Source organism: Mercenaria mercenaria, chromosome 18, assembly GCF_021730395.1.
Source record: "Mercenaria mercenaria strain notata chromosome 18, MADL_Memer_1, whole genome shotgun sequence".
NCBI classification, from domain to species: Eukaryota; Metazoa; Mollusca; class Bivalvia; order Venerida; family Veneridae; genus Mercenaria; species Mercenaria mercenaria.
In genome coordinates, this window is record NC_069378.1 from 8960933 (window position 1) to 9021880 (window position 60948).

At 33.7% G+C, this 60948-nt stretch overlaps 2 protein-coding genes across 3 annotated transcripts; one reads left to right on the plus strand and one right to left on the minus strand.

Annotated features, from left to right (window-relative positions):
- Positions 1-6688: 6688 nt before the first annotated feature.
- Positions 6689-11552, plus strand: LOC123538603 (uncharacterized). The gene is made up of 5 exons (XM_045322821.2): positions 6689-6927; positions 8577-9036; positions 9818-9915; positions 10227-10316; positions 10643-11552. Exons 2-5 carry the CDS (start codon positions 8873-8875, stop codon positions 10684-10686), a joined length of 396 nt encoding a protein of 131 aa, XP_045178756.2. The 5' UTR covers positions 6689-6927; positions 8577-8872; the 3' UTR covers positions 10687-11552.
- Positions 11553-20802: 9250 nt separating this feature from the next.
- Positions 20803-37796, minus strand: LOC123538714 (uncharacterized). Of its 2 annotated transcripts, none has more exons than XR_006683806.2 (4): positions 37202-37796; positions 24886-25006; positions 23830-23922; positions 20803-23280 (listed from the first exon to the last, which is right to left on the minus strand). XR_006683806.2 is itself a non-coding variant. In XM_045323010.2 (4 exons), exons 1-4 carry the CDS (start codon positions 37354-37356, stop codon positions 23228-23230), a joined length of 399 nt encoding a protein of 132 aa, XP_045178945.2. In that variant the 5' UTR covers positions 37357-37787; the 3' UTR covers positions 20803-23227. The 2 variants fall into 2 exon arrangements, 1 of the variants encoding a protein (XP_045178945.2); XM_045323010.2 differs by having other exon boundaries at positions 24909-25006; positions 37202-37787.
- Between the last annotated feature and the right edge of the window lie 23152 nt (positions 37797-60948).

Genomic DNA, 60948 nt, shown 5'->3' on the forward strand with positions numbered 1-60948 from the left:
AATTTCTGCAGAACCTTGCTTTAAGGAATTCTGAACACAATTCTGAAGCCAATGCCGTGAGAAAATTCTTATTTATTTTCAAGATTATATCGAGTGATGTTGTACAAATTAATATTTTCAAGAGTATATTGCTTATAAGGGTGAAGAGGTGTAACGCTTGTGTTCAACACAAGTACAAGTCGTTTAATTTGTTTGTTTTGGATTTAACGCCGTTTTTCAACAATATTTCAGTTATGTAACGTAACAAGTGTTCCTGGATTCTGTACCAGTATAAACCTCTCCTCCGCAAGTAACTGCCAACTTCTCCACATGAATCAGCGGTGGAGGACGAATGATTTGAGAGACAATGTTTAATATCAAATCGTCACGGAGAACATACGCCTCGCCCAGGGCTCGAACCCGCGGCCCTGCGATCCGTAGATCTGCGATCTTCCTATTGAGCTAAGCGGGCGGGCCAAGTCGTTTAATATATTTAATGTTTTAATAGTTAGTCGCATACTAATTACTGGACGCATAATTATAATTTTGATACCTCTAGACTAGCGTATCCGCATGCTAAAATTAGTGAGTGCATATTGAAGAAAATGGTATCGAATTAAGTGTTTGTTTTTATACTGGATCACATCTGTAAACTCTTAACAGACCATTAAACATTATAAGTCTTTAATAATAAAAGAGAAACTTGTTTAATTACCATTTATTTTAGCTGCTGTGGTGTACCAACAACATTTAATAACAAACTGTTAATTATTATTATATCATTTTATGCATCAGAAATTGGGTAACCAAAACATAACACTTCTAATAAAGAATTCTTTTAGCACCGCATAGAAAACAAGAGTCATGATAGAACAATGATAATGTCTTATTAAACTGAGTAAATTTTAAGTGTCAAAATATTAATTTTTTGAAAATTATTTTGATTGAGTTGATTCACTCTACAACATTAGACAATGAAAAGTATATAACCCAATTGAATTTCACTGAACAAATTTTCTAACACAATACCTGATATTTAGATTATGTAAGTATACATTTAAGGTTCCAGTTTATAAAATGCGTATGGCGTAACTTTCTAAATTGTCCGTATTATCATACATGTACGCTTTCCTTTTTTTCACAGACTCGACCACATTTTAAAATATCACAAAACAAAAACGTGTTTCATTTTCAAAATAGCAAATATTGTTATTACAGGATATATTGGCTCTGTGCATGATCCAAATTTGCAAAATCATGTGCAAATAGCAGTTTACGATAACGTTGCAAGTTATTTTGGAAATGATATCTCATGCATAAAAACTCACGATACAGAAATAAAAACATACGAGGGGTGTTCAATAAATAACTGGAAAAGCGCTCTCATTTCTTCATGTATCATGAAAAATTAATGAAATTGTCATTTCTTGTAGTTACTTAGTTGATATTTCTAAATCAAAGTTTTGTTGGACACATAATAAGTAAATGCTAGTTTCCATGACAACGTCATGTGACGTCATCCGGTCCAATTTTGGGCAAATATTAACGGGAAATGTGAGCGTTACGCCAATGTAAATTTTTAATATGACATCATGATTGGTCAGGATATTGGTTTTGTTATTGATTGAAATTCAGTGTGTTGAACGGAGACATTGGATAACATTATGTGTCTTGAATAAAAAATAAAGGGAAAAGACAAATGCTGCATAAAGTGTAAGGGATAATGCTCTGAAGAAAACAACATTTTATCAGTGGTGCGTGAGGTTTAAAAGTGTTGAGGATAATATTGTTGATGACCTGCGGTTCAGACGTCAGAAGACAATAACGTTAACGTTCGTTCAAGTTTTTGAAAATTGAACAGTTCTTTTGATATGCATTAAACCAACAGGAATACCATATGAACAGTATTCATTTGTTTGTAGGAATGTACAGAAAATGCATTTAATGGGGAATACACTAAACTACGTGTAAGCAGGAGTTGTACTGATTAATTGTGTTTTACATGACAGCGTCGTCATATTGACGTTGGACCGCTTTAGAGGTAGTGACGTGTATGTGCTAAAATCTGTAATATGAATATTTGCATTAAATATGTTCTTATCCATCATATTTTTAAACTTTAGCAAAAAAAAAAAAAAAAAAAAGGACCCGAAATAAAGATACAAGAGAACTTTTCCGAGTATTTTATCATCCCCCGTATAATTAAAAACTGAATTTGTTTTCAATTTTTTCATGCCTTTATTGCCTGCACCAAGATTTAGAAAATAATTTTATTTCGGAATGTTTATACAGGGCTATAAAATGGTCTAATCTTAGAAAATGATCGGCCACACAAATACTCTCTTTTCAGAAAAATGTTTTGCCATTTTACAGTTTTTACTGCATGTTCTATAATAACCTTGACTTCTGTTTGTTTTGACAATCACTTTGATAATGCAAGTTTTTGTACTCAGTAGAAATAACCCAGAGCGCAATCCTAGTAACTTTATGATATTTAGTCGCATTTCAACAAAGATTGTTGTTGTACAATTGTTTATAAATTCTTATCAATGACAACGGCCGTGGAATGTATGGACGTGTAAACTCGAGTAGCATGATCATGTTCATAAAATCAAATGTCTTGTTACAAATGAACGCGAAATAATAACGCAGGGAAATCTTGACAAAAACACAATTATATATTAGATGCAATAATAATTTCTGTTTGATTTTCAAACAAATTTCAGTGAAAATTCAGTATCAACAACCACCTTTTTATGTAAAGTATATTTTCTTTAGTAACAAGAACAAAATATTTACATACAATCTTGTGAAAGTTTAAGAATTGGTGAGATATATTAAAATAATAAGAATTTTATCATTATATGTTTCTGTTTGGTTGAAAGTTTAATATGTGATTAATATCATACTGTTCATAACATTTTGGAATCCTATAAATTTTTATAGTGGAATGCTGCCCTATATTGTGGCGAAGACACAGTACAATTCAATGGCATTGTTATTTATATTTCTGACTTCTTAGCTGAAATCTTTACATAAACAGAAGTAATTCATAAGACAATCAGTATGAATAAAATATTGAATGAAAAACGACTCATTATAAATATATTTGAGCCGTGCCATGAGAAAACCAACATAGTGGCTTTGCGACCAGCATGGATTCAGACCAGCCTGCGCATCCGCGCAGTCTGGTCAGGATCCGTGCTGTTCGCTAACAAGTTTCTCTAATTGCAGTAGGCTTTGAAAGCGAACAGCATGGATCCTGACCAGACTGCGCGGATGCGCAGGCTGGTCTGGATCCATGCTGGTCGCAAAGCCACTATATTGATTTTCTCATGGCACGGCACATTTAATGTTTATCTTTATATTCTAAAGAGGTTAAACTGTGTGAAATAATTTTAAGTATCATTAAAATTTTGTGAACGGTGTTTGTAAGGTTTTAATTACTTTTTAAGTCCAAATATACCAATATAAAACACGTTACGTACATTTGTCATACTTTTACATTCTAAGAAAAGTACTGCAAATCAGTTAACTCTGTTCATGTAGTTGTAGAAACCGTACAGCTCTCAACGAGAGCTATATAAACAATAATGTTTCTTTGGTCCTTTTGACACTTGTTTTCCCGCAATGGAATTTGGCACTTCCAGTTCATATATATGTGTATATATATATATGTATTCTTCTTGTAGTTGGCATCAAACAGGATTTAACTGCGGAACAGGTGATACTTAAAGATTTCCTACAAATATTCTAGACCAGTTTCATTCAGAAAAAGGCAGGGCAAAGGAAGTGCAATGTAACATTTAGCATAATATTCAGTAACATGTAACACCCTGTTGCTAATGCTGTTACCATATAAATGTCTTATTGTCATTGTTGACTGAAAATATTTACCCAATAGTAATTTTATAGGATATGATCGTTATAGTATGAAATTTATTTTCAATATTTTATAACACATGAAAAGCGTCTTTATCATTTTGTTGCAAGAATGTATTCATGCTGAAAATGTATGCAAAACATTAAGATAATGTGATATCATTACAAGATAAAAGCTGGAGAAATCTGTTCCTACTACAACTAGCACATGCTTCACACTTTATATTTGAATATGCACATTAAGAAAAATGCCCTGATCCACGGAACTATTAAAAGTATTTCAATATTGTCATAAAAGTTATAAATGTAGAAGAAAAATGTCAATGGGATGTTATTATTCTGCTACAAAAGTAAATGTCGAGCCGCCGTTATGAGCCATGAGTGCAGCCATGCTTCTAAATATTTTGAATATGTTTTTATAAGATGGTTTATGTACTACATATCTTATGTTTGAACGTCTTAATACTTAATGGTCACATATCAACAAAAGACAGACAAAAATGATGCGTCTTTTAACCTTATTCAGAAACGAACTTTAAATCGAATGTGCTATTATTTTGCGTGGTTGTGTTCTATATTCCCAAAGGATCCTCTCCTACCATGACAGCCCGGTCTTTAAGGGCGGTGTGGCAGCTGTAAAAAGTCTCCTCGTCTCTTTGTTCCTGGACTAAGTGTTGTTATATATTCTGGTCCTTTGCGATCATTTGGTTTTACTGTAATAGAGTTCCGTTTAAGCCGCTGCTAGGTGGCATGGGAAGTATTGCATATTCTTTACCTCTCATGAACAGACTCACCCAAATCGAGTCTGCTATCATTTTGCTTGATTGCTTCCGTAGGACTTTTTCGCAGATTTTTTCATATCACTATATATTGAATATTAAAGTCTTTAAACGTTTTTCATTGGAAGGAACTGATAACCTATGTATGAAAAAGCAGGCTCCAAATGTGAAGTTTGAAATGGATAGACGAGTAGTTAAATATTTGTCATTTATTCCCTCTAAACATTTTCTTTCATGATGTAATAGTGTTTGTCACATTTGATATCGTAATGTATATACACATTTATAAGAATGTATTTGCACCTTTTGTGTATCGGTTTGATGAGACTCCTGTGGAAATAAGATATACTTCTCCCATAATGCAAAGTATCCTTTTAATCTAAATCCTAGTATGATTTTCTCTGTTAAACACTCTTACGCTAGAATGACGTCATGTTAACGTGCAGTGACGTCAATGTTTTTGTTGCGACGAAGAAAGATCGCTACTGTATTTTATCTACTGTTTTAGATCAAGGGCATATAAGAATCGAAATCATTTAGAGCAAAGCCGTGTTTTAACACTATTTATACACTTGGGCGGTAATACGTCGTACAAATAATTTCACTCGGGCTTCGCCCTCGTGAAATTATTGAGCCCAACGTATAACCACCCATCGTGCATAAATAGTGTTAAAGCACCCTTTTGCTATAAATTATTTCTTAGATCGTGCACGTTAATTTGAAATGTATAAACAAAATACTTAAAGCTGCACTTTTTTTTGCACAAGATAATTAAACATACTGAGAACATGGTAGCCGAGAAGCTGAAACAAGCAAGAACATAATTAATAACTGTCAGATAATTTAAATAAAATGGCAATTCCTTATGTAATCACTAGGATACGACGAGTGTTACGAAACCCACGTCAAAAGTTGATTGTAAATACAGCTCTCTGTAAAAGATCTATCAGATCTGTCAGGTTGAAGGTGATGAAAGATTGGCACAGTTCAAGTTTAAAGAGTTATTGCATATCCTGGAATAAATGTGTTACTGACTGGTGCTTGAAAGAAGAAAACAGGGCAGTTGTAGGATGCACGGTTTTATTTAAAAGTATGATTTATTCAAGGAAACTTCAAATTGATTAAAAATATATATTGTTGAGATATTCTAGTATTCTGAACACAATGCTTCGTCGTTATGAAGTAATTCAAATAATTCAGAGAAGATACAGAAACACGGAGATGGGTGACATTAACACTATATATCTATCATTGTTGCCATGCTTCATATTTATTTATTTTACACTTATCTCTATGATATTCTTTAATCAAATATTCAGTCCGGTGGTGGATACAATTTATCAAGCTTTATTTCCATAACCTTACAATTCATTTACCACTTCAAAGCTTCTTATCTCTCTCTAGAAAATTGATAAGAAATATGAGAATGCTGCGGTCGTCCAGTTATTACTGGCAGTACCTACATTGGTCCAGACAAGTATCCATCTGATGAATGAAATCACATGAACGAATACAAATTCGCCTTTGCCAGACATTTATGTATGTTTTCTTTTTTTTTTGCAAGAAATAATACTCATATTGTAAACATTGTGTCTTACATCAAATTTATAGAGATGCATTTTACAAAAGAAATATTTACGATGTCAATTAACTGGGTTTAAAAGTAGGTTCAATTTATCTGAGCGTGCTAGTGTTCTTTCCTTATTTGACATTCTTCCTTAGAATCCTTTAGCTGTGAGAGACAAGTCGACTTAGGTCATGTAGTCATTAACAGTTCTCCATTTCGATTCAGCATCGCTGTTTAACATTATAACAGTAAGGTTCTATAAACTCTAACTTGAAGAAAAGCATTTGTATACTTTCACGTAAAATAAGTTACATGGCCAATTATCTACATGATCTTAGTTTCGAATTATGGGGTCTGCAATCTACATGGTGAAGTCTTGTGAAGTCGTAGCACGGCTATGTGAGAGGAAGGAAGGAAGCTTTGCAATTTCCTAAGACAGAACCAGTCAGAATTGAATTATTCATTATTGTGTGGTTTATTTCACGCTATTGGTCACACCATAAATTGAATACCTGTATTCGTCATCAAGATAACAGGCATTCACTGCAGCTACTGTGTTAAACACATTATATATATATTTCTGTGGAGCGTTTGATCAGTCGCAAGTTTTGGCACTGCGTAGAACAAGCTGATTTTATCTTAACTAAGCTTGCATGAATTCATAAGTTTAACTGGAAACTAATTAAATCAGATGAAAAGTTGCTTTCAGCTTTGAAAGAGGTAGGTAGTAAAATTATATTTTACAGTAAACGTCGTTAATAATATTTATTACTTATTCAAACTGCACAGTGTATGTATTATTGTATTCTATTAAAGCGACTGGTTAATATATTGTAAGCGATTTCTTTCTCTCAACAATCCATCAAATGTGTATACTGTAAAAGTAATCAGTGGTACAAACGTCTTTGTATATGATTTTGCAAGTTATACTAATAAATAACTGAAAATATTGTTCAGAAGAGAGTAAAGCGTTGCAACGAATTTTAAATAATGGAGAAAATCAACATTTATTTTGTCAATTTTATCAATATCTCACACAATCGTTTTCATTCATTTTATCATTTTTTAGTGCAGTATATACATTTTATGCCAAATGTGGTGGAAAAGAAAATGTTTAAAAATTTCACCTTAAACTTGATCCAATCATTGATTGATTAAGTAATTATTAATTTTATCATTTGGCTTTCATTGTTATCATTATCATCATCATTATTATTACTACTATTGTTTTATCTTTATTACTTTTATGGTGACCAATATAACAATATTTAATAAAGGACTGTCATAATCTGTTATCACTATAATAAAAATATATTTCTTAATTAAATAAATATCTATTCTTGACATGAGAAATGTTAACCTGCACATATATTAATTCCATGACGTTTTTACTTTTACCCTTAGACTACTTCAGTAATATTTGGATTAATTTCAATATTATCTAAATGAAAAATAACAGGACAACTAAAAATTTCTAATGTTTGAAAATAAATGTCGTGAATGTCTATTTCATTTTTCTGTCATACAAAAATATATTACTTAGTAAAACGAATAACAATTCAGTCTTCAATAATGCATAGTAGATTTATGTGATATCCCTCGTAAAGATGAATATTGCATGATGACGCAATTTGTATGAAATGTGCAGAGACAGCATTAAAATTGAAGCTTTTGTCTCTACGTATACAACCAACCATTCAATATCAATTTGATATACAACATTTATCAGGCCTGACAAATACATTTTGTTTATATTCAATTTCCTGAAAACTTTTTGATAATGGTTGTGAAATGCTAGCCTGGTCAGCGCAATATGTATAACACAATACCATGTATTCGAGCAGATTCTGATAATTGACTAACCCTTAGTCAAGTGATTCTGCCTTTGCGACAAATGCAGACCAAGATCAGCCTACACATCCGTGCAGTCTGATCATGGTCTGCACTGTTCGACATTCAGTCAGTATTTTTTTAACAGTTAATGGTACAATCTAAATTGAAAGCTGGACAAGTTCATTATAGAAATTTAGCAGGTTAAGGGCTAAAGACAATAAGTCTAAGTTTATTTGACATCTATCTCTGATGCTTGAGTGGAATTTGGGGAGAATATACCTGAGGTGAATGTGAAAGAAATGTAAGTGTTTCTTTATTTATATGTGCATTCACCCCTTGAGGTAAATATACTAGTTCCAGGTCTATGAATACTAGTCGGGTTAGATCTGTGTCGTACATAACTGAAACATTTTCACATATGAAAACCACAACAACAAAAATTTGGGTGAGAAACTAATCAATCCTATAACAATTGACAAATAATGTTAAACATGCATAACAGATTGTAATAGCATTATTAATTTTTTCTCTTACAGATATTTGTGTAACACTTCACACAGCAGCTGTATGGAATTGCTCTCCCGAGATTCTTACATACCGATGTACTGATTGTATATAAATATTTATTTTATAACGTTTAACCCTCGGAGCAAAATCGGAGAAACTGCAAGAGACATTCACCAGACAGACAAAATACCTTTGATTGATGAGGCTTGTTCATTGACTAGAACTTCAAAGACGTGGATACTTTCAACAAAAGTTTTTTTTACTGTTTAGTAGGGTAAAAGGAGGAATCAGTGTCATAACTTAGTAATAAAACAACGGCGATAATATGGCTTTCTTTAATTTCTTCATTTTATTAGTGGTCATTATTCTTGAGATAGGCCTTCTAAGTGTAAAAGGATTTGTACTGCTGGAGAGGAATACATTTATTAAGAATAGAAATTCGGACTTGTCGCCCGAGGCACACATTCCAGACCACGTCGTACCCCTGACGTAAGTTTCATTAATTTTAAAATTTGAAACATATTTATATTAACTACTAACTCTCATTCTTTGCATTATTATCTTCAAGGCCAATGATGGGGTATTTCATGCGTTGATGTTTCTCCTGATGTAAAGCAATCTTCTTGAATACGCTGCTATCAAGGGATATCATTCTCTTGATAAAATTACAAAATATTTGAATCTCTTCCTGTCGACAAACTCATATCACAATCAACGTTGTACATATTCTGCCAATCAGAAGAAATGATAATGATGTTGTTGATGACACTAGTGATTACAACGAATTGCCACAAGAATACTGATTTAAAATGTACTATACTAATCTTTCACTATCATATTTTTTATATAAATCTAGAAAATCTTGAACATGGCTATACATGTATAATATATAACAATCAGCGTATGTAGGACTGCAGCAAATCATTTAATAAATATTTTAATAAAAGTAAATTACAGTTCATATATATTCACCCTGTGCTTATTTATACATTTATTAGTGTGCAGTTTTTCCAACCTCGAAATTTTTTCTGTTAATATACACAAATATGTTTTACATGTTTATAGATACCGTGTACTGTTTTTGCTCATCTTTTCAAACAATGAAATTTGAGTAAAGTATATCTATACTGTAAACATATTGTGAAAGCAGCTGTGCTTAAATTTAGATAGATTCGGTATATTAATATGGTTTTCATCTAATTTTAATTATGAAAACATATACACGATCAATTGCGTATATTGTAACAATATATATAAATCTACACTTCAGAACTATCCGACATTACGCAAGGCATGGTTTATGTGGAACTTTCGAGGGAAAGCGGCGTTTTTACAATGCTATGAAAACGAAGTTTTGTGGTATAAGCTGTAAGTATACAAACATTAAATTTACTTCCGTTGATTTCGTAGATAATTTCCATTTGTGCATTTTGACAGTGTAATGATTACAGAGCAAACGTAGGCACTACAACCTGTTAAAAACACGGTTATTAATTCGTAAACCAATGTAATTTACAGTTAAAATTCGCTCTCCAAAACTTCCATTTAACTTCGCTGTATGTCATCGATTCAAGAAAACAGTTAATTCGTTCTAGATACACACTGAGGGTGAACTGAAATAACAGATATATCTTCCTACTTCAATATACAGTAAATATTTATCTTTTCTTATTTTTCAGTGTCAATGATTCAGGATGTTGTAATAGATCTTTGCAGGCATAAAAAACACATGCTTGACAAATGGGTCAAAGAATTATTTGATACGGACAGTAAGCGTTTTAATCATATTTTATTCAGTATTGTAAATATGAAAACATAAAACTTAAAAAATCGCAGCAAACTTAAACTTATTTATTTTTTTTTAACCAGAAATATTAGTTTATCATATTTGACGTAAACTATATTTGACGTAAACTATATTTGACGTAAACTACAAAAATGTAGTTATCTCAAAGTTTAAGCAAATCCGAGTGCCATTGTAGTGGTTATATCCTAATTTTGTTCTACGTGCAACAAAAACACGTGATATACAGATTCAAATAATCTATTATAACCTTATGTGTGTGGTTAAGTAACTGATTGATTTTCATTTCAGGAGATGGTTATATATCTCATTTCGAGAAACGCCATTACACTTGAGTGATTTCAATATTCCGAAAAATAACTATCACTTGTGAAAAACCACAAAGAACACTTGGTTAACCAATCGGCAACAAGTTGTCTGAAGCAGTGTACTTATGCGATATATGCATTCCTTCTTTAAAGCGTATGTTTTACATATACTTAAAAGACCATAGGAATTCTGTAAATGTAACTTATGTATAAATTAATGTCAATGATACTTAGCTGACCAATCATCCATACAGACTTATATCGAAATTGTGCTTTGTAAAATGTCAGTGCTTGAGACATACATTCCTATAAATTGTATATATTGTTTTGTTATGTTAAGTGAACTTGTCGATGTTTGAATATATTTTGCTATATTTTTTGTACTGTTGTCTGATAGAGACAAGAAAGAAGGTATATTAACTTTTTTAAAACTTTAACCCTTACCCTGCTAAATTTCTATAATGAACCCGTCTATCTTTTAATTTGGACAGTACCATTAACTGTTGAAAAGGATGCTTACCAAAAAGATACTGACTGAATGGCAAACAGTGCAGACCATGATCAGACATGCATGCATGCATGGATATGCAGGCGGATCTTGGTCAAAGGCAGAATCACTTGCCGCCAGCAGGCTAAGGGTTAATTACACTTTCTTGATACTTGTTATACATGTTATTTGTGGCACACATTGTAGCTGTGTCGTATTTTATATATACACCAAAACTGCTTTCGTTTAATTTACTTTATTTGTTATTTATTATTGTAAATATTTTACAACCATATACCTCAAGAACAATCAGTATTAATATGTTTTTCGTTGTAAAGTGCTTAACTTTTTAAAGCTTGCCGTCCAATTTTGTATTCTTTTTGAATTTGGAATAATAAAATGTCAACAACGTACGATGGATTTTCTGTTTTGTTTTGATGACAAATGAGATGCTTCTAACCAAGTACAGTTGAGGAAGTGAAGGATATAAACATTAATTGAGCCGTGTCATGTGAAAACCAACATAGTGGGTTTGCGACCAGCATGGATCAAGACCAGGCTGCGCATCCGCGCAGTCTGGTCAGGATCCATGCTGTTCGCTATTAGTTTCTCCAATTCCATTAGGCTTTGAAAGCGAACAGCATGGATCCTGACCATATGCGGATGCGCGGATGCACAGGCTGGTCTGGATCCATGCTAGTCGCAAACCCACTATGTTGGTTTTCTCATGGCACTGCTCAATTATTTTACAGAAACATTTTAAGAATGGAGTGAACCGATCACACAGAAATTTTCATTTGATATTTGTAACACTTTAGTTTTATATAAATTACTCGCTTTTCTGCTAACAAGAATGGTTTATATCTTTGACGGGTAGCTTTGAACGCAAAGCCACAAACATAAACATCTGTAAGAATGTAGGAGTTTGTGCAGCATGTGTGGTTCTGAACGGACTTTTGGCATTTGCCACTTATACCGTATTGTTGCTTATTTTGCTTTCATTTGAGTGAAGTGTTGTACATTATCAACTGGTTTAAACGTTCCTGTTGCGTTTTACCATTGACCGTTCCAAGGAGTCCCCACACTTTTCCTTTGTCAGCAATGTGTACATGTTGTTTTCCTTTTATACCGCCTTGGTTGCCTGGTCGTTTAGCGCCCATTTTGAGTGCGTGCGGAAAGTCGTGGACCCACTACCTTGCTGCATCGTACTAAAAACGTACAGAATGACACTAGTATCTTCCTCGTTTGAATCTCAACCTAAAGAGGATAGTTGTAAGACTTGTCAACCGATGTCAGTATAATGTGTAAGGCGGGGCATCAGGTCACGTGTCTACGGCGTGATATTCCAAGAGTTAGCACTATAAAGTTGGACATTGTACTCACTGCTACTAGTTGTTTACATGACTGACAAATTGTTGAAAAAGACACTTAACCCGAACAAACACATACAACCTTCTTCTTATTGCACATGTATTTGTTTTGTGCATACAGAATTTCAGTTCCTCAGCTTGTTATTTAATTGATATAACTTAACAAAAAGATGTAGTAAGACATAAATCCAGGGAATAAATTGGAAATCTACAACAGAGGCTGGACGCTATATTTTGAGTCTAAATCCTTAGAAAATTTCTAAATGCTGTATATGCAGGCAGCTAGGAAAACAGATATAACAACACTTTATTAATTTCGCTCACTTATCAAACCATTTGATGACTAAATGAGAATTTGCCGAGAGAGTCATTGTGTCTGAACTAAAGTGCTATGTTCCTTTCTGCTTTTGTAAAGATAGCAGAAACAGCAATTGCATTTCCAGTATTCGCTACAATACTTATCTGTCACAGACATTTTGAATTACGAGGACAAATTACCAATGAACAAAAAGAAAACAAAAAAGTGAATAAAAAGAAATACCATACGTTAAGGTTGTTTTATTTTTTGTTGTTGTTAAAATTACGCTACGGGGTTCCATGATAATCTGAGAGGTGATTGATGAGTTGTTTAATCAAAGGATCATTGCTACTTTCATGTTCTTGAAATCATTATAAGATATTAGTCATTCCTTTTGTATTTTTTTGCCAAACTTTCATTTGGCGCACCTGTTTTTCATGAGCTATGATTACTCATAGTTATAAGTGAAACAAATATATATATTACCAATCCTTTGTTAAAATGATTTATTTAAATATCACCATTTGGCTTTCTACTTGTCTTATAAACATTGTTTTACAGTCAATTCTACCATACTTTATGACTCTTTGCCATTTTTTGTGATGAGCCGACTGCTATCGCTGGCGCTTTTTATACTATGTTAGATGCACAAACGAATTTACGTAACGGCGCAGCAGACCACACATGCTGATATGTAAAGAAAAATATCTTACATGCATTCAACTGCTGGCAAGCACGTTATTACACTATTTAGTGTTGGTTTAGAACTGAATCATTGCGAATAAATTAGGATGACATAAGGGTAAAATGGGGGAATGTAGATATATGCAAATGTTCTTCGCTGTTCGTGAGAGCCACAGATATAGCGTCGTACTTATAGAGTAACATGTTATTACCCGTGTGTGTGGTGTCTCAGTTTTAAAATTTAGTCGTTAAATTAAGACAAGATGGAGACGGCCAACGTATGATATATAAAAGTGGAAAAGAGAGTTAATATTTTACGTTATAAATATGATAATTATGGAATGACAATAAATTCCATGTTAATATTTCGTCAAGCGTCTTGGACGTTTCGGAAATGATCTACAACGGCTTTCGAAAGTAAAAGAGGCTTATCTGCTTCTCCAGGCATTTTTACTTCTCATCTCTCTACTTCACACACTCATATCTACCCCTTTCAGACTTTTGTATTTTGCACGTAATTGAAATATACTTGTTGTTGGATTTTTGTAGTAACCCGTGTGCTGTATTTTTCCTTTAGAGTCTTTTTGTTACGGGCTTACTTTGCGATGCATGGTTCTATACTTGTGTTTAGGGTGCTCTGTGCTTCCGGGAAATCTACCTTTACCTTTAAGTTTTGATATCTATCAATATTTGATACACAGATTTTGCAACGTTATAATATATCATACATATTTTTTTAATGAAGATACTCTTATGCTTTACCCAAGCGGTTGCTGAGCGAACTTAAACTTGTCTACGACCATCTGGCGTGCAATAAGTACATACTATTCGTTACAATGTTCCTAACCCGATGGTAAACGTAAGGAGCAGAGACGAAGAATGATGCGTATTATGCAAAACAGATTGAAGTAGCATGACATGCAGGCAATATAAAACATATATATTTGTATTATTTTTACATACATAAATCATTAAATGCCATAGGAGAAAACAGATTTAAAATCTCATATTAGAAGCAATATATCATATATCAAGTTAATTCACATTAGCATACAAATGATTTAACTTTGATAACTTGTACAGTTTAAGCGCGTTTTCGTTTTTTTTCCATATAGCTTAATTAACCATGACATGTTTTACATTTTGTAGTGTGGTTATCATATGCTAATATCTTCTGATTCGGTGAAGTGATTATGATTATTATGAGAAATAATTGCCCGATTGTTTAATACCTGCCAATAATATGCCCACTTGTTTGTTGGATATGCACCTGCTACACACACATCTTGATTACGATCAGTCCGATAGCTTCTTATTATCAAGGCTAATTTTTTATGTCTAGAGAACCTCCTTTATGTTAGGTTTTTTAGTTTTGTAGTCCACAGATCATTGGTCTTCAGAACATATATAGGAAATTGTTCGAATCAAGTGAGAGAGGCTTTCTAAAGAGTCCGATGTGTTTGGGTATATAATGTTATCTTTGATAATATCATCAGTCTATTTTAATGAGGTCACAAAACTTTTTCTGACCTTTTTTCACAAAGCTTGTTGCAACTTTGTTGCTGAAATTCGTATTTAGATATCAAAAAATGAAAACTGAAATAAAGGAGAATTTCTACTGTTCTATTTTTACTTTCAATCTGAAAAAGGCAATTATTTGAAATTTGCGGCTTTTACTGCCGAAACAAGGTTCTAAAAAGTAAGCTTTGCGGCTTTATAAAAGGAAGTTAAGAAGCAAAAATGCAGCCTAGCAAACTGAAAGCATACTAGGTGTGACTGATTCTGTTCTCGGAACTAGAGAGGCGTGAAACACTCCTCATACCCCATAACCATCAGTCAAATTAAGGGCATCCAAAAATGTTTGTGCATGCATAAATTATCAGTTGTATCACGTACTATCTCATCTAAATAACTCATTTCTCGAAGGTGGAAAAAAACTTAGAGCAAAAATTATCAGAACGATAATTATCCACAGCGTTACTCAAAGGAGATATATCATAAATAGCAAGAAGGAAAAAGCACACAAAATCTTGTTTCTCAGTTTTACATTTCCTCATTATTGTGTTTTTAACATAAATTCTGTGGTGAATAAACGTTCCTAGCCAATGCAAAAAGGGCTGCAAAGAAAATGGAATACAGTTTTCAGCATGAATCAATTGTTTTGTGGCATCTTAAAATTCCTTGATTTTTTACTTAATTTTTTTTTGTCTGTCTGTTAAAATATTTTGATAACAATACACAGACTTCACATCTTCGGCTTATCTGTGACGTCAGGGAACAATACTACATCACTTATGTGTAATACTTAGTAAGTTGCGTTTATCAGAAAAAACCGTTTAAAAACTGACAAAATGTCTGGTCAACTTCAAAGTCTACCACAAACTCTTACCGGAAATCAATAAAATACATGCAAGATAAATTTTTTAACGTGGTTTGAACAATTTAATTCAGAACAGCTGACCTTCCCATACGCGAGATCCACGAGGATACAGGTTCGTATTATTTAGTATCATGCAAGTAGAGGGAAAAGCTGTTTTTATATCAAACAAATCAAAGTATAGTCATAATGGCTACAAATATGTAGCTCATTATTGGAATAAAATGTTACACAGCTAGTTTTTTTTGCGTACAGAATACTTTTTCAATGTACATTTTAATGAAATTTCTCATAGATGTAAATTTACATATTGTCATTCATTTTGGTCAACATTTTTGTACTTCTATTTAACAATCAGAAAGAAGAAAACGTTCACTGTTTTTAAGAGCTGGAGTGAAAGTATATCAACAGATATTTTTATAATCTAAATATTTACATGTGACATACCAAATAATATTTGAGAACGCAAAGTAAATGCAAGCGCTTGGGGTTGTTGTGAAAGTTTTGAAACAAGGATCTGAACTATGTAGAAATGAGCCGCGCCATGAGAAAACCACACATAGTGCCTTTGCGACCAGCATGGATCCAGACCAGCCTGCTCATCCGCGCAGTCTTGTCAAGATCCATGAAGAAATGGTGATAAAAAGTGTCTCAGAACCGTTTGCTTTTTTCGAAAATTTGAGCTGAATCTAGATTGGTGGATGACCGTTTCTGTTTCATCCGACTTCTATTACCTCAGGTAAAATTTTAGACACGACCGTCTACACGGAGCTAGGAAAATTGATTCAAGTATTCAAGTACATCGCAATTACTCGTCCGAAAGGAATCTTTAGTTATATAAACATCATGAATAACATTTTGAATATAAATCTACCTTCTTTATTAAAAATGTAACCGGGTCACAATACGAAACTTGCCCCTGCAATTGTAAGCGAAACTTTATTTATTTTGTTTGGTTGCATTCAAAGGGGATCTTCTTTCACTTTTATTCAATGTTTTAAACAGATACAATTTTTGTCATATACATATATTATGAAATAACCAGTCACAAAATAAATAAACTTTATTGTTTTCAAACTTATGCAAGTTTGTTGAACCGATTTCTTTTCCAAATAATGTTAATTTACGCAATTAAGATGCTAACCCCATTGTCATGTTTTCTTAATCAATTTTATGCGGATGTGTTAGCTGTTTAAAAATATCGTTAGAGAGTGGATTCATCACTATCTTATCACGAATTAGGAAATCTATCTGAGTGATATCTGTTAGCATCCTCAATAATAATTGTATTGGTTAGATATTTGAAACAACTAGCATAACCACAGGACAGTGGCCAAACGATACCTTTTAAAATATCTCTGTGTGTTTTACAAACATGTAGTCTGAAAGTGTACACTATCAACGTCATACAAGATATCATATACATCGGGGATTATGATCTACTCTGAATCTTTGAATGTCTTGGTTATTGGTGATAGGACAAACATCTATTTATTTTTTATCTATGACTTATTATCTTTTTCGTGACACCTGGGATCGAGATGTCTTTTTATAGTCGGCATTTCCACTCATTACATCAACCGCAACCGCTACTTCGAAAAGAGGAACAGAATTGTTCATTAGTCAACCCAATAAGGAACCAGATAAGAATAACATTTTAACAAAGACCTCCGACAGATTAACAAAAAGTTACCTTAGTATTGCAATTTTGATCTGAAAATTGCAAAAATAAAATATCTATAAAAAGTAAATATGTTTCCGGATCCAAAAATACTTTTTGTAAAATAAGTAACATGCAACATGCATTATAATGATCTTAGAAGCCCAATCCATCACTTTTATCGGTAAATTTATGGTTGTAAAGTAGCATATGATAAAATAAATTTCACCAAGGTAATTATTTTGCACGCAGTTGTGTATATTATAATCTTCAGAATAAGTGTTTTAGTCAAGGGGAAACGGTCGATGGTATAGTACCAAATTACTGTAGAAGTTGAATAGTAATACTTAATTGAAATATTGAAGCTGCTATATTGATATTTTCTTGTCATTTAGAATGTCAATATGTTGCCGTTAAAGGAAATATCCGCACATGGATTAATATTAAGTTGGCGATAATATACAACATTGTACGTTAGTTTGTGAACATCACACTAAGGTCCCAACTATTGACCAAATTGAAAATTATTCTGACTAGATCGTAACTGAATAACATGAAACAAAGATTTCTGCACGAATATGAAAATGTAGAAGCATCATCATTGTATAAGCAAGAATTTAGTAACTTTCAGCAGCTATCAATTCTATATAAATATAAGTATCAACATATGTATTTTACTAACTTCCTACTAGCTTGCATCAGTAAAGCATCAAAGCTTAAAATAATATGAGCCGTGCCATGGGAAAACCAACATAGTGGCTTTCCGACCAGCATGGATCCAGACCAGCCTGCGCATCCGCGCAGTCTGGTCAGGCTCCATGCTGTTCGCTTTTAAAGCCTATTGGAATTGGAGAAACTGGTAGCGAACAGCATGGATCCTGACCAGACTGCGCGGATGCGCAGGCTGGTCTGGATCCATGCTGGTCGCAAAGCCGCTATGTTGGTTTTCTCATGGCACGGCAAATATGTATTTTTATCGGATTACCTTTTCTATTTCATTACGATTTGCTTTAATAGATATAGATATAAGCGGGGTAGGCGATTTCATATTACTACGGGTACGCGTATGTGCGTATTTAACAGCGGAATAATTATTTGTATCAGTATCGTCTGAAGTATCAAAGTACTAACATTTTAGCCATACGAGATCCATATATAAATCCTAAACCTTCAAGTTTACTTTAGTAGATAGGCGTGCAACATACAATTTGGTAGGGCCTTCATGGTTCAGTGGTTAAGTTCACTGACTACAAATCCCTTTCTCCTTACCACTGTGGGGTCGAAACCTAGCTTGTGATGTAGAATCTTTTCAAGTTAAACAGGGATAAGATGAGGCAAAACTAAAAGTATTTGACACCACACCATGGAACATACATACAAGAGTTGTATGGAGGGATAGTTTATTCTATTCTGATATAATTTGATACCCGACCTAATTGTAGTATTTCGAAGGAAAGCAAATCTTGGAAAACAGAATCCAAAAACATAAACGATGAAGCAACATTTCACATGTTGTCATTAGTGCGCATTTAAAAAATAAGATCAAAAGATAATTCTATTTGAAATCCTAAGAATAACGTTTTCTTTTTCGCCAGATACATTTCAACAAAACATGACGCATTTAGTATCAGTCACTTCTCTAGAAACGGCATTGTTTATACAGTACACAGACAAAAAAAAGATTATTTGGATACAGTCACAATCTTAAATAACATGATTTCTGAAATTGGTATAAAACGACTGCTGCGGAACATTTTAGAAGCCTACCATATTTGAGTCTCTGTTCGAATTATGCGGACACTTTATTAAAATAAGTTATTATAAGTATTAATCCGCCCTATTCCCGGATAATTTTCAAATAGAAAGGAAAAACTTCCTATTAACGCAACTTCGGTTGAAAAAGGTGGCAAGGTGGCGTTTCATGAAACGTATTTCACACAAAAACTCTTTATAATACGATATACCTGGGATATTTAAACCTTCATACAGTAGTCCAGCCTAATGATGTTTGTCGTTATTTTCATAACCACAATAATTCAATTTTAAATAGTTTAAAATCTTCATAAAACGTGATATAATACCGGGGACTTACTCAGGGATTTTTATCACAACTTTAACAAAACAGCGATATGACTTGTCGTATGTATTAAATGTCGATTTCATACGTTTTAATGCGTATTACATGGCACATTCATTGTTTGTTTGTTTTGGGTTTAACGCCATTGTGTGTGTATATATAATCCTTGTAATGTCACAATGCTTATGACAATTTTGCATGCTGTGAGACAATCATAAGCAGCTATTTGATTGGCATTTCAGACTACATGAATTGATATTATATACCAGCGCATATTTTATGCGAACAAACCGACTGACCATAACGGGGTCAAAACAGAATAACTTTAGTTCACTAAGTGTACCCTTGCAGCGATATTTGTAAAATACAACTACAAAAAGTGTGTTTTCTTATAGATGAATACTGTTACCTGAAATGTATTATTACGAGTTGACAACTTGAAAAAGGAAGCGATGTAGGAATTGGCATTTGCAACGACCCTTACTTTAGAAAAAGACATGACATAATCATGTTAAATAAACAGTAGATATAGAGAATTTCATAACAGATTCTATTTAATATGAAGAAGTTTCTATCCTGAACAGCAAAAGAAACTATCCAGATGTATAACTGGTATATTTTGAAATAAAAAATCAATTTTTCAAATTTGAATCGTTTCTTCATGCCAAAGTTATACTTGAAGATCTTCACGTGATATTGTGTTTTAAAAATCAATCAACCGTGAAGTCAGTAGTCCCACAATAGCCGTTTGAAAGGCTATATCTTCTGCGTGTCAGTTGCATTGTAACATCCCAGTTTGGCGCTCGCGCTAATTTTGATTCAATATTGCGGTGCAACCAACAGTATTCTTCTAACTTTATGCTGTTTTTCGAGTTAGTCAATTATCAATTTTTCCAATGCCAATAAAATTTCACAAAGAAAATTGTTAATCATAGGCGTACTTGAATTTCGTGCAAAACACGAATTATTTATAAATTGAAGTTTTTTAATAAAAAGTACCCCAGTTATAAACAATGATAAAACTGGATAGTTTCTTTTGCTTTCAGTATATTTTCTTCAAATGCCATGAAAATGAAATGTTTCAGATGTGGCGTACTCGAATTCATAGCTTTAAAGACAAATCCTTTCTGAATTGACAAAAAACAACAACAAAAGATCCCCCCAAAAACAACAACAGAAAAGCATGAATTGTCTGTTTTGTATTAACTCAGTATTATAAACAACAACGACATATTTTATATTTACAACCATAAACAACAAACAATAAAATCAACATTGTCGTTTCCGTATTATCCAAAATTGTTAACAATGTTATAACACCAGCTTAGCTATTGACCACGGTGTATAGCCTCAGTTGTGTACAAGTATTTGTTGGTTGTACGAGTAGTATAAATCCCGCATGATAACTTAAAGGTTAACATGTTTGATAATTATGATTTTTCTTCATTAAAACGTTTCAATACAGAAAATACCTTTGTATAACATTACAGTATGCACTTAACGTCTATCACTGACAACCTTTTTGAGTTCAATTATGCATGAGAACCATAACAATCAAACGATAATATAAACATGCTGTCCTTTAAATTATCTTGCGGGAGTAGTATAAACTGATTCTACAATTTTATGTTATTCATGTATTATGCAGTTACAATAACATAGCACCATTATAACCAATAACCATTTTAGCTACCAACGGTGTTAATAAGATTGTCTGACGTTTCATAGTTCAAACTTGTACCCTTATACCATAGTAACGCGCTATTGGCATTAGTGAATATTGACATCTGAAATGCAATAACAACAATATCTGTAAATCTAATAAAATCATTATTTACAACAGAAAATCACTGATACTACATATTTTTTTTTTTAATCTCTTTCTAAGCTCACGTGACGTCTCCAGAACATTTGACATCAATCGATTATAATTGATTGAAATAAACAACGTTTTCCTAAGGGCAGTCCTTTTGGCCACGATGGTAAAATTTCTTCACAAGTACGTTTACAAATCCAATAAAACAGTAAATAAAAGAAAACCTTGGGAAAACACTGACAAAGACGGTGCATTATTGAAAAAGACAATAGTTAGTGTAGACTAATTTTGACGCGGCCAGTGTAAAAACAAAACTGACTGTTACATAATTCATACATCGAAATAAGATTTAGGTAAAAAAATTTAAAGAAATAAAATATAAATATAAATGAAATATTTTGGGACAATTCATGGATTTGCCGGTCAGGTTCTGTCGTATTTTTCGCATCAATTCCTAAAATATAATTCTTTTCTCAGATGTATTTCAAGAATATCAGATTTTTGTTATACATGTACAGTTGTCAACAAGTGTTTCCATCCTTAAATTATGAATAAAATGTTTAATAGCAATGGTGTTACATCGTTTTTAAGGAAATCAACAAAACGAATAGTCCTGTAAAAGACTCGATAAAAGAAAACTTTTTGATTTGTATTGCCTCATTCACACAATAATTTATTTGTTAGGAGCACAGTATAGCTGGAGAGACATATGTTATCAAATGTTTCAGATATTTCGAACATAATATATGTATATACGTCTCCTTAAAAAATGCCGTGCCATATCTTATGCTATTGATCGGTCATTCATTCAACACTAAATTTTCCTAATTAATTTTTGATGTCAAACACGAAGTTATGTTGGTATTATCTGTCAGTTACACATTCACTTATTTATGTAAACAGTATTCACTAAAACTGTAACATATCCAGTTATCTGGCAAGTGGAAAAGTTTCGTATTGTCAAGATAATCATCTTAATAGGACAAAACTGCCTGTCAGTGCACACTACTCCCATCACACATTCACATAAATAAGGGGATATTGTAAAAGCTTCGTTGATTGCAGTTAGCTAAAAATAGAACATTTTGAATTTCTGCCGATATTTTCTGGTGCTTTTGTTTACGAAATATCTGATACGAAAAATACTCTATATAAATAAGTGATTATGTGGTTGGCAGAAATATGCCAACATACACATTCAAACGTACTGGCCCTCAGTAGTCCTTCTGCATTCGGGGAAAAGTTTTGACTTTTGACTGGCAACCTTTAATTACTGAAAAATATATAATTTATCATTCACCTGAGAGTCAGTTTCTGCAATATTATAATACATGTTCAAGTAAACATTTTACAAGCTAGATATACTCCATAGGCACTCACTGATATGACCAGCAACAAGCCGTGCACAAGAGTCATTATTTTACTGCATACTCGCTGATAGATGCATGTCTCCACTCTAGAATTTCTCTCGTTTGATCACATGTCGTAAGTTATGCATGCTATTTCTGTGCACAGAGGCGTGATTATATCTCTAAAACCGAAACGTTATACAAGTACGCCCTGCAAATATCACGGATAAACTGTGCAAACTTGTATCTGCTAGATTGATATCACAAATATCTTTGTTCTTACGCCAAAATCGGCAATTCAAAAACGTTGTAAAGTTTGTGAATTTGGTTTATGTTCTCATATCTTTACGCTTTGAAATATTCAGTCACTGATGTACAACAAAGAACATGTCGGTTTCAATAGATGATTCCAACTTGCGTGCATCCTCCTTTCTTTTAGTGTACCCAACATTATTCGTCAAATAAGTACAAGTTTTTCTCGTAATGTGAAATATATCCGTCGCCTGAAATTTAAAAACAATTTTCGCGTGATACTAGTTACTGGAAATGAAGTGCCTTTTAGTGCCTGAAATATCTATTTTCATTGGCGTTGAATGCTCACAAGGCTGTAGCTCCAACTTTGGTACTTAGATTACCCAATAAATGCAAAGTATTCTCTTAAGTCCATGATTTACTTTATTTGAAAAACATAATCAAACATGTCAAGTCTGATTCTATAGTGGAATTTGTAATGAAACTAAAAACATGTGACTGTGAACGAGAAACGAGACAGAGCATTTCAATAACTATTTACCTAATTCACCTAATTTTTCTCATAGTAAGACAATGTAGATAAAATGTTTCAGGACAGTTGCTTATCTAAGATATTTTCGTTTGAAGGACTGCAAAAAAGGTCCAAATACGGTCCTGTTTCGAATTGGACCCCTTGCCAGTTCCTTTTTGATTCAAGTTGATGCACTAGCGATATATGAATGGAGTCAAGGTAATTTCGATTTAAAAAATATAACAAAGGTTTTTCTACATGAAATTAAAACTACCCTTTAAATACTTACGATCGATATCGAATAATTCCTTCACCCATTTTATCAACAGACGCCTATGCTGGCTTCTACATAAATCCATAACAAAATGGCTAGTAAACGTTACTGAAAGTAAAATGAATGTTTTCTCAATAAAAAGTGGCAAGTTAGTCCGCAGTAAAAAGCAGAAAACGTTAAAGTGTGTGTCTAATTTTATTAATTTATTTTATATGATGTACTTCATGATTCTACAACATTCTATTTTTAACACGCCCTTTGATATAATTCCTTGTACACAGTCTCAACTTTGTTGCTTTTCTGGTGTATCGCAACATCTTGGCTCTGGCATAGTTGCTGGAGTTTGAAGGTCATGAATACTTTTTTGCTATCTTTCCAGTAAAGCCTCGACGCCGATAAGTAATCATTAAAAAATCACATACCGCCGAAAATTGCAAAATGGTATATTCAACAATATTTTAATTGTTGTTTTTAAATTCTGCAAGTTGATTTACATATAACAATATCTTTTGCAAAGGACTAGAATGTACAAAGCAATTATTGGTCCTATCTAATATATATGAGCCGCGCCATGAGAAAACCAACATAGTGGCTTTGCGACCAGCATGGATCCAGACCAGCCTGCGCATCCGCGCAGTCTGGTCAGGATCCATGCTGTTCGCTTTCAAAGCCTATTGGAATTAGAGAAACTGTTAGCGAACAGCATGGATCCTGACCAGACTGCGCGGATGCGCAGGCTGGTCTGGATCCATGTTGGTCGCAAAGCCACTATGTTGGTTTTCTCATGGCGTGGCTCATATAATATTCCTACTTTTAAGAGCTTATTCAAGAGCTCTCAAAACTGATATCTAATTTTGAAGCAAAATCTGATACGAAATCGATGAATATAACTGGACATTTCATATAGAAGGACGTTTCTATATACTTGTGAAATACTTCATCGAAGAGGGCGTCGGGAATCATATCTACATATTCAAAATTGTTTATCAACATTCATCTTAACAACTCCAAAATGTTACATGAATAACAATGATACGATTTTATTTTCATAACAGAACAGGAATTTCATACCTTTGTAAGTAGTCTTTACTTACATCCAATTCCGCAAAATTTTGACTTCATGGTCCTGTACAGGTATTGCTTTCCCTCAAATGTACGGCATATTTTATGTATTGCATAACGTTTGACAGGACTGAAAAAAAAAAACATCACAGATAAAACTACTGTATTCCGTCTTTCACCCTCAATCGTACGATAAATCATGGCGAATACTCAAAGGTACGATTCGATGGCGGCGCAATACGATGTGAAAACGTGAAGCGAAAACACCCTGAAAACACCATATTTACACCGGACTTTGCAGCGTGTTTTCGCCTTTTCGCACCGTGTTGTCCCACTAAAGTCCCTTCATCTAAACGGATATTATAAAATAATATAAGTTCGACTTTAGTATCGCACTTTTTCTTCGAAATAAATCGATAATGCAACAATACCATAAGATATTGATATTTCCTCTAAGCATCGTATTCTCGCGTTTTTCGTTTTACATTGTCATCATTACCAAATTCTAGCGCCAAAGAATGAGAAATCGATAAACAACCATATACAGTCAAACTTGTCTATAATAGCCAGGGAGCCAAAAGTGCGAAAAGTGCCTAGAAACAGGATTTACCGGTCCGGTCATGCTATAGTCAGTTTCCATATATATTATGAAAGTGCAAAGTCTCGCGGATCAGAAAAATTGGGCCTGCAAAACAAAAGCTCTTGCGAAATTTAAGAATATTAAGGGGAGATAACTCTGTATATTTGCAGTTTTTTAAGATTCAAAACGCTTTTTTGCTAACAAAACATGACATCATGTTTCTAAAATCAGTTCAAATATATATATTTCAACATTGCTTTTACGCATAAGGCTTATGGTTGAAAAATACTCAAAATGTACTCATTTTATGTACATTTTATTATAAGATTTGGCACCTAAAATACCAGAGAATAAAATAAAAATATCTAACCTAAAATTTACAGTATGAAGAAGTAACCTTTAAAATGGTCTTATTTCTCAAAGTCATGTGTTAATAATGCTGTGAAACAGTATGTTAGAATAGAAAATCATCTAGATATTCTAGTTCAGGTTTGGCTAAGAAATACGCAAATCCGGGGTATTTTATGTACCCCACCCACTTTATATAATGCAAAAAATGTATAATAAAAATATTCGACCAACAACCAAGAAGATATGTTCTTTTTATCACGTATACAATATAATCTATATTTTTGACCATATAAAGCTGGATGAGGGGTATTTAAAAGATTTTAAACAGAAAAAGGGGGTTGGAAAACCTATGTATTTTACAACCGATAATTAGAATAAACAACCCATTATTAGATAAGAGCAACACTAATGGAAGTCGAAAAAACCTTTACTTTCAAACTATTTATTTGGAAAATAATTTATTTAGATACACTATAATGCAATCTAGTTCAGGTTTGGCTAAAGAATATGCAAATCCTGGGTATTTTATGTACCCCACCCACTTTATATAATGCAAAAAATACATAATTGTATAATGCAAAAAATTCATAATAAAAATATTCGACCAAAATAAAGGAGATAGATACTTTTTATCACGCATACAATGAAATGCATATTCTTGACAATTTAAAGATGGATGAGGGGTATTTAAAAGATTTTAATAGAAAATAGGGATATGAAAATGATGTCTTTTACAAACGATAATTAGTTAACAACCTGTTATTTACCATTTGATAAATACGAACAAGACTAATGAAAGGGATGAAACCTTTACCTGCAAACTATTCATCTGAAAAGAAATTCATTTTAATACTCTTTCGTGCAATCTAGTTGGCGACAAAAAGCGCAAATCCGTGGTATTTTATGTACCCCACCCACTTTATATAATGCAAAAAAATGTATAATAAAAATATTCGACCATCAATCAAGACGAGATATTCTTTTTGTCACGTATACAATATAATCTATATTTTAACAACTTAAAGATAGATTCGGAGTATTTAAGAGATTTTAGATTTAAAACAGTTGCCAATAATTAGAATTAACAACCTGTTCATTGTGATGTGATAAAATGCAAGCAACACTACCGAAAAGTACTGAAACCTTTACATTCAAACTTTAATTTTTTACTATCTCATTTGAATTATTAGTAACTTTCATTTGCAAGCTTGTCAAATCCAAAAAAACAAACAACAGAAGTAATTTATTCAACAACCCACCTTGAATAAGACAAATGATTATACCAACAACAACAACAACAACAACAATTTATTGCAATCACCATTCGCATGGTTTTGGCAATGAACAGAACAAAATGTAATTTAAACATAGCATGCACGTATATATGATATATCAATCTGTAAGCAAAATAACACATTACAACATATTATCAGTATGCACTGTGCGTTTCTTAAATGCATATTTTAAATATTTACAAAGGCGTATAACTGTTCTTGGATTTTCACTTTTCATTAAGTTAGTAAATTTTTCAATAGTTGGCCAAAGTTGACAAAATCTTGGTAGATATCTACATCTAATTTCTCTGTAATATTGACATGTCATTAGAAAATGGTATTCTGTTTCTACTTAATTGTGTGTACACTTTTCACATATTCTATTATTTCTTTCAGTTCCAGTATATCTGCCAGTTTCTATGGCTAAGCAATGTGAAGAAAGTCGAAAACAAGTCAATAACCTTCTTAGATAGTCATCATTAATAAAGGATAAATATGGTTCAAATTCAAAATTTGTCTTAAACTTAATGTAATATTCAAGTTTCGGAGACCTAACTACAGACCCATGCCATTCTTGGATAAATTGATCTCTTACTCTCCTCTGAAATAATGGAAAATAGTTTACATTGATATCTATGTTATCCCAAAGGTTACTATATCCTATGCTATCAAGAATTCTTTTCACCGCTTTAACCCATGGTATACAGTTAGCACTATCAATAAATCTTTTTTCTGAGTCAAATATACTGTACATTATAGAATTAGGATTTGACATAACTTTAAGCCAGTATTTCAACACACGCTCTTTACACAAAGTAGTCAAGGAATAGCGTCCTAACTCCCCTAGTACTGCCATTGTCGAAGTTTGATACTTCACACCTAAGATCCTTTTACAGAATTGTGTATGAATCTTCTCAATATCTAAAGTATTGTATATTCCCCATATCTCAGAGCAGTATAATAGAATTGGTGAAACCATTTTATCAAATAAACTTAATTTTGTTTTAACATCAAAATTTAATCTTGAAAAAATAGAATGCAATCCATTCACAGCTTTTAAAGCCTGTTCAGACAAACATTTAATTGCCGTTTTTAAAGTGCCATTCCGGCTAAATTGTACCCCTAAATAGCAGAAAGAGTCTACAACTTGCAAAGTCTCATCATTTATACGCCATTCAAAATTCATGTTCACTGTACGTTTACTAAAAATACATACTTTTGTCTTATCAATATTTATCTTAAGGCCCCATTGTGACGCATACAAATACAGAGAATCAATTTGCGCCTGTAGGCTTTCAGGTGATGTAGTAAATAATACCATGTCATCAGCAAACATAAGTAAATATATACTTAGCTGGTTCAAATCGTCTTCGGTCAATGCGTTAAAGTCTATATTAGACGCTACATCATTCACGAAAAGTAAAAATAGAATAGGAGAAAGAGGTTCTCCTTGTTTAAGACCAAGTGACACTTCGAAAAAATCCGAAACTGTATTTAAACCTTTCACACAAGCAGATACATTTGAGTAAATTGCTTTTAACATATTTAACATTTTTGTACTAACTCCAACTTGTAATAACTTTGACCAAAGAGCTTGTCTATTAATAGTATCGAAAGCCTTTTCGTAATCCACAAAGCAACAATACAAAGGCAGCTTCTTGGATAACGACTTTTGTATAATATTATGTAAAATAAAAACACAGTCTGCAGTACTTCTTTTGTTCCTAAACCCAAACTGAAAATCGCTAAATATTTCTTGTTCCTCGCACCATTTGTTAAGCCTATTTCGTAAAGTTAATGAAAATATTTTAGCCATTGTGCTTATTAATGTAATGCCTCGGTAGTTTGCTGGATCTGATTTGTCTCCCTTCTTATGTATAGGGACAATTACGCCCCTAGACCAACAGAGTGGGTATACTCCATCTGAATATAATTTATTGAATATTGTTGTAAGAAAAGGTGTAATAAAAGTTTTTGCATCAATGAAAAAATCTGATACTACACCATCATAACCAGGTGCTTTATTTCTGTTTAGTGAAGATATAGTTTTCAAGATCTCATCCACAGTAAACGGTCTGTCTAAACAATCGATACTTTCCTCGTTAACAATATCATCAATATTGCCAATATTTTCTTGGGAAACGTTATTTCCCCCACTGTTTAGCAAATTTCTATAAAAATCAGCAAATTCCGATACCTCAATATTTTGTTTCGAACATCGGTTACCGTGGCGATACTGATTAACCTTTTTCCAAAATGCCTTTGGTGCCTTTTTACTCATATCAGATAATTTTGTCTTTTCATGATAATTAAAATTTCGTTTTGCCTTTCGCTTCACAGCTGCAAACAAGCGTCTGCTTTCTAAAAACCTAAATTTATTTGCATCAGTATTATTGAATTTAAAATTACGCTTATCACGCATGAAAACAGTTTTTGCCTCCCGGCACTCATCATTAAACCAAGCAGATTTCCTTTTCGGTTTGTTCTTATTTCTAACATGTACCTTTTTACCAAAAATTTGATAGGAACAATTTACAATAACATCAGTAAACAATATCATATTTTCATCTAAATTACCTACATCATAAATTATGTTATTTGTGATATCATTCAAAGAACCTCTGTTAGACTCTAGAGTGTTACATAATGATTGAGATTCGTTACTGTCCCAGCACAATTTCGTATATGATAATGACTCATCCTCCGTGGTATTATAAAAAGAACATTTAATATTGTACTCTATAGGGCAATGATCAGAAAACTCTGTAAGGTCCATCACTTTCATATATGTAATATAGTCAAAGTTTTTGTCTTCTGTAATGAGATAATCCACCACACTGGCTCCGCTTCTGCCCCTACCAACGTTATGATAAGTACACTGACCTACTTCTAACCGTCCATTTACAATTAAAAGATCATTTCCTTTACAAAGATTTAACAGTTTGTGACCAAATGTATTAACTCCCTTATCAGCCGAATTCCGACTTGGTATTTCCTTACAATAATCACTAGATGGACAGTCAATAAATCGCCACAATTTTGTATCAACAACAAAATCTGGGATTAACCCTATACGGCTATTTAAATCGCCGCACAGGAAGATATCACCAAGTGGCTTAAAGGCAAGAATGTCATTTGATAGCTGTTCAAAAAAGTCAAACTGAAACAAACTAGATTTATCATTCAAGTAAACCGTTGAGCCCTCCGGTGGAATGTAGCACGTACACACGTATATGTCTTTATCACCAGTTTTCAGCTTAAACCATATTATACCGTTAGAATGCATTTTTACAAGGTCGATCCTATCACTCAAGTATGATCTATAATAAACAAGAACGCCCCCGCTACTCCTTCTCGCAGACTTATTTGATTTCGGCCTGGGGCAATTAAAAGCCTCAAAACCGTTAATATTAATATTGATTGTTTTTGCGTTCCAAGTTTCACAAAACAACAGAATGTCATATTGTTTTATCATATCTAAAAAGTCTTCATCGTTAAGTTTATTACGTAGACCCTGTACATTCCACTGGAGGAATTTAAGCTCGCACTGTTCATTATTTTCCTAAGTATGTGACTGATCAGTCCCTGTCTCCATAGAATGGTGAGCTGCTGTTGCTACTGGAGCACGACGCCCGCGAATTACAAGCCTATCATACGATATAATCGCATCGTAACCATTCGCTCGGGCCTTCTCCAGTTCGGGAATTAGGCGGCGGCGTTTTTCCTGGATAGCACGAGGATATTGGTCACTGATCCTGTAGTCAGTGTCACGGAGCTTATTAAAAGCTACCTGTTTCACCATCGATTTATCCGGGGAATAGAGAAAGTTTGCGATAATTGGCCTAGATTTACCAGCAATGTATTTTCCTAAGCGATGAACTCGGGGTAGCTTAATATTCTGTTTTGCATTTTCAATCTCGAGGGTATCTTCTAATAAACTCAAGATTTTCTCTCGGCAGTCCTCAGATTTCCTGGCATCTGCGGAGCTTTCCTCTGCGAATCCAAAGAAGAGTACGTTATCCCGCATGGAACGTGCTTGAAGGTCGATCAAGTCATTTGATAAACGCGAATTCTCAGATTTGAGTGTGTTACATTCATTCAACAATGACTCTTGTTTAGAATTATGACTTTTTAATACTTTCTCAAGTTCCTCTTGTTTGGCACGGACTTCATCACACATTTGTGAGTCATAATTCCTGCTCACTTCAATTTCAGTCAACTTGCGACCTTGATCATGAAGTTTTGATTCAATCTGGTAAATTCGTGTATCAAGGGCACCAACTCTATCATTTAACTTATTTATCTGAGATTCAATACTGTCCAGTTTATTTAAGCGCATATCCATTGCCTCCAGTTTGTCAAGGACCGTCTGGTTATAGCTGGGAGGTGTTGGGAAAGCCCTGGGAAAACCCATATTTACGAATTGCTGGGTGCCAGGAGAATACGGTGAAGAGTTTATGTGATTTGCATAGTTTGTATTCAAGTTCATGGCATTATTTTGAAAGCTATTCGCTGTATTGGGACTTCCATTTTGTAGTTGTTGTAGATAGCTACCTGTATGGTTTACCTGTTGATAGCCTGAGGTTACGTTCTCCATTGCAATCCTTTTGTCCGGCTGACTATCGCTCAGCAAACTAGGCGAAGATCCCGATTTTTTACGTTTATTTTGTTTTCTGCCCATTAAATGTATATATCCAAATGTTCAACTTTGACAAACACTTTTCTCACTCGCTATATCACACATTTATCCATTTTCGATGCATATAACTCCAAAAAACAACAAATTTTTGTTACAGATTGAAAATTTTGCAACCATATCTATCGCGCATGCGCAAAAAAAAAAAAAAAAAAAAAAAAAAAAAAAAAAAAAAAAAAAAAAAGGCAAAATAGCAAAAATGCGCGGAAAACGATATTGCTAGTCCGTTGTTCTCTTCAAATGGTTATAGTTGATTTATTTGGAAAGTTCGTGACTGCAAAACTTATCCAACTGCTAAATGAAAAGTCAAGGGCAGTTACTCTTCACTAATTTTAAAACATATCTTAGAATTATTATTAAGGTGATTTGCACTAAATATGAGCCACGCCATAAGAAAACCAACATAGTGCATTTGCGATCAGCATCGATCCAGACCAGACTGCGCATCCGCACAGTCTGGTCAGGACCCATGCTATTCGCTAACGGTTTCTCTAATTGCAATAGGCTTTGAAAGTGAGCAGCATGGGTCGGTCTCGATCGATGTTGGTCGCAAATACACTATGTTTGTTTTCTGGATCTATACTGGTCACAAATATACTACGTTTGTTTTCTCATGGTGCGGCTCATAATAAAAATAATTCTTTTAAATTCAATGATAGCTGATTTTTAACGTCATTGAGCGGAAACCAGACTTTATTCTGTAAAGGCACGAATGGAAAATGCTTAAGATATTGTATCTGCGTCAAATCTAATATAAAATACACTGTATCCTGTTGGTGTAATGCAATGCCTCAAAAGTGTCGCAGAATAAAACACAGTCTGTTCGACACAGAATTAGATGAATTTGATTAATAGTAGTGTATAAGTTGCGAAAAAGACATACTGAACTGTTGCAGTCTAAAATCACATATTTGAAGCTAAAACTATATAACGTATTACCATTTAGACTGCCAGTGCAAGTTATAGTACGAGATAAAATCATTTTTTGTGGTGTAGCCGTAAAGTTTAGATTGATACAAATATTTCTATATACAGATTGGAAAAATAGTTACGCATGAAATTATGAAGTATTGTGTTAATGTCTACTTAAATTGCACGTACAGATGTAACTATTTGTCGTTAGTACTGCTAGGAATGTGTAACTAAAATTGTGCTTCGGATGGACTGCATATAAATAAAATTCTAATTACTATTATAGCCTTTAGTGCCAAACCAGTAAATGTTATCTAAAATGATATGACTCTGTATAAATACTTGGTTCATGACACTTTGTTGTTCAATTCGTGAAAAAATACAACAAATGTTTAATTCTAATGTCATATATAAAAACACTAATTGAAGGGTTTGCCTATCAATAGTCAAAACTATTTGTTGTTTGTCATCCAGACATAGAGCAATATACTAGGTAATTTATAAGTAATGACAAACATTCAATAAGTTTATAATTTAGATTATCTAAGACTTATACTAGCATTTTCTGAGAAAAAAGGGTCATGTATATCGGTCACCTGTTACATTTGGCCCAGGGATCATCAAATCTGATAACTATTTTGACCAAATTTCATGAAGATAGCGTCATTAATGTGGCCTCTACGGTGCTATCAAGCTTTTCCTTTTATTTGACCTGGTAACCTAGTTTTTGACCCCACATAATCCAGTTTCAAATTTTTAAGTTTGCAAGTTTGTGTTAGATCAAAGCATAAATGAAACCTCTATGGCTAAACGGTCAATCAAATCAGTTTTCGAACTGAACCGAGATCGTATCGTGACTTAAGTCGTAAGTGTGGTTAAAGTCAAACGTAAAATGTCATTTCTAGCGTGTTCATAATTTAACAATTAACAAATTTTGGGACTTTAGGGGTTCAAACAGGGGTTGTTATTCTGGAACCTATGATTTGATCTGATGAAGTCACCATGGAATGCAAGATTTATTGCTGTTAAAGATATTTCGCAAGTTTGTTTCAAATCAAACTATAAGTGAAGTGCCTGTGTGGCTACAAAAGCCAACATGGCAAATTTTGGCCCTTTAAAGGGCCACCACTCTAGAACACATTATGGGATCTCGCCAGTTTTTGATAGGAACCGAGATATTATGCCAATAGAATATATGTGCAAGTTTGATTAAAATCAATTGCAAAATGTGGTCTCTACCCTGTTCAAAAGCCAAAACAGAAACTTTTGGCTCTTTAAGGGGCCCTAACTCTGGAACCCATTATGGGATTTGGCCAGTTTTCAAAGCAAGATTTTATACCAGTATAAGTTGCTATGTTGTTTCTCATCAGTGTTAGGATTCCTCCCTTGCTCCTACCCAACCTGTCACAACGGAAGCACTGGTAGCCTCTTAACATTGAAGGATTTATCCTCGCTAAGGTGAATCTCTTCGATGCAGCAGATCTGAATGTCCTGAATGTCCTTATCAAACAATATGTTCTCTAATTCATTTTCTTATTGAGGAGTGCTTCTGCATTCCAATGCATAACCTTGAAAGGTTGCATTAATTTTTTTGTTCCTGGTGGCCAGTAGATTTCCTCCCTCGTTTCCTAGCTCTTATACAAGTTGCGCGCAAGTTTGATTAAAATCAATAGTAAAATGTGGTTTCTATCGTGTTCACAAGTAATTGTGGACGGACGTATGGACGGACGAAGGCAATCACAAAAACTTCCCTTGTGTCACTACGTCACAGGTGAGCTAAAACTCTGACAGAATCTATTTGAATTATATATGTTTGGGGGATATAATTACGACCTTTTTGTACGATTTGTTAAATTTCTTGAATAGTGATATAATGCATTATCATTACATTAATTAGTTTTAAAATCTTCTGAATAGTAAAGATTATTCAAAATGTCTCATTTTATAAACATTAAAGTTATACATTATGTCAAATTTCTACATTACATTCAACACATCAGAACTACATTCCATCAATCTGTTTATCATGAGAAAGGTAAAAACAGATGTGTACAACCCCGAAGCAAGCACTTATACTTTGTTAATTTGTAAAAACTGTATTGATCGATCAATCACATTATATACATAGTTTTAGATGGGTGGGGTAATGTTCATACCCCTACAATTTCACAATTTTGACAAAATTGCACAAAAGAGTATTTAAATTATTAACTTTCAAATGAACAGTTAGCAAGTAAAGATTTCGTCGCCTTTTATTATTGATGTTTGTATTTATTAAATGGTAAATAACGGGTTGTTTGTTCTAATTATCGGTTGTAAAATACATAGGTTTTCCTACCCCCTTTTTCTATTCAAAATCTTTTAAATACCCCTTATCCATCTTTAAATTGTCATAAATATAAATTATATTGTATATGTGATAAAAAGAATATATCTCATTGATTTTTCGTCGAATATTTTTATTACACATTTTTTTGCATTATATACAGTGGGTGGGGTACATAAAATACCCCGGTTTTGCGTATTTCTTAGCCACGCCTGGAGTAGATTGCACGAAAGAGTATTTAATTGAATTACTTTCCAACTGAACAGTTTGTAAGTAAAGGTTTCATCGCCTTTAATTAGTGTTGCTCTTATTTAATAACGGGTTGTTAATTCTAATTATTGGTTGTAAAATACATAGGTTTTCTATACCCCCTTTTTCTGTTTAAATTTTTTTAAATACCCATCACCCAGCTTTATATGGTCAAAAATAAAGATTATATTGTATACGTGATAAAAAGAATATATCTTCTTAGCTGTTGGTCGAATATTTTTTATTATACATTTTTTGCATTATATAAAGTGGGTGGGGTACATAAAATACCCCGTATTAGCGTATTTCTTAGCCAAAACCAAACTAGATTGCACGAAAGAGTATTTAAATAAATTATTTTCTAAAAGAATAGTTTGCAAGAAAAGGTTTCATCGCCTTTAATTAGTGTTGCTCTTATCTAATAATGGGTTGTTTTTTCTAATTATCGGTTGTAAAATACATAGGTTTTCCTATCCCCTTTTTCTGTTTAAAATCTTTTAAATACCCCTCATCCAGCTTTATATGGTCAAAAATATAGATTATATTGTATATGTGATAAAAAGAATATATCTTCTTAGTTGTTGGTTCAATATGTTTTATTATACATTTTTTGCATTATATAAAGTGGGTGGGGTACATAAAATACCCCGTATTAGCGTATTTCCTAGCCAAAACCGAACTAGATTGCATGAAAGAGTATTTAAATAAATTATTTTCTAAAAGAATAGTTTGCAAGAAAAGGTTTCATCGCCTTTCATTAGTGTTGCTCTTATTTAATAACGGGTTATTTATTCTAATTATCGGTTGTAAAATACATAGGTTTTCCTACCCCCTTTTTCTGTTTAAAATCTTTTAAATACCCCTCATCCAGCTTTATATGGTCAAAAATATAGATTATATTGTATACGTGATAAAAAGAATATATCTTCTTGGTTGTTGGTCGAATATTTTTATTATACATTTTTGCCTTATATAAAGTGGGTGGGGTACATAAAATACCCCGGATTTGTGTATTTCTTAGCCAAACCTGAACTAGAGTATCTAGATGATTTTCTGTTCTAACAGACTGTTTCGCAGCGGTATTAATAAATGACTTTGAGAAATAAGACCATTTTAAAGGTTACTTCTTCATACTGTAAATTTTAGGTTATATATTTTTATTTTATTCTCTGGTATTTTAGGTGCCAAATCTTATAATAAAATGTACATAAAATGAGTACATTTTGCGTATTTTTCAAGCATAAGCCTTATGCGTAAAAGCAATGTTAAAAGATATATATTTGAACTGATTTTAGAAACATAATGCCATGTTTTGTTAGTAAAAAAACGATTTTAATCTTAAAAAACTGCAACTATACAGAGTTATCTCCCCTTGATATTCTCAAATTTTGCAAGAGCTTTTGTTTTGCAGGCCCGATTTTTCTGATCCGCGAGACTTTGTACTTTCATAATATGTATAGAAACTGACTATAGCATGACCGGACAGGTAAATCCATTTTTTTCATGCCTTGGCTCCCCGGCTAATAAAGACCACCCTTGGGAGAGCCAAAATATGATCTTTATTGTGAGGTGGTCTTTATTCACAGGTTAAAATACTCTGTAAATGTACAAATGGGAAACAAAACATGTGGTCTTTAGAGCCAGGTGATCTTTGTTCAGAGGTGGTCTTTAACACAGGTTTGACTGTATATCAAACCCGTACAAAATCTTTTACGCTTTAATTTACTTCAATATCCATCAAAGCACATAAGTTGAAAGCGCATTTATGATAATGTTGAATGTACCTGCACAATGTAGTCGGTAAAAGAGTCTATCCGATTTAAATATGAATAGGTGAATTATTTAAGAACGCTGTTATTTATACAGTAGTAATCACGTTATACGATGCTGATGTCATAATCGTTATAAATATATACTAATTCTAAGTGACATCTTACATTAAATGAGACCGGTACTCTTTTACAGGTAGAGATGAACCGTCATCTGAAATTACATCAAAAGTTTTGGTTCCGGAACTGTACGAAACTGCCAGTAGTGTCTCCATTATGATGAATACTTCAAAGGAAAGAGCACTGATCATAACTATTTTCATTTCTTTTTTTTTCCCTCGTTTATATAAAATATTTTCACGATCGTATCGGAGAAAAGTAATAAGTGGTCGTCGTACTTATTCACACTTGTAAAAGTTTCAAATTACACTCCCTTCTTCTTTTTTAATCTAACCCTTGTTCAACTCGGATTCAGAACAATATAAACACATTTTTATGCTAACCACTTTTTTGTACACGATATAGCCTGAACAAAATAGGAAATAATACCGCAATAAAATTGATACTGTATGAGGTAAGTAACATTTTCACAGAAATACGAACATGTAAATATATCCATCGGCTTACTGTTTTTAAATGCACAAAATATTTCCAAGAAACTGAGCTGTATTTGATTACAAGAAATCATTCTTATTTCTCGGAATTATTGCGCATTTACATAGCGTCAGTTTCAGAACCACAGTAATAAACCAGATGTGTAGATCTATACAGCATTGCGCCTGTCTTTATGAATTATATAACCAGAAGTCTGATAGCTTGCTCAGACAGATGATCTAACGATTGTTGGACTATATAGAATAATATCAAAAATATAAACAAAATTACAGATTATTATCGTGTACTTCCCACCACAAATATTCTTATATTTCTGTCTATCAAAAGATGCAATTCCTATTCTTTTATGACTAGCAATGATCAAATTATCACCACGATATTATGCTGGCGTCACACCGACGTGATATTCATCGATCTTTCAAATTTCATCAAATATTTTACTTAAAAACACACCGAGTTGCTTATTTGCTGTGCAGAATGATTTGACATCATTTGCGCCCTAATGTAACTATTCCGCAAGACGTAGTACCATTTCCGGTTTCAGGCGTGTATAAACAAAGGAGCGTGACGACCTAACATTTAGCGACATATATGCGCGATAAAACAGTTCTATCATATTTGGGCTAAATTTTGCAATAAAAGACACATTCTTTCGAAATAATTTATAGCAAAACCGTGTTTTAAAACTATTTAGACACGATGGGCGGTTATATGCCGTACGAAATAATTTCACACGGGCTACGCCGTGTACATTTTTTCATGAATTTGACTGTTGTACCGTAAGTGTAGGAATATATTGTCCACTTGTTAAGTTGTTGTCAAATTCACTCAATAAAACTAATTCAGATCTAATATTTAAGCTAAAATTTAGACTAAATGTTGCGTGCCGTATATTACACATTGCATATTCTCAGGACTACGGTATAACGAAGAAATGCTCTTTGCAAAGAATTTTCAATCAAGGAAAATATCTAACTATCATGTTATTACCTCCCCTGATTTTTGTCAACGAAACGAAATTAGGGAATACCCAGACATGAAATATATAATGTAGATATAATGCACTGGCCAAACGAGATATCATGTTTATTTTTTATATAAATGTGTCTGCTTTTCAGACCTACAAAACATGTCGCTCCGACACAATTATAGGTCATATGGTGACTTTCCAGCTTTGATGCTGGAGAAAGATCCCAGGCGCCTCTTCGTGCATTATTTCATCACATGCGGACACCTGGGTAGAACAACCGACCTTCCCAAAGACAGCTGGATGGCTTTAGTAATTGCATTTAGTAAATTTATTAAACGTTTCATTAGAAGAGGTTATGACCCAACTGTTTTGAGACACAACGCGTGTTTGGTGTTCAACCTTTTACGGTTGGACGCTATGCGCGTCTGACGAAACAGGTGGAGGACTCTATGATAATCAGTTCTTAAATCTCTCAAAGACTGAGCTGTTTTGAGTTATATCTTCTGGCATGTTTCCCTTGTTGCTCTGTCTTCTGCGAAGGCACTGAGTACATGCGTTTTAGGTTCTTAATGATTGCTTTTTATATAAATATACAAGACCGTTTATGTGTTTTACATAACATGCTTTATGTTGCTATTGCGAATGTTAGGGTTTCTCCTGGCCGGGATATTTATTTACACTGTCCTGCGACTTAGGAACATGGTGGGGGCAAGAGTGAGGTTAGATACACCATAAACCGTTTTTTTTTCTCCCCAGTAGTTGTTTCGCCGCTGACCGTTCAAAGGCGGTCCCCCACTGTGTTCCTTCATTTGATCGTTTTGTCTAAGTGTGTTTGATTTGTTTGTGAGTGTCTGTATGGTGGTCGTGTGAACGTCCTAGTGCTGTGTTAACGTTTGGGAGGCTGCGTGTTTGGAACGTGGCTTTCCCTGTTGGATATTTATCATTGTTTTTTCCCTCACATGAAGAATTTAGTGCCCCGAGTGAGGCTCGAACCCACATCGGGGAGGGGCAAGCCATTTTAAGTCATCGACCTTAACCACTCGGTCACGGAGGTCCCTACATGTCAATACAACAAATGACAAAACATACGATAAAAACATATTAAAGATAAAGTTTTACATTTATTTTCAGAACTAGTTTAGTCAATCTTTACACTTATCTTGTTTTGGACATCAGTTTTTCATTATACTTTTTCTTACATTTTATTAATAATTTGCGTGATTTCAAAAATTGTCGGTTGACTCGCGCTTAAATCTCTTAAGCCTTAATTTGATACAAGTATTTTACTAATTCTTAAATAAATGATATATAGCTTTATAACTGCTGATTTACAAAAAGTGGAGTTGAAAAATAATGATAAAATTGATGACACGTACAAATTATGAAGTTACCATAAATAATCTTTAATCAATTTTATATCTAACAGGAATCAAAAAATAATAAAATGAGAATGGTAACATATTAATCTTGTAAAGACTGGTTTAGTTTTCTGTTATAAACACAAGATGAGTGCATGCTAGATCCCAGCATAAAACTGCTGTTCTTATCACTTTTCGGGGGTGTTTTAACAGGAGAGAAAACGTTTGTAAACAGAGAGATTCCCACGCTCACGTGCTGTTAAAAAACTTTCTATATATGCGCGTTCCTTGGCGAAGCGTAAATGCATTACAGCCCCAAAACAAATTGTTCAAAAGGAAATGACATCAACATGAAAAAACAATGCAGACATTCCCGTTGTTTTTGGGCACTTTTTTGTATAGTGCACCAATGTATCTATATAGGGAAATTCCGCTTAGGTTGATATTGGGGAAATTGAGGGTTGTTGCGATTCAGTGTTGTAATATTTTCAGGTCCTTTGGGATCATGGAGTCCATTCAATATCTAGGCGATAGAATTCTGCTAGGGAGGCTGAGAGGTTTTGCATATTTCATTACCTCTCATGAACAGAGCTCAGTCTAACCGAGTCTGCTATTATTTTGCTTGGTTGCATTCTTTGCTTCCTAAGGATCATCTCATAGAATATTTATTGCACCTTAAACAGACTCAACCAAATAGAAAAACTGGGATTCCATAGGTCGCCTACAACTCCACAAATAAAAATATTGCTGGTTCTGTTTAACTGAGGCTGATTTTGGACAGTAGTGGAAAGGTAAGCAGGACTGGACATTCGTACATGTAACAAATACCAACACACAATTTAGAAACATCCAAAAATGTGTTCTTACGACTTACATTATTGAAACATTCAACTGTACACTAGAATGCAATCCCGTGAAACGCGACATATGGTCCTAGGTTACAATAACGAGAAAACAACAGACAAAACTAAACAAATTAAAATTTTGAAAGAGTATAATTGCTATTGATTGTGTTTGAATACAGTCTATGCTTCCTATAAATCATCATATAGAGTTTATCAGATATATAACTGTTTTCTATATCTAACTTTATTCTGGTTAATATATTTGAAAAATAAGTCTTCAAATTTGGTTTGAATATTTTGAAAATCAGAAACAAATTGCAATACTGAATAAGAAATTTGTTTTATTTGTGAATTGGAAGCTATGCTAGCGTATGAAAACGATTTTTGTTCGAATGGCAATGCGCCTGAATTAGGTTACAGGTGATGATTTCACCCTGACAAAAAATAAGATGTGAGAGTAACGTTTAAGGAGGTATCTTAAAACGGGTTAAGTTTCTTGCTTAATGTAGGTAGAGGACGGAATGGAATGTACAACTTATTTCCAGCCGAGCCCGTGACAGGCGCCATATTTTTCTCCTCAGCATCAAGTGTAGGTCGATACTGCTGGAAACAACATTTAAGTAAATTACGCAACGTTGAAATTTCAACCGCGTCGCACTGCTGGCGTGTAATGCATTGTCATTAATATTTGCACAATTGCAAATGTGCTATACCACCTGTATATCGAAAGTCAATATGCATGTAGATAACTTCATATTGTGTGTGTTTACCTAGTAATGTCAATGATATATCAATTCGTAATGAAGATTCATCACGAGAATATTTTTATGGTCATATTATGCACTCGGATAAGGAAATGTTTGAGGATCATTTAAGATGCCAATTGTTTCTAATGATCGTTGTGGTTTGAAATTCCATACTTTCGGCATGACAATCGGATTACAGTTACACCGCAGAAAGAAGCATACATACATTTGAGCCGGGGGATCTTATGAAAGAATGCTACACCAATAAAACACTTTCTCACATCCGCATAAAGTGCCTTTCATACATAGTACAAATAGTACTGACGAAATAACAAAACGTATCTAAATATAGCATCATCGCCATTGTTCATTTGAATTATTTTTTTTTTGTTTTGGTTGACGTCATACCAACATAATTGGAAGTCATACGGCGACTTTCCAGCTGTTCATTGCGAAGAAATTCCCCAGTTGAACACTACGGGAATTACTTCAGTAAGTGGCATGTGATCTGAAGACAATGTCCTTAACGTTTTGGTTATTTTATTCAATACAATAGTTAACCATTCACTTACAGTAGTTAATCATTCACTTGTATTATCTGCTCTAGGACTAACAGACAAATAGTCTTTGAGCCGAGACCCATATGATTTTAGAGTACTTTACGTAATGTTTCGGTACTTCTCAAAGTAGAATATCTTTGTTTCATTTTATTTGTGGAAAGTAATGACAATAAGATTGTAAACAAGAATATATTGCTGGCTTTAATGGCTTTTTGTATATTCGTTCCAAATAATTTAACAATATTTAAACATATTAAGTTTTAAAAAAATATCCTCACAGTAACGCTATATCAAGGTAAGCTTCAGCAGTCATGTCTACCTATGTGTTACCCATTATATAATCGAAGGTGTGATAACTTGCGAATAAGGTACCAAGTACACCACGTGTGAAAACAAATACTAGCGGAAAAAAGATTTCGTTCTTTTACGTACACATATCAAATGTAACAAGTCAAGTCGCATTTAGAGAAAATATAACAATGATAACGTAACATCTCTTATTTATTATCTGAGCCGCGCCATGAGAAAATCAACATAGTGGCTTTGCGACCAGCATGGATCCAGACCAGCCTGCGCATCCGCGCAGTTCGCTTTCAAAGCCTATTGGAATTGGAGAAACTGTTAACGAACAGCCTGGATCCTGACCAGACTGCGCGGATGCGCAGGCTAGTCTGGATCCATGCTGGTCGCAAAGCCACTATGTTGGTTTTCCCATGGTGCGGCATTAATATAATTCATCTAAAAAAGACAGAATCAAAGTTTGGGATATATCATTTCAATTAAGAGCAAAGCACCCGCTGTACGATGTGGACCTACAAGGTTTTTGGTAGTCAGACCCAGGATCTCCTCAACATATTATACGTCATTACATTCATCACTAGACGAAGCATGGAAATACGGTGCAATGAAATTTTCTGACAGCAAAATAATTTATGCTGACTTATATTAATAAACATTTTCATATCTTGATTAATGTTTGCGGAAATATTTACTAAATTGTACTAACGTAAAGTAAATTAAAGATAGATAGATAGATAGATATAAAACTTAGTCTGTGCATTCGGCAGTGCCAAAGTATGTAAGTCAATAAATGATTTAGCACTTAAGTCTTGATTAATGTTTGCGGAAATATTTACTAAATTGTACTAACGTAAAGTGAATTAAAGAGAGATAGATAGAAAACTTAGCCTGTGCATTCGGCAGTGTCAAAGAATGTAAGTCAATAAATGAATTAGCACTTTAGTCTTGTTAAAGGGGTGCCCATTGATGACTATTTCATTTTATATCCATGCAGTGAATTGTATTTCTCATTACCACGGTGATTTAGGACACACTGCTGCGCGTAACAAACATTTATTTTTTTCAATGTCTCAGTACTATAAGAAATATGATATTATCGTTTCCTCTATAAACAATTGATATATGCTGTAAAAAACATTGCTAAATTGAATATCAGGTATAGTCTGACTCTGTGTACATGTCACAATTTCAATATGTCATGCAATTCGATGTAGATACAAGTACGAAAGTTGCTGCAAGATGCAGCAAAAAGGGAAACTGCGCCAAACAAAGCAGTACATTTAGTGCTGATATAACAGAAGGTGATATAACGATGCTAGTGGATTGGTTGTAGACCCTAGGCACACAGACAGTCTGATGGAGGTTCTTGAATGTTGGGGAAAAGACATTGCTTTTGTAGTGTGAGCTGTATTTAGTGATCTACTTATTGACTGATCATGACCCATATGCGAAACTGACCTTGATAAATTATTCTAAGTTTCGGTAAATGGAATGAAATGTACATGTATTGTGTACACAAGGTTGTTCTTAAATCAGTCTTGTGACGTATTTGTTCATCCGAAATGACTGAGTTTCAAACTTAGCTAAGACTATTTTTACCAATCGTTGAGCTAATTGCAAATTGGCTATTTGCGCCATGAAATTTACAAAAGGCGCAGATTGGTTCTTTGCGCGTAACATTTGCGGAGCTACTGCCAATATTATTACACAAACGGCAATTATTATAACACACCGAACAAAATATTTGGGTATGCTTGCATTTGAAATAATATTGGTAAGTCATCAGAATGAGCTTGAGAAATGCAGTTCAGGTCCGTGTCCAGGATTTTTTTGGCGGGGGGGGGGGGGGGGGGGCAACCTGGGGTGGGTTCGGGATGGGTATCCCCTCCCGATGTCGAAACTTTTTTAATATGGCACGTGAAAAGATGCATTTTCCTGCTACCTGAAACTCCTTTAAGGATGCATGAACGTATTATATATTTAAGGAAAAGTCTATTTTTAGCTCACCCCAGGTGAGTCTTTCTGATCACTCGATGTCCGGCGTCCGTCGTCTGTCGTCTGTCTGTCTGTCGTCTATCAACATTTAGCTTGTGTATACAATAGAGGCTGTATTTTGCAACTGATCTTCATGAAATTTGGTCAGAATGATAATCTTGATGAAATCTAGGACGAGTTCGAAAATGGGTCATCTGGAGTCAAAAACTAGGTCACTAGATCAAATCAAAGAAAAACCTTGTGTATGCGATAGAGGCTGTATTTTTCAATTAATTTTCATGAATTTTGGTCAGAATGATTACTTTGATAAAATCTAGCCCGAGTTCGAAAATGGATCATCTGGAGTCAAAAACTAGGTTACTAGGTCAAATCAAAGAAAAACCTTGTGTATGCGATAGAGGCTGTATTTTTCAATTAATCTTCACGAAATTTGGTCAGAAGTACTACTTTGATAAAATCTAGGCGCAGTTTGAAAATGGGTCAACTGGGTTCAAAAACTAGGTCAAATCAAAGAAAAAACATGTGTATGCGATAGAGGCTGTATTTTTCAATTTATCTTCATGAATTTTGGTCAGAATAATAACCTTGATGAAATCTAGGCCGAGTTTGAAAATGGGTCATTTGGGTTAAAAAACTAGGTCACTAGGTCAAATCAAAGAAAAACCTTGTGTATATGATAGAGGCTGTATTTTTCAATTAATCTTCATGAATTTGGTCAGAATGATAACCTTGTTGAAATCTAGGTCAAGTTTGAAAATGGGTTATCTGGGATCAAAAACTAGGTCACTAGGTCAAATCAAAGAAAAACCTTGTGTATGCGATAGAGGCTGTATTTTTCAATTAATCTTCATGAATTTTGGTCAGAATGATTGCCTTGATAAAATCTAGGTCAAGTTTGAATATGGGTTATCTGGGGTCAAAAAGTAGGTCACTTGGTCAAATCAAAGGAAAAGCTTGTATATGCGATAAAGGCTGTATTTTTCAATTGATCTTCCTTGAATTAAGTCAAAATGATAACCTTAATGAAATCTAGGCCGATTGCGAAAATGGGTCATCTGGGGTCAAAAAGTAGGTCACTAGGTCAAATCAAAGAAAAACCTTGTGTATGCGATAGAGACTGTAATTTTCAATTGATCTTCATGAAATTTGGTCAGAATGATTGTCTTGATAAAATCTACTTTGAGTTTGAAAATGGGTCATCTGGGGTCAAAATTTGGTCACTATGTCAAATCAAAGAAAACCCTTCTGTATGCGATAGAGGCTGTATTTTTTCATTAATCTTCATGAAATTTGGTCAGAATGATTGCCTTGATGAAATCTAGGTCAAGTTCGAATATGGGTCATCTGAATCAAAAAGTAGGTTAAATCAAAGAAAAACCTTTTGTATGCGATATATAGAGGCCGTATTTTTCAGCTGATCTTCATGAAATTTTGTCAGAATGATAGCCTTGATGAAATCTAGGTCAAGCTCGAATAAGGGTCATCTGGGTTTAAAAACTAGCTCACTAGGTGACTTTCACATGTTTTAGAGTTTATGGAAAAAAACACGCTCGGCATATCCATTTCTTTCTGGCGCATTCTTCAAACTAAAAACGAAAGGAATTTTCCACGTGATGTTCGACAAAAATTGCTTTTTTTCTGTTCTTTGATTTCTTTCTTGCTTCTTTTCTTCTTGTGACACTTATTTTCCTCGTTTGTGTTTTAACTCTGATGCCATTATTATGGGCCAGGTCAGACATTAAGAATAAAAATCTGAAATATTGCAACTCGAAAGGACAAAATCGTCAATTATGACATACATTGCACTCACAAAAAAAAAAAAAACAATCACAAATACTCAGCGCCTAAAGAGATGCAGTAAATGAAGGGTACGTTTTGTGAGACGGAATCGATGTCAGCCTATTATATTTCCATTCACTACATATTTTGTAGGGAAAAAAAGCGTTTGTTTCCGTCTAAACAACATTGGCGTAATGATATCAAGGACTGCCCTTTCCTCGAGATTACACGCGCAATATATCGGCATTTTACAAAAAACAACAACAACAACAAAAAATGGCGCCGTTCGAAACATTCCTTCAAAATTTGACATTATCAGTTTTAAAGCATTGACATTAATCTTAATGGGTTATCAGGCTTGTTGTAGAATATGCACGTTCATAGATACTACAAGGCGCTTTGTCGAATTGGTTGTAGTGGTGATTAGTTAGTCTAAATTTTCTCTACCCAATTTATAAATTCCAGTTTGTTTAGTTCTGCTCATTGTTTTCTCGTTTAGGGCAAACCTATTTTTTTAATTGGGGACCATACGCCGCTTTTCATGGAATTACATGCAAATTATTTTTGTACTTGTAGCATTTGTAAATGTTGAGTTCTGCTCAACCCGTGGCTAGAGGGCGTGGACGGTAGCATGCATTTCCACTACCGTCCATGAACAGGCTCAATCAAACCGGGCCTGCAACATTTTCGTTTTTGGCGTGTTGAGTGGCCTGTGGAGTTTCCACTTTTTCTATTTTATTATCACAGCAGCGTTGTCTGTGCCGTGTGGCGGCCGTAAAAAGTCTCCCCGTACATTCAATCAGGGCTGTTATATTTCGACCTTCTCAGATCGTTCAGCACGACTTTTATGTCGTGTTATTGGTACTGTTTAGTTTCTAAGCTTGAACATTTCGGCCTGGGTGGTTCCAATACTCCCGCTTTCATAGCTTTGGGTATTGTATAATCACCCCTTGGATATGGTGCCTGCTTTTTAATTAACCAGGTTTTCAACGAAAACCTGAGTTATTAGATTGGGGTAGATGTCGGGCGGGCGGCGGCGGCGGCGGTGGCGGCGGCGGCGGCGTCAAACTGGTGTTTCCGGTCAATAACTTTTGTTTCGGTAAAGATATTTGAATAAAACTTGGTATGTATGTAGCTTATATCAAGACAAAGGCTGGGATTGATTTTGGGGTTTCTGGGGTCAAGGTCAAGGTCACTGTTACTTAAAATAGAAAAAGGGTTTCCGGTCAATAACTTTTGTTTCGGTAAAGATATTTGAATAAAACTTGGTATGTATGTAGCTTATATCAAGACAAAGGCTGGGATTGATTTTGGGGTTTCTGGGATCAAGGTCAAGGTCACTATTACTTAAAATATAAAAAGGGTTTCCGGTCAATAACTTAACTTAGGAATAATGAAACTTGGTGTATAGAAAACTTATATAAAGTTGTAGCTTGGGATTGATTTTGGGGTTTCTGGGATCAAGGTCAAGGTCATTGTTACTAAAAATAGGGTAAGGGTTAGGTTAGGGTTAGGGTTAGCATATCTTCTACATTCATGGAGGGATTTTGATGAAAGTTGGCACAATTGTTCAACATCATGAGACGGAGTGTCATGCGCAAGAACCAGGTCCCTAGGTCTAAGGTCAAGGTCACACTTAGAGGTCAAAGGATACAAGAATAAAAACTTTGTCCGGAGCATATCTTCTTCATGCATAGAGGGATTTTGATGTAACTTGGCACAATTATACACCATCAAGAGACGAAAAGTCTTGCGCAGTTCCCTTCTTTAGAATTACTTCCCTTTGTTGTTACTATATATATATAGCTTATATTGTAACTTTTTCATTACTAGACGTAGGGAAAAATCGAGACCACTTTTCTGTAGTACAACATGCATGTTACATCCAATTTTGAGGTGTATTTTGACCAATCTCTACCTGCTAAGGATTTCTGTGTTGACTTACAATTTTTTTTTTGTATTTTTTTTTTTTTTTTAAGATTAACTTCCCTTAGTTGTTACTCTAAATAACTTATATTGTAACTTTTTTATAATTGACCGTAGGGAAAAACCAAGACCACTTTTCTGTGGTACAACATACAAAAATGTAGTTGTTACTTTCTAATTTTAGGTGTATTTTAAGGTATCTCTACCTGGTAAGGAGTTTTTTTGTGGACTTAGAAAAACAAAAGAATTACAATGATTACTAAACAACCACAAAATTAAAATTACATCTGCAAATACAGGTGCTAGAGTAAAGAAATTTGCTGTGACGGGCGTATATTGTGACATTCTGGCACTCTTGTTTATTCTTATGAAAAGTGTTGAAAACCTGGTTTCGTGGCATTGCCGCGTTTCTTGTTTTGTCTTTTGGCTGTTCCTGTGATATGCAGGCTCCATAACCTCAGATCCCCTTTCTAAATCCCATTTTGTTTAGTTCTGCTCATTGTTTTCTCGTTTAGGGCAAACCTATTATTTTAACTGGGGACCATACGCCGCTTTTCATGGAATTACATGCAAGTGTATCATTGAAGATTCCATGTGCACCGCCGTATGAACACGTCTGCGGATGTCTCTAAATTATTTTTGTACTTGTAGCATGTGTAAATGTTGAGTTCTGTTCAACCCGGGGCTAGAGGGCGTGGACGGTAGCATGCCGTCCATGAACAGGCTCAATCAAACCGAGTCTGCAACATTTTCGTTTTTGTCGTGTTGAGTGACCTGCGGAGTTTCCATTTTTTCTATTTTATAATGCGCGGATCTTACGTATGGGAAAGTCAACAGTTCTGAATTTGATTATATCTCTTAATGCACACTATCTCAATAATTTCATCGTAGCCTCGAGATCCAGTTAATTTTCAGAGAAAGAAAATCTAGCTTATCTGGTCCAATCAGTTAAAAAGACTAAAATTCCATTGCTGATTTGTGAGACATGCTAACAGAAATATGGTCTGGTATATTGCGGTTGAAATTAGTTCGTATAAATTCTCTCTATACACATACGTAAAAGAAACAAAGTTTATATGACTGATGGCTATTGCGTATGTAGCAGGTGCACATTCTTCACACAGGCGTGTTTTGTGCACTGGTATATATCATATTAATAATATTAAGACAGTGAATTGTTTTCTTTTCACCGAATCGCATGATGATAATCGAAAACCACATATAAGGTAAAAACAAACAGTAATATATTACGAACACATGTACAAAATAATACGTAGTTCTACCATGCAATAATAGTTTGAGTTTAAAATGTAGCTACATATATGTCAAAAGTGCTATTGTTACCTTGTCACAAAGTAACACTGTCGCGCTTCAAGTTTTATATTGATGCATATATATAGTAAATGATTGTATTGTTGTTATTTTTGCAATTCATTTTCTTTATTAAGGCTAATGGTAGGTTTCGCTTTTGTGTTTTGTATCTAAACATTTCCATTCTGGTTATATTTGTTCAAATTTGGTCCAGTCTTGAGAAATTTTTTTTCTAAGGTCGGATTTACTTTGTATTTATATATAAACCTTTGTGGGCCTGATTTTGTCAAGTTTATTTTCACGACTTTTTGTAAATAATTCCCGGCTTTAATACAGTTGCCCGGTGAAATTGATTTCATTTCCCACCTCAGTCAGTTTATGTAGAGTGTACTGTTTTGGAAAAACAATTGCGCACATACGAACAGACATGTATTGATGAACATTGATTTTAGAAGGATTTTTGCTTGCAAGATTACTACCCTAGACATTTATATCTGGTGGAAAATATCTTTGAGAAGACCCCAGACCTAGGAGGCAACTTCTTTTAATACCTACAGGAACATCCGAATTCACATATACTGGCTATTTATCTAGCGATCCTTCTACTTGTTACGACCAAATCCACAGAGCTATATTTTTGGGAGATTCATATTTTTTTCTCTTATTCATTGTAAATTTTCATCTTTCGTTAATCGTTTGTAAATAAATTTGTAAATAGTGCACAGAGTTGTTCGATATGGTTTTGATCTGCTATTATGATCTGTTTGTCAGTCTGTCCCTCGTCCGTTCTGTGACATATCTTTAAACATTCGCAACGAAATTATTGGTAATGGTAACATTTGTAAATGCACTTTTACGTGTTGATTGTGTGGTTGCATATACATGTCTACGGAGGTAAATTCACAATTACATAATGTGAGCAGCAAACGTTACTGTTGACTGTGCAACTAAATTGACTTGTTGTATTGTAAATGCTTTTAATAAAAACCTGAAAAATAGCCAGCTGGTGTACTTCGTATAAGATTATAATCATAGGATTCATTTGAGCGAAAGCAAATCATCATTTCGAACAAGCACGTATTATGGAAAATACATTTTGTCTGTGAGACCCTGTGACAAATAGCCAGCGTCAAACAAAACCTAAACTGCAAAATTATCCGAAATTAGGACGTTATGATGCATTATATGTAATATTGCCCTTCGATGAAAACCAAGTGATTTGTGGATGTAAAAATGGCGTGTGCATTTTAAATTTTATGTATTTCTTTTTCGTATAAGTTATTATAAGTTTGAAAATGGTTCGTTAAGGCAACATTTTGAAAGGCTGTATTTGGCTTTAGCTGTAGTATTTGCAAAAAAATTTTGACTCCGACTTCATAGTACAAATCATTCAAGCATTTTATGTAAGTTTCCAAATATTTTTCTGTAACGTTATAATTGTTACAACAGAGTATTGTAATGTACCACACTAGCCAATAGGTTTTCCATTGATTGCATTTAGACATGCTATGAATAAAAATACCTATTCCTTAGCCTGTTGGCGGCAAGTGATTCCGCCTTAAGTTTGCGACCATTGTAGACCAAGATCAGTCTGCATGGATCTGCACTGTTCACCATTCGGTCAGTAAATCATCAGTGAACACCTTTTTGAATAATAAATGGTATTGCCCAAACTGAATGACTGACCAGTCCATTTTAGAAATTTAGCAGGCTTAAGGTTAAATACTTGATTCAGGATATTAAATTCCTGCCGTTAAATAACAGAAATGCTGTTAAAAACAAACAACGAACAGGCAAACATGACTTATTATAACTGGCATGCAAGCGTTTCCAAACACTGTATTACACTAACTACGTCCACTAATTCTATCAAAGAAACTGGGATCAAGGCAACACTGTAAAGAGGAAGGACTGTTTTCAAGCATACGCTTGTCCGCCAGAAAACGCAGGGAAAAGATAGTTACACTAATGTAAAAATTTCAGTGTGGGTTTTGATTTGTTTTACAGTTAACTTGAACTTGTACTTCATTTACTTATTGCATACAATGAAACAGGTAATGTCAAAAGTGTTTCAAGTATTTCCGATAAGGACAGTATTAGAGAGTTTGTGACATCTAAACTGAACGGATACATTTAAGGTGAAGGACTGCTTTTTTATTTCAAAAAGCGTCCAAATCATCAAAAAAAAACAAGAATTTTAATTTTTCCCCGTAATACAGCTTTACTCGTTTAATACGTACTTGCTAATCATACACCTGAAGTTGTCGTGCAATGAAAACTTCAACTTAAATGATCAGATATTTTTGCGAACGTATTTTATTCCACATTGTGATCATCGATACGTATACGCCTCCACTTAAACGTACTGAAATGACAACTTCTTAAATATTTCAGAATTCTTCGGATTTTCATTTGATAATTAATTGCGCACACCCCTGAAACCTTTCAATCGTCTACATTACATTAAGTTGGCAAATGTATTAAGTTTTCCTGGAGGTATTATACTTGCGCAGTTTGTTTTGTTTCAGGTGACGTTTCGAGGAAGATTAACCAACAAAAACAGGAAAGAAAACAAACAAAACAAAACGTCGATTGAGAAGTTACACATTTCTAGCATCATATTTCACTAGAATTTGTTTAAGAAATAAACAAAATGGTTTTTAATAGAAATATGCCACATGGCTGTTATATGTTTTTTTCTGTTCAATTGTAGAGATAGGCTTCATGTAAGATATATTCAATTTTAGTTGACCTTTGTATTAATTTGGAGGTCAGCCGCCCTAACATTAAAAATATTTAGAATTTTGTAGAATAAAAATCTTGTAAAATCCTTTTCGAATATATAAATGTACTCAACAAATACTACATCAATTTAATGTTGTTTTCCTTGTTGCATTGTTATCTGCAAAGGCATTTGCTTCACGCTTATATGGTACATTTGTAATTTAATTGATATGTGCATTTAACATATTGTGCCTTTTGTTACCATTGCGGTGTAAAGGATTCATTGTCTGTGACTGTGTTGTAAGTGTAGAACATGGTGAAGAAAAAAAAGTGAAACCTTGCGTACCATTAACTAGATTAAAGTCCCATTCCTGTGGAAAGTTTGCCTCTGACCTGTGCAAGGCGGTGTCCCACTGTGTTTCTTTATTTTGTTTTGATTGTATATGTATTTTGTGCATACATCATTAATATAACTACCTATACAAATAAATACGGCTATATGGTAACGGTCTGGGCCAGTTGTGGTCTTAGAACGCCTTGTGTCTTGTATTTTTATGCTCACATCAGCTTCATAACTAAACAACCATCTAACATAGTCATTTAACACACTAATATTCCAGATCAGTTTATCTATAATGCTCCATATAACTTAAGTCAAACTGTCACAGAGTAACACAATATCTAGAATAGCCAAGAAGATAACATTAAGTAGCACCCGACGTAAGGAAAAATACAGAAGTAGTTTTGTTAATTTCATTGGATGCATCTGCATCTGTGGAATGCAAGACCGTATCAATCAAAATTGAATGATGTTTATGTATATTTTGAAAACATAGAACTTCTTTCATAAATTATTTCTAGAATGCAAATCAATATGTTATACTATGTCTTATTGTTTAAAAATACTGACAAAAGAAAGTCATATTTCCAACCATTTCAATATGTTAAAAGAAACTAAAATTAACAATACCTGTAGGGGAAACTTTCCCTTCGGGAAACAATCTTTATGTTTTCCCCTACTTCTCGTACGGGAAAATGGATACTATGTATAGTGACTTGCTTCACATTCGGGAATCACAAGTTTTTACTTGTTTAATTCAAAAGGCTTGGTGCAAAAGACTATACATATTATCATTGAATAAATTCACCATTTCGAACCTAAGATATTTCTTTTCTAAATTTTTACCGTTATTTTTTTAAATGCCCTAATAAAATTTTTATTCAACATTTGAAATTTTGTGGCTGTTGAAATAATCTTTGTACATTAATTTCTTTCTCTTTTAGGCAGCCTTCCTGCTGTCTCTTTCTAGGGACTTTGTTCAGTTCGTTTACATCGTTTACATCAGCTTTACATAATATAAGAACACTTCAGTAAACTGACTTCTCCGCAAATTTACAAACAATTTAATATTGATATATATCTCAGTTTCCCGATTAGGAAATTAAGTTACTTTGATATATAAACGCAGAATCAGTATTTCAAACATTTTGAACATGATCCTTTTTTTTCTGCAGCACATTCACGCTAACTACAAAAATTCATAGATGTTTAATGCGAAAGTCAATCCTATGATTTAATTTTGTTTACCGGGATTTTAATAACCGCAATTATTCAATTTTAACTGGGTTAAGTAGTCTTAGCTTAAATACCAACAATTTTATTGGGGATTACCACAACTGTGAAGGTTTTTCTAATTTGAAATATTCATGTATCAAATTTCGATAAATGCATTTTAATGGACATTAAACTTCATTGTTGACGTATTTATTGTATATATATACTAATTGTTATGTCGTACTGCTTGTGACATGATTTCATGCAGTGAGGCTGTAAGGGGGTGTTATTAACATATTTTACCAGACTTCGTAACAATGAAATGTAACCACAGTCCATATATTTTCAACAAATGAACCTAGTCAACTACTTTGTGTTTTTTGTGTTTGTTCCGTCGACAAAACAAGGTAATTTTAGTACTAGAAGTTTATCCTCCACACGAAGATCTCACATATTGGCAACGAAATACATGTATTCAACATGTGCTTAATAGTTGACGGGTACATTAATACACAATAAAGTTTGTTTTATTGACATGACTGATGAATATAGTTGCCCGTGATATGATCATATAAACTGGCAAATTTCGAGGATTTACATGTATCTGAAAATTATAAGACCCCCATCAAAGACCTATTTCATGGTTATGTTAGATGAATTGTCGATAGACGATGTATATTAGGTTTTCGTCGTTAATATGGTGTTAATTTTAACCAAATGATATGGTTATAACAGATAGTCGTAAGCTCAACACGATTTTCTCTAGGAAATGAAAATTATAGCCATACTAAGGTCGTATTTCAAAATGAAAGGAAAGTGATTAAAACTAATACTCACATCTTGTTATGAATTTAGTACAATCCCTTAGTTCCTAATATTTGAACTTTTTTCTGGCTTCTGCATCAAATATCAGGCGATTTTTGTTGATCTGTCTTCTGCAAAGGCATTGAGTACATGCGTTTTAGGTTCTTAAGGATTGCTTTTAATATAAGATATACGAGAGCATTTTTGTGTTTTACATAGCAGGCCTGTTGCTAGTTTCATCTGGCAAGGAAAACTTTTCTTTGCAATGTCCTGTGACTTTGGAACATGGTAGGCGTAAGATAGAGGATTGGTGCACCATTAACCGGTTTAATCTCCCAAGTGGTGGTTTTGACTCTGACCGTTCAAAGGCGGTGCCCGCTGTGTTTCTTTATTTGTTAGTTTTGTCCAAGTGTGTTTGCATTGTGCGAGTGTGTGTGTTGGTCGTGTGCACGTCCTCGTGGTGGGTTAACGTTTGGTTTGGGGAGGCTGTGTTGTTGTTTTTTGGAACGTGGCTTTCCCTGTTGGATATCTATCTTTTCATTTCAATAATGACCTTATTGTAGTTGCAGTCGGGGTAAATTTTAGCATTTGACATACAATGTTTGCTTATGAAGTGTGTATGCAGCCAAAATCTTACTTCCAACCATTGTTCGTGCTTTGGTATCCACAATCTATGAGCGGTCAATCATAAAATGAACTATGAAAAAATATTTATCCAAGATTGAGGTAATTCATGCATTGCGTAGTTATAATACGGGTTATAAGCACGAAAATTTCGTGCAGGAAAGGCGCCTACGAATTTGATTTCATTGCTAGTATTAATGCTAGTACATGTATATATGTAGTATTGATTGCCTACCCACCCACCCATCTCGAACTGAGAATTAATTTGTCGTGTATTTAATGTATATTCATGTAAATGGTTTCGTATTGTACATGTGCTCATCCGCTGTGCAACAGTGAGATATGTAGTAATGTTTGACGTTTAAAATTGACTTTCAATAAACCATGCAAGTTGAAAGTAAGTATAGGAATATAAGAAAATTGCTGCAGAATCAGGAACAACTTGTCATATTCATGGATTATTTTAAAATTTCATACTATGGAGAGAAAGGAATTGTTTATCACATTCAGCGGATTAGCAATGTTCGTAAAATTGACTGTCGTGGAAGTAAACCATTGACGTCATCATTGCCAATTTCACTTAAATAGACTGCTTGGGACGTTTTCTACTGGCTTCATTTGCACTGCACGTCAAATGGGCTGCTGGGGAAGTTTTCACTCGTTTCACTGGTACTGCCCATAGGGGAAGTTTAGAAGTGGTTACATTGACATTGTCCAGTGGAAGTTACCATTAATGTCCTTTATATGATATTGCGTTTTGTAATAAAAGCATGTCTTCCTGTATTTGCACTCAGTATTGTTATATTATCTTGTCCTTTATGATCATGGAGTCAACTCTTATCATTTAATAGAAATTCGCTTAAGACGGTCCTAGGGCACGTGACGCTTGTGACACATTCCACTACCTCTCATGGACAGGCGCATTCGAACTGAATCAATTTTCATCGTATTTGGTTAAGCTTATATGCTAGCCAGACATTTAAATCAACGTTCAGGGGAGCTTTATAAAAGCAAAAATATAACAACAACAGAACAAACTAACCCACACCCCTCAAAAAACAACAACAAAAAAACAACAACAACAATACAACAAAAAACCAACAACAACAACAACAAAAAACAACAACACAAAAACAAACATAAACACACAAGCAAACAAACTAAAAGGTGTCTCTGGGAATAAATTAAAATGCTACAAATCCGTACACATTAAGGTGATAAATTATTTCAGCCGATGTTCTATTTTAGACTGGTGATGACATTAATTGTTGAAATATTTACTTTTGTTACAAATGATTTACTCTTACATGGTAGTATGATAGCAACTATTACTTAACTCCTCATTCAGCAATATGTTTTATTATTCCCCCTAAAGCCCCTTAGATCATTAATTTATTAGCTCTTAATTCATGTTTTCACAGCAGAACCGTTACGTTTATTTCATAAAAGTTCGCTCACTACTCTAAATGATAAATATATATAAAACGTTATTTATAATGTATAAATTGAGCACAAATTACTAATTTAGAACATATCCGCATGATGAATCATATACATTGTCATTTCCCTAATGAGACTAGGTAATCGTACTAAATTGTTATCATATTGTGTTAAATTTGTGTTATTTTAGCAACCATATCTGGATTGCAGACTATTTACAGATTAAATGTAATCATTTATCACAGAAACACAATTTGTATGACAGGCATTTCAATTAAGCAAATGTCAAAATTATTCACCATTACTGAAAAAGGCAGTAAACTAAGATAAGTCAACGTGAAATTTAGGTCAGCCAATAGAAATTCGCATTTCACGAACACATTTGATTTGTCTAATGGACTTGGATTGTTGAATCACATAGAAACGTGTCTGACGTTGAGATGTTGTTAACCCTGCACCGAAGAAAGACCATCCAACTTAAATATAACACAAATTTAAATTATGTACAATGTTGCAGATGTGACATTATAGAAATACTTTGTTTGTAACATTGTATCAGGACAGTTTACACTAATATTGAACACCATAGGTCCGATCACGTATTCCCCCAAAATCCGTCAGTATCCTTTGCTGCTTTGAACTGGCAACGAAGTATTGACAAATACCCGGTTGAATAAAATGAAAAATATTCGTAGGGTCATTTCGAGGTCTTGTCTGGCTTCAGGTTATCAAAAGCGTACCTATAAAGAGCAGTCATACCGAAAGACTGGATGCTTTCCACCCATTTTGTTTACGCTCATTACTGAAGAAAAGATCATAAATGTGGTTTACACTTGAGTGCATTAATACATAGTGATTAACCATAGAGGATCGATTACCAAAAATGCTTTAAACCAATTTCCACCATTGCAAACTATTTCGGAATTCTATCAGCCTGAGGACAGTTTACTCTTATATTAAACTCCATAGGTTCGATACGAACTCCTCCAAAATCCGTTAGTTTCTTGTGCTGTTTTAAACTGGCTACGAAGTCTTGACACCTTTGCGTTGTCTGGTGGCCCGGGTTGGTGATAACAAATGCTAATTTATCAGGATTTCAGTTCAGTTTCTGTCGTTATCTTTCATATGCTTATGTACAAGATTTTATGTATGCCTGTTTTGACGACATACAAGTCAAACCGGACACAATAATTAATATGAAAGTTGTTGAAATCAACCCATTTGCTTAGCAATCTGCTGGTGTCATACTTTGTTTATACTTTAATTCAGAAAAGTCAGTGATATGGTTGTATCAAAAGTATGATAGTAATAAAAATGAGATAAGAAAAAGAAGATATTTCAAACGCCATTGGCTGCTATTAATAGCTTTTGTTTAGAATATGATATGGTAAGCGTGACGGTTGGAGTGCCATTACACCACAAAACGAAGCATACATATGCATTTATAAAATGCATTTGTTGTTTAAAGGGGAAACTTATCTTGGAAAAATGTAACTTCATGCGATATCAGTTATGGCTGCAAAATTTGTATCATACTATATCAATCAATAGCATTATTCTTATTTACCACGTGCCAAAACCGATCTAATAATAGCATTATCCGAATCATACAGACAGTTCATTTTAATGCAACAGATGTTTCAGATACTTTAAAAACAAACAAGTTGTTTTTACAAATCACTTGAAACTAAAACGATAGTAATAAAGTCACTTTTGCTGAGTGATATATCGTATTTTAGTTAGATGTTAATTGTTTGACCATTCGTTTGAGTTAATAAGTAAAATATTACAAATATCTGTCAAACAATTTTTTGGTACACAGAAAATACATTTAGGTAGGCACACGCTTGGTTTTGCTGTTTTGAGCTTACAAAGATAAAAATGTTATATCTTTCGTCTACAAAATTAAACAGTTCTCTATTGCAAAATTAAGCAAATTAAGCAAATTTAAAAGAAACTTAGACATAAGATGTTAATGAAACGTTTGAAAACAAATATAATGAACCGTAAATTATACATACCAGTTTTGAATTGCAGAGATTTCCGAAAATGTATACTGTAAGCAATATTCTTTTTCATTCTTTTACTTAATCTGGTTTTATTTTAAAAAAAATAAGAAAACAGTTAAGAAAAATGAATTGAAAATAGTATAGTTATTTTCATCATTATCATTTCTTGTTCATTGTCAACACATTCTTATAAGAAGAAATGCAAATGTTAAACTTGCACTCGTTGTGAAAATACATTAGCAAGATATTTGAATATACATTTTCTGCCTCACTGTGGTTTAAATTTGTTGATGCACGTGTATAACATTGTATTGGTCTCTGTGTTTAACGTAAGGAATCGCACTTGCAATTACTTTAATATAATCATATTGTTTTGCGGTCATTAACGACTCCCCACGTTGCATCGTGTAGTAAGTGGAACCTTTGCATGTGCATGTAGTAAGAGCGTTGGACATTTTCTAAATTATTTGACAATGGACGGTTTCATATTAATTAAACAATATTTTTTTTTCTATTACAGATGATGATTATATATCTTAGTTTTAGAAAATCGCCCATGTAGAAGTCGACTGAAGTCAGTGAAATAGCACAGCACAGTCAAATGTAATCTTGGATCAAACAGTTTCATGGACAGATGATTTTGTTTTTTGCATTTTTAGGGTTCTGAACTACTAGTAATATGAAGAAGCTAACGCAATTGAAAAACATTAGGTAACTGGCGGAGAGGAAGTAATGCTTCGTTATGAGAGATGGAATGCAGAATACATAGTGAGCCACAAAATGTTTTGAAAAGTCTTTGTATAAATAAAAGATTTACTACTCTGTAAACAAAGTAGTTCTGCACGTTTGATAAATCGAAAGTCATGGCGTTATGTCATTTATCCGAATTACATAGAATTACTTGTCCCGGCATATGGAATGTAAAAATAGTTATACATATAAACGTTATTCATTCTGTACAATTATACAATCGGCAATATCATTTTCTTTCTGAAGATAAAACATTAATTCCAACTGAAATGGGTTAACATGTGATAAAAGGTCAAATCAGCTTTAAATTTGCGGATTTTTCAAATCATGGACAAGATTATGGGAAAGAAAAACATGCAATTTTCACTGTTACTTTTACATAGACTCCATTTATGAAAGCTTGTTTGAAATCTTTTTTTTTTCAAATCAGTGTAGGAAAAAGTCAAGCAAACGACTCTATCTGTTTTATTTTTAATTTTTATTAGTATGTTCTGAAGTTTCTAGGTTAAATCTTATTCTTCGAAAACTTTTTATTCGAACAAGCAGAACTACATTTTACGTTAAAAGAATTTCGCCTATGGAACGAATTACGGACTTTATTTCTTTTATGTGTGAGAAAATGTTTGTTATTTTATTATGTTCTGTTGTTGTTATTTTTTTTTCAAATGTGTAAGTTTTATACTTTTGCCTCAACAAAATCAAATCAAAGTAGTGAAAAAAGTTTAACAATTGCAATACATTTGAATTTTAACTGTTAGATTTTTAAGTATATGTCAATGTTGATGTATAAAACATAACACAGAAACTCGTTGGAAACAGTTACATCGTTTTGAATTACTGACTTGCCAGTACTTAAGGTAATCATGCATAAGTTGTTATGAGACAAACTATATGTCAGTTACTATACAAACTTAAGTAAACATATATGAGCCGCGCCATGAGAAAACCAACATAGTGGGTTTGCGACCAGCATGGATCCAGACCAGCCTGCGCATCCGCGCAGTCTGGTCAGGATCCATGTTGTTCGCTTTCATAACCAATTGCTATTAGAGAAACTGTTAGCGGACAGCATGGATCCTGACCAGACTGCGCGGATGCGCAGGCTGGTCTGGATCCATGCTGGTCGCATACCCACTATGTTGGTTTTTCCATGGCGCGGCTCATATAACGCTTAATACATTTGACACAGCTACTTCTTTGCCACAAGTTATGTGCAAAGATTTCGATTTTATCAACCAAACTTGCATATGTACTGTCAATGCATTCGGGATCATTCGTCTTTTTATTAACCCTTTTTGACCTGTTAAATTTTGTGATTGCTAGAAATTAACATATCTAGACCAAAGGTATTATAATTATCGATCAATTAGTGCACACTGAGGGCCACCCGTATTGACCGGCAAGCCATTACATGTGTTTTATTATATGACATCAAAAATTATTAAATTATTTCTACTGTTTATATTTACATTTTTTGGCTGGTAAGTTTAGTACAGTATATATTTTATTACTCAGTTTTACAAAATGGAAACGATATGTGTTGTGCAAAATCACCAGCTATTGATTTTCCTAAAACCATGCATAATGTATATTAAGTACAGTAC

What these genes read in the sequence shown, in the direction of transcription:
- LOC123538603 (XM_045322821.2), top strand. Translation starts at nt 8,873, where the DNA reads ATGGCTTTCTTTAATTTCTTCATTTTATTAGTGGTCATTATTCTTGAG. An exon ending in GAAGTTTTGTGGTATAAGCT is followed by an intron (nt 9,916 to 10,226) that starts GTAAGTATACAA and finishes CTTATTTTTCAG; the next exon opens with TGTCAATGATTCAGGATGTT. An exon ending in AGAATTATTTGATACGGACA is followed by an intron (nt 10,317 to 10,642) that starts GTAAGCGTTTTA and finishes TTTTCATTTCAG; the next exon opens with GAGATGGTTATATATCTCAT.
- LOC123538714 (XM_045323010.2), bottom strand. Translation starts at nt 37,356, where the DNA reads ATGAAAATAGTTATGATCAGTGCTCTTTCCTTTGAAGTATTCATCATA. An exon ending in GAGTACCGGTCTCATTTAAT is followed by an intron (nt 25,007 to 37,201) that starts GTAAGATGTCAC and finishes TTTTTTTTTCAG; the next exon opens with TCCTGTCAAACGTTATGCAA. An exon ending in AAAATTTTGCGGAATTGGAT is followed by an intron (nt 23,923 to 24,908) that starts GTAAGTAAAGAC and finishes TTTTACTTTCAG; the next exon opens with TAACGTTTACTAGCCATTTT.